The sequence below is a fragment of the Sarcophilus harrisii genome, chromosome 3, assembly GCF_902635505.1.
Source record: "Sarcophilus harrisii chromosome 3, mSarHar1.11, whole genome shotgun sequence".
Classification (NCBI taxonomy): Eukaryota; Metazoa; Chordata; class Mammalia; order Dasyuromorphia; family Dasyuridae; genus Sarcophilus; species Sarcophilus harrisii.
The window spans coordinates 177670934-177728557 of NC_045428.1; the positions used below are offsets into that span (position 1 = coordinate 177670934).

Below are 57624 nucleotides of genomic sequence, written 5' to 3' on the forward strand. Positions count from 1 at the left end.
CTTAGGAGTGCTATTGTTCTAACAATGTCAATGATTCTAAAGTTTCCTAGCCTTAGGAATATTATAGAATAGTCTTACAAAAATGGCTGACTGTCAAATAAACTATTGATCAGTGATAACCAAGTTCCTGAGACAATAATGAATGGACCACCCCTCAAACCTACCTGTAAGCCATAAAATTAAGAAATAAGTAACAATTATAATTAACTTTGCTCCTTGACTTGGAGATGGATTCAAGCCTGCAAATTCTTTTGAGACACTTTTTTTTGAGCCTTTTGGGATTTCCATTTGAACTTCAACACAAGCATGACTCCAAAGAAGAGAAATAAAAAGATAGTGCCCTGATTATCCCTTTCAGAGGTCAGAGGTCCACAAATGTGAAACATTTTTTATACTTGATGATTTTTTTTCATCTATTGATTGATTTAACTGATTTTTCCTATTCTTATTTTTTCTTTGATTCTTTAAACATAGTCTCTGTTATATAGAAAGATTCTAGGAAGAGAGGTGAGGTTTACCTCTAGCAAGAGGTAAACAATGCAGTCAGAAATTCAGACAATGTAAAACCAAAAGATCAATAAAAATCTATTTTCCAAAAATGTCATATACATACGAGCTTCAATTAATCATAGAAGTAACCTGAGAAGTAACCCCTCAACACATGCCAGAGGGTTTTTCTATCTAGCCATCTGCTTCTTCCATGCCAGACATCTTCCTTCCCAAATCCTACATTGAACTCACTCTTGTTCACATCTTCTCTTGAGTGGTCAGATATATTGGGAAGTCTCTGTCAGTGACATGTTTCCTGCACCAACAGAACAAGTATAGGCCAATTTCCATGCCTTCTGCCTCAATCCAGTCTACAAGGCAAAATCCAAATACAGCCAACCCCTGGAATATTTCTGCTGCATCTAGTTTTGCTAGCTAAGCCAAGAATTCTCTAATGATTTGCAACACTGATTAACTTCTCATTCTGGTGTAAGCAGTATCATTCTGCAAATAACTATTCCAAGGATTTATAGTTTTAAATTTAATTTTGCCATTTATATTAAGAAATTTGGAGATTTTAGAAACACTTCTGTTATAAGGGAAAACAAACTACTATAATAGAAAAAAAAATGCTTAATTTGAAGCGCTGAACTTGGTTTAAACTGAACTGAAGTTAATCCTGGCTCTGCTATGTAGAGAACCAGAACTTTGGAGAAGTATACTTGAAACAAGGATACTTACCACAAGATGTGAAATCAGTGGAATCGATGAGATGATGGCTCTTTAGTATACATGTACATGTATATTAAATTATAGTATGCTATAATTATGCAATTACAACAAGGTATATAAGAGCTAAGAAGGACTGGGAAAGATACATCCTATCTTTTGACCATCCTCCTGGTGGCTCTCCTGCCTCCTGCACTCCCCCACCAACACGAAGGACTCGGGCTGATCTGGAGATCTTCCAGAGAGCTAGTCTGGACATTACATTTTGGTGGTCAAATGTGGGGCCCTAGAAACTCAGGGCCTTGCAAAGCAGGGCACAAAGCAGTTCGACTGATGCGATCATAAGCTCAGTGAATTCCCCTGTGACCTGGAAATAGGGCGAGTATAAAATTAGAAAAGTAGGAAACTTTGGTAAGGGCTAAACTAGTCACTTTTGTTTTTTAGCTGAAATGGGGCAAATACTAAGAAAAAAGTCCACCCCAAGGGAAATATGCAGAATTCATAGTTAGGTTAATAAAGAAGCAAGGTTTGTTGGTAACTTGGAAGCAGATCACTGGACTCTTAAATACATGAGTGCATGTCTCCTTGGCTATCTAAGGAAGAAAAATTAGAGCCAAATATATGAGAACTAGTGGGAAAGCAACTAATTGAATATTATGAAGCTGTGGGTCCTGATTCAATTCCTGAAAAACATTCCTTATGTACAATATAATATAATTGTCTTTAAAGAATCCCACAAGTTCTAAAAAAAAGGAAAAGTTCTAAGAACAGCTAGACAAGGAAGTGTGAGGAGAAAGAGGAGAAGGGGAATGGTACTGACAAAGCAGCTGAAAAGCATGGAGAATTGGACAAGAACAGCACTGATGAACTTAAGGGGTATGAAGCTTCTCACTTTCATAGCTCAGTTACACCCGAGCAGGCACCATTAGGGCACTACCCATCTCTTGACCATTCTTCCCCAATTTTGCTTTCGTGGGTGAAGGGAGGAGGAAGAGGGGGAAGTGAAGTGATACCATCAGTACCATCCATGCAAGAGCTTTATCCACTCCCTATGACACAATTACAAAGGGCACTAATTAAAACTAAAGAGTAAGGGCAGGATACATCTGTTTTGAGAATAGAAATGTACCCTGTGATTGAAGAGTTTGACTCTTCAGGTCAAGAAAAAAAATACACTCCATTTAATCTGGAAATCATCAAAGATCTGAAAAAGGCTTGCACTCCTTATGGGTCTACATCTTCTTATGTTAAGATGATATTAGAGAATTTGGCTTTTAAAATTTTAACTGCTAATAATTGGAAATCTATAGCAAGGACATGTTTAAAACCTGGACAAAACTTGTGACTTTCTGAGGATAGTGAACTCTATAGAATACAAGCCCAATGACGTAGGCAACCTGGAGTTAATATACCAGTTACCTCTGACCAAATAACAGGTGTAGGTCCTTATGTAGACACTCTAGAGCAGATTAATTACCCTGTGACAGCATATGAACAAATTGCTTCAGTTGCTATCAAAGCATGGGGCTCCCTCCTAGGAAGACAAGATAGAGTGGAAGCCTTCATGAAAATAGCACAAGGTCCAAATGAATCTTTTGCTGATTTTGTGGGACATCTGCAGACAGCTGTCATACAAACTGTTGGTGAAAATGTAGCAACAGAAATTGTAATGGGCTGAGGTTTGAGTTGATGCACTGAGGTCCCAAGTACATGAGGCTAAATAGTAATTGGACTATACTCTATTAATATACATGATTGGATGAAGAATGGTCCCTGCCCACTCTCTGTACAAGTCCTGATGTGTTGTATAGGAAATGACGATTTTGGTGGGTGGAGACAGAGAGACAGGAAGGGAAGCTGGGAGAGATTGACCTTGGTTCCAGTCTCCTAGCTACTGGTCATGTGGCTGCTGATCTAGCTAGCTTCTTGACTCAGCTGCACACATTGCTATCGCCGATTATCTTCCACCTCTGATCCTTCTTCACTGAGAATAAAGACTGACGATTTTCCCCTAACCTGAATTCCTGACTCCTTCTGATTTTAAAATATGCGATCTTCACAAGAAATTATAAGACAACTTGCTAGAGAAACTGCTAATGAAGATTGTAGAAGAATTATACTAGGACTACACAAGGATGCTCCTTTAGAGAAGATCATAAGATGCTGTGCCATAGTGGGCACAAATGTCTTTTATACCCAGGCTATGATGCAGACTTCTCAAGATCTGAACATGGGAAGACAGGGTCCCTTTTGGCCAGAGACTTCCAGAGAGACTTGTCAATCCTTTGAATGTGGTAAAGTAGGGCATCTGAAGATTGGCATAGAAGACAGGGTGAGAGAACAAGACCCAAAAAACCTTATGTCCAAAATGCAACAGAGGCTTCCATTGAGAATCTCAATGTAAAGATTGACTCAGGGAAACGAGAGACAGGGCTCAGCTCCAGGATCCCATGCAAAAAACACTTGGGGCATGATGACAGCTCATGTTACACCCAGAGAATCTTTAGAAGTTCAGTATTCTGACATGATCAATCAGCCAAGAAGCAATCTAATGGCAGAAAGGAATTACGCTTGGGGAGAACAAAGTTGTATACAGCTGGGACTACTGAGATATCCCCTGGAGAGGTGAAATCTGTCCCTGTCTTGGCAATAGATCCCTTGCCTCCAGGAACAGTAGGCTTGACTATTTCACCTCCTGAGAGTGCTTACACAACAGTGTCTATCTATACACTGATTTGGGAAACTGGGGAATGTGTCACTAATATACCAGTCACTAATACAGGTAGACAATGTGTAACTTATCAACCAGGAGAAGTAGTAGCATCAGGTTTACTGATACAGACTCCTGATAGACAATCTGGTGATATTTATCCAGATTTTGACTCCCAACAACAGAATCCAGGAATATTCTGGACTGCAGCTGATACAGCAGACTGTCCTATGCTCACTATCTATGTAAATGGCATACCATTGAAAGGATCGGTAAACACAGGTGCAGATTGTAGTCATTAGAGGTGCCAGTTGGCCCAGTCATTGGCCAAAAATTAAGGCAGATACCTATATGCCTGGCATAGAAGTATCAATAGCAGTTGAAGTTAGTGCTACCCCTTTGAGATAGATATTTGAAGGTGAAACAAGAGTTTTTACTCCTTTTGTAGTTGAAAAAAATCCCCATCAATCTGAGGGGAAGAGACATCTTACAACAGTTAGGATTATAATTGAGTACTTCAGCTTTTTAGGCAGGGCTGCTGTTTAAGACCCCTGTATTTGTAAAAAAAGAAATCTGGAAAATGGAGGATGTTGACTGATTTAAGAAAAGTAAATAAACACATGGAAACTGGGAACTCTTCAGCCTAGACTTCCGTCTCCTACTCAATTGCTTAGAGAGTGGCCTCTTTGGGTTATAAACATTAAAGATTGTTTCTATTCTATCCCTCTAGATAAGAGGGATATGAAAAGATTTGCCTTCTCAGTACCCAGCACTGATTTAACCGAGTCTTATAAAAGATATGAATGGACAATTTTGCCACAGGGAATGAAAAATAGTCCTACTATGTGTCAAATGTATGTGGCTGCTGCTCTTACTCCAGTAAGAAAAGCATTTCCAAAAGTTATGTTGTTACATTACTTGGATGATATTTTGGGGTGTGCACCTGAGAAGCAAATGTTAGAAGCATGACTACAAAAGACCATAGAAATACTAAGGAATTACAAATCCAGAAAAAATTCAAAGGTACGCTCCTTTTCAATATTTTGGATATGAAGTATATCCTAAGGTGCTTACAGTACAAAAACTTTCCTTAAGAACAGAGAAGTTAAACACCTTAAATGACTTTCAGAAATTGATGGAAGACATGCAATGGATGCGTCCAGTGTTAGGCTTAACTACTTATCAATTGCAACCATTATATGACATTTTAAGGAGAGACAGTGCTTAAACTCACCACACCATCTTACAAAAGAAGCTCAAAAGGCTTTGAGAGAAGTTGACCTGGCTTTATTCAGTGTGGTTGAAAGAGTTACTCAAAAACTCTTGGAAATATTAGTCCACCCACAAAAGAGGCACCCACAGCATGCTGTCCATCAAGCTGACAGTGTGGTCAAGTGGGTGAACCTGCCAGCACAACCAGTCCAAAGCCTTACTCCTTGCCCAGTGATTGTGGCTAGAATTTTATTAAAGGCCATTAATTGAGCAGTACAATTATTTGGGCGATATACACCTTTTATACTAATGCACAAATTAATGTATGCTGTGAAACCATCCTAGAGTGGCAAATTTTATTGGCCACAGCTCCAAATTTTACACATGGGTCTCTATTAAAGAAAACCTGACTATTACATAATTGACAATGGATTTTTGAAGAAAAGGTTTCTAGGGTTCCTCTTAAAGGACCATCTTTACAGATGCATCCAAACATAAGATTTGTGCTGTATACTCTCATGACTTAACTATAAAGTATTCAGAACTCCTTTTCAGTCCACTCAGCAGAATGAATTGTATGCAATCATGCTAGCTCTTACTTATTATCCAGGAGATGTAAATATAATATCTGATTCAGCTTATTCAGTAGGGTGGTAACAAAGAATTGCCACAGTCCAAATAAAAGATCAGGATGAACATTTTATTATACCCTTCATATTTATGCTTCATATCATTCATTTATTCATTTATCAATCATTTGTTAAGTGGCTATTCTATAAAAGGCATTGGGCTGATTTACTAGAAAAAAAGATATTGTGTTCACATAAGACAGGCATATTGCCTTCCCTGAGCAGATTTACATTTACTACTTCTATAGCATTTGAAAAACTCATTCTTTGTGGATAAGACAAATAAAGACAGAACTTTTGGAATCCTGGCTTCCATATTTTGTCCTAAAGTTGATGTATACATTTCTGAGGGAGGACAAAAAATTAGGTTCTTGGGACCATTTTTAGAATTTATCTTGCTTCAGCATATAACACAGTACCTGGCACATAGTAGGTACTTAAATAGTCAGCAAATTAATATCTATTATGCCTTTCTCAGGGTTGCTGTGAGATTCAAATGACATAATAAATATAAAATACTTTGTAAACATTAAAGGGCTAAACAAATATCAATTTTTATTATTTGTAATAATAATATTTTGTTGTTGACGTGTTTCAGTCATGTCCAACTCTTTGTGACCTTATTTGAGATTTTCTTGGCAAAAATATTGATGTGGTTTATCATTTCCTTCTCCAGATCATTTTACAGATGCTAGGAAATATCTAAGGCTGGTCTTGAATTCATATTCACATCCTTCTTTCTCTAGGGCTGCTGCTATATCTTCTGTACTATTTACCTGCCCATAATCATATGAATATAAATAATAGATTACAAATAATAGCAATAGTCAACAATGCATATTATTGATTAAATAATACATTGCTGTTTTAGTTTTCTTTTCTTTTTTCTTTTTTTTTTTTTTTTTTTGGCTAGGGCAATTGGGGCTAAGTGACTTGCCTAGGGTCACATAGTTAGGAAGTATTAAGTGTCTGAGGTCAGATTTGAATTCAAATCTTCCTGACTTCAGGGTTGGTGCTCTATCCACTGTGCCACCTAGCTGCCCCAGTTCTTTTAGTTTCCATGAATTTATCAATCCTCATCACATACCTCAAAACTAAATAAAAGGGTGAGGTTACTTTCCTCATTTTTCATATCCAGTAAATTGACATTTGAGCTCAAGAACATAATCTACTAGTCTCTAAACTTCCTATATATATAATAAAAACCCTTGTGTGTTAACTGTTCCCAATCTTTTCAAATATTATAATGATACCATTTGTACTTAACAAAGTGCCGAACTTCGTGTGCAAAATTATCTATGGTATGTCCCTATCATTTTGATTTACTTAAAAATTGATGTGAACTGCTACAAAATCAACTCAAATAGAGGAATTATATTTAATCATGAAAACAACCAAAATGGTAGGTATAACATGTGACCATACAGAAACGCAATATAAATTCCATGGAGTCACCTCAACTTTTCATTAATTTACTTCACCTTGGCTTCCATGAAGATGAAACCTTTTTCATCTTCACAATATCTTCCAATCTTTCTTAATAATTCGCTATGGATTTCATTTTTCCCCCTTTTTTCTCATAACTAAGCTCTCTAGCTTCTTTTGCATAATTTTCTGATCTTGACTTTGATGACTCTGGAAGAGTCATTTTTCCTTAAAAAAAAAAAAAGTCATCATTTCTTAAATCCAATTCATGTACAAGTCAAGGCATCATTTCATGATGTCATTAGTCCTCTTAGAAAAGGAAGAACAAATAAACTCACCCTGTTTGGTCCAACAGAGCCTTCAGACTATAATTAATATTTGGGTCAAACTCCAAGAGACTAATGCTACCAAATGTCAAATATGAAATTCTCGCTATGACTTTTAAAGACTTTCTTGACTTTCTTACCCTCTTACCTTTCTAGTCTTCCTATACCTTACTCCTTTCCACAAACTCTGCCAATCAGTGACTAGCTTCTTTCCTGTTACTACCACTTGACTATCAGTATCATCTTCCAACTCTTGTCAATTTTCATTGGCTATCCCTCATGCATGGAATATTCTCCCTTCACATCTCCATTTCCTGGTTTCCCTGGATCCAAGTCACAGCTAAAATTCTATCTTCTGAAAGAAGCTTTTCCTGTAACCCTTAATGCCAATACCTTCCCTCCAAGAACATATGCAGCAATTTGCATTTTTGTCTTAATCACTATGAGCTCCTTGAGAACAAGGATTAGACAGGATAATTTTTTTTTCCTTTTCTTTGCATCTATAGTGCTTAGCACAGTGCTGTTACATAGTGTGTGCTTAATATTTATTGGCTTGACTTAAACAAAAAGCATCTTCTTGGAATTTAGTTCTAATGTTCATATAAATCTTTGTAACTAAAGTCCTTAGTAATAATTAAAAATTCTGAGTTCACCTTATCTTTTCTTTGAATTTAAAATGAACACGTTTTGGAGAACAACAAAATTTCAAATAAAAGTTCAAGAGCACTAGGTTTAGAATAAAATTGGCAGAATCTTGGCTCTGCAAATTATTCTCTGTGGGGGTCTTCAGCAAGTTACCTATTATAAGATGTTAGATGTAACATGGAAATATACTTTACATGATTGCAGATGTATAATCTGTATAAATTGCTTACCATTTTAGGGACAGAGGAAGAAAATTTGGACATCAGAAAAAATTTTAAATGAATGTTTTTAAAAAAGTGTTTTTTATATGTAATGGGAGAAAATAAAATATTTTGTAAAAGAAGTTGAACTAAGTAACTTTTAAGGTCCTTCAAGCATTATGGATCTTATTGATGTAAACTGTGTCCCCTTTAATCTTTGGGGAAAGGGTGCTCCCAATCTCAAATCCTCCTAGTCTATGGGAGGGGCCCCATTCTTCTGTTAATAGGGGAAACTCCCAGATAAATAATCTCATTCAATTGGAAATCTCAGCCTCGGGCATGGTCAACTCCTCTACTGAGATGAAGATTAGTCTCTTGAACTGCTCCCCAGCTCAGGACCAGGGCAAACTCAATAAAACCAAAGGCCTGTCAATCCATCTCTGCCAATTCTTAATCAGGAAAGCCCACTGAGAAGTTAGTTCTTCTCAGTGTAAACCCATTTTTGCTAAAATCTTTGCAAAATTATCCTAACAGGATTTTGCCTACTAAGAAATGGTCTTAGTGTATTAAAAACCACTTTTGCCACAAACTTCGAGCCTGTATTCATTGGGGTTTGCAAATTTTTTCACAAAGCCTGAAACAGTCCAAAGGGATCCCATTGCTATCAGGGGATCTCTCAATCCCCAATCCTTGTGGGGAGCTGGCACTAATCTACAGCCACATAAGGCCAACCTTGAATAGGTTGAATCTCCTAATCACATCATACCAAAGACTTCCTGAATAGGAATCTCCTAATCACATCCTAACTTTGAATAGGCAGATATCTAGGCATCCCCTAATCACATCATAGAGCTTCCTGCCACCAGAAACATCTGAGCAGCTCATCCTTGGGCGGGATACCAACCCTTTGTCTAGGACCCCCACCCTGTACTGTGTTTGAACAACCCTGCCTTCTTTCCTACTGCTATATATATCTGTACTATTGCACCCATTAAAATGAGGCTTGATCAGATGGATTTGTCTTGCCTCCATTTTGCGTGTTCCCTCTCTCTTGCCCTTATCTCTTTTCTTCCAGGGTCCACACACTCTGCCTCGTGGGCCGAGGCAAATCCTCACACCTTAACACTATGACTATAATCCCAATATTGAAAGACATGTTCCAGTACTCCAAAGAAAACAATTTCTAGTAACAACCTTTCTGATAAACTGAAATAGAATGGCTCCAATTTTATTGAATGGGAAAATTAGTCAGGAATTAAGAATCTAATCTCAACTAGTTGTGTCATCTTGGGTGTCTTTGTAATGCTTGGAGAAACTGAGCCAAGGTAGAGATTAGAGAGTTTTTAATATTTTATTTGGATTTCTGAAAGGGAGAGATTGTGCTGGGGGCATGTTGCTCCCAGGGCTGATGTCCAAAGTATCCAGCAACTAATATGTGCTTCCCATGAAATATATATACACATGGTCCCAAGGTATCAAGGCAGGGGCAGAGTCAGAGCATGGAGAGTGGGAATGGACTATCAATCCAGTTCTGACCAGGGTTGGGGGTAAGACCATAAATTCTTGATGATTTAGGAGGAGTTAGGAACCAGGAAGTTTGAACTCCCTCTTATCTTGAGTTTACACATTGGCAATTTATAATCTTAGAGTAAGTAGCCCTGAGTTATATCAGTCTTAATGAACCACCAGGTGGGGGGGGAGTTGGGGGGGGGGGTTTGCAACTAAGGGGATTGAGGCAGAATAATTCAGTGAAACTGAGGTAGAACAATTAGGGAAACTGAGGTAGAACAATAAAAAGGAACTGTGGCACATCTTTCTCTTTAATTTTTCTTCATCTGTAAAATGATTAGATAATAAAAATTAGATAATTTTAAAGATATTGTGATCTATGATTCAGGTAAGGAGAATACTAGAAAAAAAACAAGAAAAACTACAACTCTTTGGTGAAAGAACTGTGCTCAAAAGTAATAGTAATAAACAATACTATATGATGATCAATTCTGATGGATGTGACCATCTCCAGCAATGAGATGAACCAAATCAGTTCCAATAAAGCACTAAATTGAACCAGCTACACCCAGTGAAAGAACTCTGGGAGATGACTGTGAACCATTACATAGAATCCCCAATCCCTATATTTTTGTTCACCTGCATTTTTGATTTCCTTCATAGGCTAATAGTACACTATTTCAAAGTCCAATTCTTTTTGTACAGCAAAATAACTGGACATGTATACTTATATTGTATTTATTTTATACTTTAACATATTTAACATGTATTGGTCAACCTGCCATCTGGGGGAGGGGATGGGGGGGAAGGAGGGAAAAATTGGAACAAAAGCTTTGGCAATTGTCAGTGCTGTAAAATTACCCATGCAAAAAACTTGTAAATAAAAAGCTATAATAATAATAAATAAATAAAGTAATAATAATAATTTGTAAATGAATTTGGGATTAGATGGGAAATCAGAATAAGGCTACCAGATTAGACAAGCTCATGGTAGATGGAAAAGAAATCATCTACTCCAAATTCCCCCTCCCCCATTTTTTTTTTTTTTTTTTTTTGGAAACAGATTTAATTGTTGGGAATATTACTGAAGAGATTCAAATTTCAATTAAGAAACTTCTAAGGTTCAAACTAACCCTAAAATTCCAAGATTCCTTTCATTCATTTGCTTTGCTTTCATTGTATTTTCTCCACCTCCCTTCTTTTCTCTTTTCATCATAACCCCCAAGGGTCACAAAAGCACTACATTAAAGAGGAGTAAGAGACTTCAGTCTAAGATCCTATAATTACAAATTCAGGGTACTTTACACATATTTGAATTACTGGGAATGGAGACAACCAACTGAAGTGTTTAAAAAACTCAGCTTTAGAAAATAAATTGAAAATTCCTGAGATAGGAGCAAATTGTTATGTAATGTCCCTCTCACCATATGGATCAAATAAAGCTGACATTTGGTGCCTTGTGAGGACATCCCTTCATTTTCAACCTCTTACTCCACGGGAGTAGAGGATTAATTAGTTCCTTCTGAGATTCTTTAACCATATCCCTCTTGGTTTGCTGGTGTTCAGTCTATGAGGTTACTGCTCAGGAAGTCCCACAGACTATTTAAAGTTAAGGAAAAAAAAAATCAGTTTGATTTCTCATTGCCTTCTCTCTGCCACAGGAGGGTGCTGCAATCTTTCCAGAGGCTCGAGTTTGGTCTGTCTTCTGATGTTACAGACTGCTGGGGAAAAGGATTGCATTCATCTCCTAGTTCACCTGGCTGCTCTGATGCGGCATGATGCTCTTTTCTGTCTGGAAGTAGATGATGGTGAACTCTTGGTCTGTTACCAATGAGGTAGAGGAGGAGCTGGACAGCTCCTCCAATGAGGAGGCTCTGCTTTCACTCCTTGAAGACATCACTAACATCTGGAAACAAATCTACCCGGCCTCTATTTACAAAGACAGCGAAATAAGATCCCAAGACTGGGAGATCTAGCAGATCTCCTCTCCTCCTAGGATGTTTTCCTATAGAAAAGAAAGTGTCAAAGAGAGAGACAACCTTTCTCCTTCCCAGCAGATCATTGGGACTACCTGATCCCTGGCTCACACTAATAACTGGGGTTTTCTGGCTACTGTATCTATTCAGGAAAAGGTAAGTCATCCTATCCTGTGCCAAGAATTTAACGTTTTGTTGTTGTTGTTGTTGTTGTTTTGTTTTTTTAAATAACATTTAAAAAAAAAGCTTTACCCACTAGCAGCTCTAAGGAAGTATCTGCAAATATATTGATTGCAACTGACTGCTTTGTGAGAATCACTGCACAAGTAATGAACTGAACCAGCTACGCCCAGAGAAAGAACTCTGGGAGATGACTAAAAACCATTACATTGAATTCCCAGTCCCCATATTTATGCCCACCTGCATTTTTGATTTCCTTCACAAGCTAATTGTACAATATTTCAGAGTTTGATTCTTTTTGTACAGCAAAATAACGGTTTGGTCATATATACTTATTGTGTATCTAATTTATATTTAAATATATTTAACATCTACTAGTCATCCTGCCATCTGGGGGAGGGAGTGGGGGGTAAGAGGTGAAAAATTGGAACAAGAGGTTTGGCAATTGTTAATGCTGTAAAGTTACCCATGCATATAACCTGTAAATAAAAGGCTATTAAATTAAAAAAAAAAAAAAAGAGAGAGAGAGAATCACTGCACAACAGCCCTTCCTGTCTAGGAAATCATGCAGCATGTAAATGAGAGAAATGATATGTTAGTAATTAATTTATGGGTTTTTGTACTATCTTCAAAAGACACAGCCTTAGGACTGAATGCAATGTTAGCTGAGCTGTAAAAGACACAGTAGGAACAATGTTTTGTTTTGTTTTTTTCCTTAGTAGATATTGAAATTTACAAACATGATGAAAAGCTATAATTAAGAAGAGCAGGTTTTCCCACTTTGGAATTATAATTATTAAGCTATATGACTTAATTATTTGAGTGACTGTTTAGAAATTGCTTACTAGTGAATGATTAGGGGCAAAGTTGACATAGCAATCTCCTGTAAGTACTAGCAAACTGAGACATCTTTTTTCTAATGTCTTGACTAATATTAATGAATAATGAGCAAGGAATTATAAAGGAAAATGCAAAATGAACAAACAAACTAAAAACTCCTAGGATCCAAAGATTAGATAAGATGATGAATCCAGATGTCAGTCCTCTGTAAGAACTTAAGAGTTAGGGCAAATTTTAAGTATTCTTAAGCCAAGCAATAAAATCTTAATCATCATCATAGGGGAAATAGTAGGATTTGAAATCACCTTGCCTTGATTCATATATCTGTACAAGAGTTATTCTCCTTAAACATCAATGATATCATATAAAATCTGTACCATATCACTATATAGATGCTGTTATTGTCATTGTTATTTAATATCCCTACTGGAATATCTCCTAATGGAAAATAAAGGCTCAGACTATACCTCATTATTAAACAGTTTTCTCTAATATTTGTCAAATCAAGGATGTACCTTCTAGGAACTGCTGACCCATAAGTTAAAGGCAGTCCCTTCAACAATAGCACTGGATTCCCTTCTTCTATGTGACTTCAAAGGACAAGATTGCTGCTGAGGTGATGAAAAATCCAATTACTTCCTTGATTCTTCTAGAAGCAGCAGGAGATTTCTGCAGGGAGTATGGATTGTCTGGTGTCATTGGTGAGGTTTCTGATTTCCTGACATTTCATACTGGAGAAAACAACACAATTGCTTCTCAGATACAGAGTGATGTCTCTACCTACTATAAGAGAATTGGGGAGAGAGGTAAAGACTTACTAAGAAACATGCATAATAATGATACTATTAATGAAGAATGAAGCATAGGACTACAGAATCATAGATGTAAAGCTTTAAAGTATCACATAAGCCATCAAGTTCTAACCCTTTGACCTGTATGTACACGAATGTTTGTGGCAGCCCTTTTTGTAGTGGCTAGAAACTGGAAACTGAATGGATGTCCCATCAGTTGGAGAATGGCTGAATAAATTGTGGTATATGAAAATCATGGAATATTACTGTTCTGTAAGAAATGACCAACAGGATGATTTCAGAAAGGCCTGGAGAGACTTACACGAACTGATGCTGAGTGAAATGAGCAGGACCAGGAGATCATTATATACTTCAACAACAATACTAGATGATGACCAGTTCTGATGGATCAGGCCATCCTCAGCAACAAGATCAACCAAATCATTTCTAATGGAGCAGTAATGAACTGAACTAGCTATGCCCAGAAAAGAACTCTGGGAGATGACTAAAAACCATTACATTGAATTCCCAATCCCTATATTTATGCACACATGCATTTTGATTTCCTTCACAAGCTAATTGTACAATAATTCAGAGTCTGATTCTTTTGTACAGCAAAATAATGTTTTAGTCATGTATACTTATTGTGTATCTAAGTTATATTTTAATATATTTAACATCTACTGGTCATCCTGCCATCTAGGGGAGGGGGTGGGAGGGTAAGAGGTGAAAAATTGGAACAAGAGGTTTGGCATTTGTTAATGCTGTAAAGTTACCCATGTATATATCCTGTAAATAAAAGGCTATTAAATAAAAAATTAAAAAAAAAAAAAAAAAGTTCTAACCCTTTCACTTCCACCTCTTCCACCACCACCACCCCTTTTGCAGATATTTCTTGGAGTGGTAATTTGCCCAAATTCACAGAGATAGTAAGCAGAGTTCAAACCTAAGTTCATTGAAACAAAAAAGCAACATACTTTCCATTTTAACTTACCTCACTTCGTCCTGCTGTGATTGGTGCTTGCTCCAAGTCACTTAGGTAGTGAAATTCAACCCAAAGCTCCTGATTCTAGATTTAAACTCTTCTACTGCATATTTGTTGAATAATTTGGTATTGAACCATCCCTTTTGAAATCAAAGAAAGGCTTTTCAAGCATATCCTATTTCAATTCAAAAAGCATTTCTTAAATGCCTATTATATTATTATGTCAACATTCACTTTTGATTGTGGCTCTCAGGTAGTCCTATTATTCTTAAGTTTTTTCTTTTTGATCTATTCTTCAGATCAGTTTTTCTTTTTTTTTTTTTTTTTCAGGTTTTTTTCCTTTTATTTTTTGGTTTAGTTTAAGTCCATGGTTAAAAGACAAACTATTCTATAATTTTTCTTTCCTGATATTGAGTTTTCTGGGGGTTTTTTTCTTTTAGGTCATAAACCTGTCCATCTTGTCATCTCACTTTTTGTTGCTTTTGTTTTTCTTTTTTTGTTGTTGTTGTTGTTATTATAGCTTTTTATTGACAAAAACATATGCATGGGTAATTTTTCAACATTGACCCTTGCAAAAGCTTCTGTTCAACTTTTCCCCTCCTGCCCTCCATCCCCTTGATAAGGGAAAGATTCCAATCTTTGATTCCCAACCCCCCTAGCTAATGTAAATTACCCTTTGACTCACAAATCCTGGTCCCTTTGAATTCCAATAGAAGATCCAGACTTGTCCCAGCCCCACCCGGATCTGAGCCAACTTTGGGGCTACACCCCAAAGCCCCTCCAGCTAAGTCTCTGACTTAAAAGGACCACACTGGGAACCCCTCTTTGCAGAGATTCCAAACATGGTCGCCATGTGAGGACCCTCTGTCCACTGGACCCTCTGTCCAGTGCCCTCCTTATCTCTACCTTCACCTATCTCCTACTTCTAAACTCAGTAATAAACCTCTTTTATTAATCTAGCTCTCTGGGCCAATAAATGCTTTTATTGGGAATCCACGCCGCTACTAGACCTCATATACCGCCGTATCCTTGCACCGAATCCAAGGGGGTTGCAGGGGAACTCTGTTTGACTCCCTGTACCCCAAACCTGCCACTAGACCTTAACTAAACCCTAATTTCATTTAGGTACCCCAAATGTAGACCTCAACATTCGGTTCCTGACCTCAACACCCTCCCCTAGATGGCAGGTAGTCCCTTACATGTTAAATATGTTAAAGTATATGTTAAATACAATCTATGTATACATATTTATACAGTTGTCTTGCTATACAAGAAAAATCGGATTTAGAAAGAAGGTAAAAATAATCTGGGAAGAAAAATAAAAATGCAAGCAAACAATAAGAGAAAGAGTGTAAATGCTATGTTGTGGTCCACATTCATTTCCCAGTGTTCTTTTGCTGGGTGTAGCTGGTTCTGTTCATTACTAATCAATTGGAATTGATTTGGATCCTCTCATTATTGAAAAGAGCCTCCTCCATCAGAATAGATCCTCATACAATATTGTTGTTGAAATGTATAATCATCTCCTGGTTCTGCTCATTTCACTCAGCATCGGTTCCATCAGTGGTGCATTCACCAAGTGTTGTCATATTCCTCATCAAGGCCTGATAATTCTCTTTGAACCCTGTAGCTCCTCTCTGGGTAGGTTCTTATCTATCTAGTATGCATTTGGGGTCCTTGTGGGACCCCCTCACCAGTTTCCCCGAACCATAGTATTATTTTTCTTCCTGGACCTACAAAATTTTGCCACAAAAGAATAGCCTATCTTGCCACAAACAAAGCAAAAGGATTTTCCACCCCCTATTGGCTGCTTATGGCATTGGGCTTAGTAATGTCTTTTTCTGCCACGGTTATAACATTTCTTTCCTTCCTTCCTGTCCACCCTTTGTGGATTATAACTGAGGCCATTGCCTCTGCATTAATAGCCTCATAATCTGCTTCATTACATCTATCTATAATTTGAGCAATAGGAGTTTCTTTAGAAAGTTCAGCTACTATATGGCTGCACACCTTACTCATTCCTTCTTTTAGCAGTTGCCTGAAAAGAAAGTCAGAAGCACTATTTTTTCCTATAACTCTGTCAACTGCTGTTCTTAATCGGACACATAATCTTGAATAGGTTCTTATTTTATAGAAGTAAGATGTTGCTGTACCAGCCCTTCCTTATCTATTCTCTCCCAAACCTGTATAGCACACTGTGAGATAGGTGTAAATGCAGTCACATTGTATAAAATCTGAGCCTGAGCTGTGGAACGGCCTGGGGTGGTAATTATAAGCACAGACTCTTCTGGGTCTTGATGGTCATTGGCCACAGCATATTTCTGAGTGTAAATTCTGATAGCCATACAACTGATTGACCAGGAGTAAAACAAGCAGATGCCATAAATTTCCAATCATTTGGGGTAAGGGCATATCTACTTGATAAGAGTTGTAAAATTTGCATAGTATAGAGCGCATTCAGGCCATAGCTTTCACAAGTTTGTTTCACCTTTTTTAACATTTTAAATGGGACCGGAATATGTGTCTGACCTCCTGCCCCATTGTCCTCTACAGGATAAGCCTGTAGGCCCCAATCAGAATCCCATGCATTGCATTATATCTTCCCCTTCAGCAGCTGCCTTCATTAAAGCTTCCTGTAAAGCTATACAGGGTGTCTTTTTCTATGCTCTATAGGAAAAACAGCTGATCTTTACAGTGATCTCCTGTCTCTTCTCTGGCTCAGCCTGTATACAAAGCTCTTGCTTTCCTCTCTGCTCTAAAATATTTTTTTCTCTGTTTTCTGCCTCAGCTTTTAGCTGGAGCTGTTGCACACTTCTTGTTCTAATGGTTGTAATTTAGCCTTTGCTCGGTCTCCCCATTCTGCTCAAAGGCAAAGTTTCTACATCTTTTGTTCTGTTTAATCCCCTCACCCTTCTTCTCTAGTTGAGCTGTACTTAATAAGGGGTGTGGGAGGTAATTTTCTTTACTATCTTGATCACCTGAGGGCACAAATCCCAGTAGGCCTTTTAATGACGGATATATACTCTTTGGAGTTGGGGAGCTTTCCTTCTGCTTTTCCTTTTCTTCAGGCACGTTTTTTTGTTAAAGAATCACCCATTCTGAGCAGGACCAGGAGATCATTATATACTTCAACAACAATACTATATGATGACCAGTTCTGATGGACCTGGCCATCCTCAGCAACGAGATCAACCAAATCATTTCCAATGGAGCAGTAATGAACTGAACCAGCTCATGCAGAAAGAACTCTGGGAGATGACTAAAAACCATTACATTGAATTCCCAACCCCTATATTTATGCCCACCTGCATTTTTGATTTCCTTCACAAGCTAATTGTACAATATTTCAGAGTCTGATTCTTTTTATACAGCAAAATAATGTTTTGGTCATGTATACTTATTGTGTATCTAATTTACATTTTAATGTATTTAACATCTACTGGTCATCCTGCCATCTAGGGGAGGGGGGGGGTAAGAGGTGAAAAATTGGAACAAGAGGTTTGGCAATTGTTAAAGTTACCCATGCATATAACCTGTAAATAAAAGGCTATTAAATAAAAAATAAAAAAAAATTTAAAAAAAGAATCACCCATTCTATTTTCTAACTCTTTTTTTTTTTTATTTATAGCCTTTAATTTCAGGATATATCATGGGTAACTTACACGATAACAATTGCCAAACCTCTTGTTCAACTTACTACCCTCTAAATGGCAGGATGACCATAGATTTAATATATTAAAATATAACTTAGATACACATAATTACATGACAAAACATACTTTCTTCTAAAAGAATCAGACTCTGAATAACAATTAACTGAAGAATATTCTAACTCTTAAGCTTGCTCTGTATTTACAACTATGCTCTCAGGTTTGATCACAGTTTGACCCATAATGTTTCTCTAGCTTCTCTTTCAGATGAGAAATTGTTGTGTCTTCTCGAATATTAATTTTTTGATTATTAATATTTTGAGGCTTGACAGTCTACTGTATTAACCCTCACATCTGGCAGCCACATGCAACATGCTATCTTTACATTTGCTATTGCCAGTCTCTTCTAAAATCCATGGCTTCAGAGAAATCTCTGGTAAGTATTTATATCAAGCTTACCTCTTTCTGAGGTCGTCAGAGACCCTCTGGCTGCTATCTCATAGGGACACAGAACACAACAGAGCACTAGAGAGCAGTTTCAGGCAGACCCAGGAACTTTATTCACATGGGTTACATCCTACTCTAAGACCTCCTGCACTCTCTTAGTTCTTTTTCTTACAGAGCTCCAGGTGAAAAGGGATGAGCTCTTCCCCTACTGAGCTTATATTGGGTCCATGAGGTCACAGGCACAGCCAATCAGAGATGGAGATACTTCCCATTCCTGAGGTGACTTCAGTATTCCCTCTGGAGTGGTCCCTGTTTACTCATAGCCAATCATGTCTGGGGATCTCAAGGCCACTTAGGCCTGTGTTACATCCTGTTTGCACTTGCCTGACCTTTCTTTGACTATAGCAGACTATTTCATTTATTACTTTTGTATTCCCAGGGCCTAGTATATAGTATCTACCATTTGGCTGTTGACTGAATAAATAAATGAATGAATGAAATAACCCTAATGGCTGCCTGCTTGGGATGTTAGAGATGAATCAGTAAAAAAAAAAAAAAAAAAAAAAAAAATCCAGAATCCTCAATTCATCTCTTAATTATAAAGTGACATATTGTCTTCCTTGAAAGCAAGGAAGGTGGGATAAGGGCTAATGTGAGACACCTTGTTTCATATGGGAGAGATGCTAAGTATATACACAAACATTACTAAAAAGGATGATTCTCTCTAGGTAAGAGAGAGGAAGAGAGATGAAAAATCAATAAAATTTGAAGTCAAAATATATCAATAAAATATATATTTTTAAATTGTTATAAAAGAAGGGAAAGGAGAAGCTAAATGGCACAGTGGATAGAGCACTGACTCTGGAGTCAGAAGGATCTGAGTTCAAATTTGGCCTCAAACATTTATTAGTTATATGAATTAGTATATATTTCTGAGCTATTAGAACTTTTATAGGATGAAATTTAAGCCTCCAACCTTGGAAATCTTGAAAAAGTTGCAGTTCATGTCAAAGGAGATCCCTTTAGTATGGTTTCAGACAAAAGATGCCAATCAATGGATTCCTAGACTCATAGTAAGAGTTCCACAAATCCAAATGTTCAATAACCATCATATTCAATAACTGAGTAATAATTAATAAGCAAGTACATTTTCTAAAGACTGAATAAATAATATTTTACACTCCCACATATGATCAGTTTTTCAAATGAATGGAGAAGTAGCATGCCATAGTAGCTAGAGTCAACCTCAAAGCTAGCAACACCCAGTCTTGCCTCTGATAAATACCAGCTGTGTGATTTTGGCCAACCCACTTAACTTTGCAGAAAAAAATACTGAATTTCCTTTGGGAAAGGGAGTTTTTTTCACCCAGGAGTTTCCTATACTTAAACCATCACAAGTCTAGTTGCTATTTCTGTGTAGCAGATACTGCTATCATTATTAAAACAGTATTAATTTAAAAGCAAATAACAGTTTATCTTATGCCATTAACCAACTGATAACATGAGTAATATGGTCCGTCTTTTTCCCTTCCTTAGATCTACTTCTCAAACAAGGTTTTATGATTTGAATCTTCTAAAGGGGAAAACTGAAAAATGCAGTAGAGCTTTGCTGTCAAACTTAAATAGAAATGAATCCTTGCACACATCGATTTAAAAACCACAAATCAACAATATTTATATTGTGTTGTATTTTTTATTAATTTTACTAGACATTTTCCAATTACATTTTAGTCTGGTTCAGGCTGTTCCAGAGAGATACACTGGTCACAAGTTTGATGCCTCTGGGGGTAGAAGATTAAGTTTCCCTTTGACAGGGAAAAGTAAGCCCCAGTAACTAGTAGATATGGGCTCCATTTTCCATGTTAGTAAAATGTTACTTTGAGTATATTATGAAACTATGCTTATTTGTGTAGTTACTATTACATGTATAAGATGTTCTTTCCATGCAGAAAAAGTATCATAAATTTGCAATATCTTTGATGTGCTACATTAACTCTTACAGGCCAGATGGTTTCTTTGACTTGGAATTTGCTAAGCAAGCTGTGTTCTCAAGGTTTGTACATGTTTTAGAATAGATTTGACTTGAAATATGCAATGATAATTTGCTTTTCCTGTTAATGAGGTAATGAATGTTAATAAGGTAAGAAAGTCCACTTTAACAGAAGGATAAGGATGGCAGAGAAGGAAATAGGGGTAAGAATGCTAAGACCAAGTATTGAGATGGGAAATACCCCAATAATATTAGGGTTCCCAGATCTATGTCATAAGTATGGTAAAAGAATTCAGAAACTTGATTTGTCTCTAAGTTAAGGGACAAAGATTTGCTACACTGTTGCCAGTAGGCTAAGTTCCAGTGGAATTTAGTAAAAAATTAGGAAGAAGAAGATAATTTTATAGGAAAAAAAGAAAGATCAGATTCTTCAAGTCACTGATTTGCTAATTTTATGGCTTAGAGATGAAATTGAAGAGTGGTAGAGGTAGAATTGCACCCATTATTGAATTTTATGGCTTAGAGGTAGAATTGAGGAGTGATCTTAGAGGTAGAGTTGAGGAGTATTGTATTTCTTAGAAACTTTGTTATTATTGAAGTTATCTGACAGCCAGTACTGTGTATGACACTCCCAAGGCCAAGTAGCCTTAGAATTATTACAACATCTTCCCTAGGAAGTATACCACATCACTCCTCCCTCAAGCAATTGGAACTCAAATTCATTTGGGACAAAGGGATGAAGGTCTCATCTTCTCTAGCTATCTCAGGCAGATAAGGGGTGTAGAGCTAGCCCTTTCTAGCTGAGACCAGGCTGGGAAAGGGAGACTTGAAGATGGTCCAGGGGTGCTGAGTCTCAGAATTAAGTAGCAAATGGTATTCAGATTGAACAAGCAGTTGGAAATTTGTGGCCAGAAGTCTGGAAGATAAAAAGCTCACAAGTAGTGGGGGGGGGGGGGGGGAAAGTTAACTTGGAGAAAGTGGAGGATAACAAACAAACAAACAAACAAACAAAAAAGGTGAGGATGAAAAAAACGAGAACACAGATATGTTCACCCTTCTCCATCCAGTAGTTTCCAGGAGTACTGTGGAAGAATAGTTTCAGGTCCTTTATGGGTTCACAGGAATATCCAGGAAAGTCTGAGAGAGAAGAAGTTACAGGAGTGGCACTTTTAATTCTAAAAACCTGATTAGACTTAGAATAGTCAGAATGACCTTATATGGTCCTTTCTATTTTATACCCAGGAGTGAGTACCTTGGGTCTTCAAAGATTTCAAATATACCATGTCCCCCAGATTTATTGGAGTGACAATCTGGGTATGAGTATCTGTGGGTTTAGGGAGATGTTTATTTGTATATTTAGAAAGAGCCTTTCAAACTACACCAAGCTATGTGGCAAACTGAGTGATCAGATGCTGTTCTGAATCTATAGGAACGTCAGAGATTGAGAAGGGTCTCCCATACAAAAAATTCAAAGAGGTTTAATATTCTCTGAAGGTGCAATGCGGACTCTAAGTAGTCCTACTGGGAGATTCTTCACCCAGTCCTCATGAGTCTACACACAGAGGTCCTCAAACTACGGTCAGAGGGCCAGATGCAGCAGCTAAGGATGATTATTCCCCTCACCCAAGGCTATGAAGTTTCTTTATTTAAAGGCCCACAAAACAAAGTTTTTGTTTTTACTATAGTCCGGCCCTCCAACAGTCTGAGGGACAGTGAACTGGCCCCCTATTTAAAAAGTTTGAGGACCCCTGGAAGGCACAGTTTAATAAGGACTCACTTGAGGATGTGATTCATTTTCTCCGCCTTTCAAGAAGACTGAGGATGCCAGGCAGAGTAGATATGAGTAATTTTAAGTCTTTCAGCCAAAGCTTGGATTATTTGGGAAGTGAAGGCTGGGCCATTGTCAGTCTGTAAAGAGCTTGGCAGGCCAAAATAAGATATGATTCCTTTCAGCAAACACTTTGATACCTCCTGAGATTTTTCAGTTGTACAAGGGAAGGCTTCTACCCACTTAGTAAAGGAGATTTTTTAAAAAGTAGTTTGAAGCCCCTGAAAAGGGGCATTTGTGTAAAATCTATCTACCTGTCCTCCCTTGTATATGTACCCTTCCTCTGGAAGAGCTTCAGGAGAGGAGAGGATTTCGCAGCCCCTTCAGAATTTATTTGTACTACAAACTGGGAATACCTGGCAAACCTGACTAATTGTTTCTCCCAGTTTGGGATCAGAAAAAATAGGTTTTACAAGGAATTGGAGGGCATTTTTTTCCCCAAGTGAATAGAAAGTGTAGACCAAAGAGAAGTTTCTATTGGCTTGTCTCTGGAATTAGAAGCTGGCCTGAGGGTGTTTGAAATTACCCAAAAGAAGAAAGGGTGTATTCCCCCCCCCCCTTTTTTTTTTTTTTTTTTTTTTTTTTTTAACAAGAGCTTGTTCCTGGGAGTAATTTGAGGGAGTGCAGGAGTAAGGGAGTTGAGGAATCAAAGGTGCCATTGTTAAGAGCAAACAGCTGAAGCTGCCTTCAGGTGTGCTTGACAAAACAAGAGAAACCTCCCTAGGTCCATGGAAAGCTTGCAGTAACTGTAGAATTTCCTGTACATGTTTAATGGAGGAATGTTTGGCTGTCAAAAGTCCCCTTTCTTTCCATATACTCCCATGAGGATGCAAAACATGAAAGGCATATAGAGTATCCAATATTCACTCTCATTCCTTTCCCCAATTCTAAAGCTCTGGTGAGGGCAATAAGTTCAGCCTCTGGACAAAGGTCCCAGAGGGATGTGGCTTATATTCCAAAGTGCTATTGAGACTCACCAGAGTAATCTACCTTTATTTTCCTGTTTTCAAGAAAACTGGACTCATTAATAAACTATTTACCATCTCAATTTTCAAGAGGAATGTCCTTAAAGTCAGGTTCGATGGAATAGATAGAATCTAAAACTTCCTCCTGATTGTGAATAATATGCTGTCAGGGAACAGGATGACAGGGTTAAGAGTGACATATTTGGAGAGTCAAATCAGGGGTATTTAACAGGAGAGCCTGGTGACCTTTGGCTTCCAAAATGCTCTGAATCCTGTGGGGAGTTAGAACCTCCAATGGTTAGCCTAGGGTGAGTTTGGAGGTTTCCTCAATTAGAAGGGCTGTGGCAACCACTGCTCTAAGGCAAGAAGGCCACCTGGATGAACACGAGTCAGGTTTCTTTATGAAATAAGCAACAGGCCTGGAATCAGGCCTCAGGGACTAAGTCAAGACCCGTAGGGCCTGGCCCTGCCTTTTCTTTCCAGAGTAAAAAGCTTTTCTAAATTAGGCAGGGTTTTTCTAAATTAGGCTGGGACAGAAGTAAGTTTAGCTTTCAGGGTTTCAAAAATCTTGGTCTTGGTGTGTCACAGTTCCCTTTTTGTTATCCTGACTCAGTTTCCCTAAATTGTCCTGCCTCAATTTCCCTAAATTGTTCTGGTCAGTTTCTCTAAATTGTTTTGTATCAATTTCCCTGAATTGTTCTGCCTCAGTTTCCCTGGTTGCAACCCCCCTTTTTTGCTCATTAGGACTGAGATAATTAGGGCTGTGGAGATCTGGCATTCCAGAAGATAAGACTCCAGGTGTCCTATCTCAGATACTTAATTTGTATTGGTATCCTATAAGTCCAGAGCTGGATACCTCATTAACTCCCAATTAGTAAGAATTTATGGTCCTACCCCCCAACCTGTCAGAACTGGATTGATGGTCCCTGCCTAGAGATTCCCACTCACCAGAGTTTGGACTCCACCTACTTTTGTCTTAGAGCTCCGAGCTTGAAGGTATGGGTATATATGTCATTGAGAATTCACATTTGATGCTGGATGTTGGATGGGGAGCTTCATGCCCCCAGCACAATCTCTCTCTCAGAAATCCAAATAAAATATTAAAAAAAACTCTCTAATCTCTATCTTGTCTCAGTTTCTTCAGCATTACAGTCTAATCAGAGCCCCAGTCAAGGGGAAGTAAATTAGGGTCTTGAATACAATCATAAAGGAGCTTGGCAATAATCCCAAAGTATCCAGATTCTACAAAATCCAGCCATGCTTAGGAAAGTACACAGTTGTTTTTTTTTTGAAGCAGGTTCAGGTTGTGATAAGATCACCAATTTCCTCTTCACTGTGAATGAATGAAGAGAAGGTGGGAATTAATTCATGGCCCAAATACCTAACAGATTGATAGGCAATTCAGGCTTTAGACAAAGAAAGTTTAGAGCTTCAGGAACCTAGAAAGTTAAAGGTTTTTATACCAACAGCAGAGAATCCTCTCAGATTGGGCTGCACATCAGAATGTTATCAATATACAGGATGAGGCTGCTATTAAGCAGCTCTAGGTCTCTTAAATCTTTAGTCAGTGCCAATCCAAATAAATGGGGGCTGTTTCACCTGTTATTTGGTGGGAGTTAAGTTCCCTCATATTTGTTCATTTAAAAGCAAAAAGAAATTGTGAGTCTTTATGAGGTGGTATAAAAAAAGCATCTTTAAGATTTAAAGCAGAAAACAATTGTGTGTCCCCTGAGATCTGAATCAAGATAGTATAGGGGTTAGGCCCAATGAGGTAAATATGAAAAACTGCCTTATTAACAGCCCTGAGGTCCTGTACCACACTCCCTATATAGTTTCCTAAAGGGGAGGGTAGGAGTATTATAGGGAGACTGGTAAGGAACCAAAATTTCGTACTTAAGAAATTTTTCAATCAGGGGTTGCAATCCCTTTCTGGCCGCTGGCTTCCTTGGGTACTGGTGCCTATGAGGGAATATGCTGGATCCTGGAGGACTAACGAGTAGTCTACCCAGAAATTCCTTGGTGCCAGACAGAGGAATCTACTCTACTCCCTCCCAGATTTCAGATGGAATATGGAATGCCTTTAAGAGAAGCACAAAAAAGTGTACAAAAAGGACTGAGAAAGGAAAACTGAGTCCCCAGCAAGGAGGCAGGACAAAAGGAGATGATAAGAAATGAGTGTTTGAACAACAGGTCATCAACCTGACAAAGCAGAGGGAAGGTCTCAAAACAGTTCCTAAGTTTTCCTTCAGTTCCCGTCACTCTATGAGGGGAGGGGAGGTCTGAGCAAAACATAATAGGAGGCCCTGTGTCAAAGAGAAATTCAATGGACTTACCTGCCACATTCAAACTTACCCCAGGTTCAGCCATCATGGTGGAATAAGGGGGACCCTGGCTAAAAACTGGGCACTGTCACTCCTGATCCTTAGAGGTGGCTCAACCCTACCTTGGGGAGGCTCTCTTCCAGGGCCCCTCTCATTTCACTTAGGGCAAGGGCCTGGAGGTTTCCTCTGAAGGCAGTCACAAGGCTAATGACCCTGGACATGGCATCTGAGGCACAAAGCCTTCATGGTTCTTGGCTATAGCAGCAGCTAAAATTTGAGCCTGTTCTCTGTTCCTCATCCCAGAAGCCTTGAGGTAGGACTTTCTATATTAATTAGTGGGGATTAGGTTCCCCCACATTTACTACAGTTTGATCCCTATTGTTGAAAACTCCAAAGGCTGTTTCCATCAGCTTTGTCTGGGGAGTTTAAGATCATAGCATAGAAGCACGGAAAGGAGAGGGTCACCTAGGAGGTCAGTGTCTATTTTCTTTCTTTTTTTTGCTGAGGATACAGCTAGGAAGTGTTAAATGTCTGAGGCTAGATTTAAACTTTGGTCCTCCTGACTTCAGAGCTGGTGCTCAGTCTACTACACCAACTAGCTGCCCCCAGTGTCTACTTTCAATTTCCCTCTATTAGATTTTGCCAGCAGCATTCTGCAGTGCTGTCTTAATTTAGGATCCTGGGACAAGACCATAAAGGCTTGGACTTGGGGAAGCCTTTCTATTGCAAAACAAATCAAGCTGCAGGATGTTATAGTTAATGGACCCATTAATGGGCCATTTTTCTTGGTCCTCTAAGGTATGTTGAGGCCAGGCAATATTGCAAATGAAAATAAGTTTGCAAGGGTATGGATTCCTCCAAGAGGAGGAGGCCTCCTCGATCTTTGATGGACAATAAGTTTTCTGCCACATTGCAGAAATGCCTTTGCTGAGCAATGAGCAATGATTTGTAATCATGGGAACAAGTGTCTTAGGGTCACAGCTAATTGATCATGAGCAGGGATGTCTTGACAAGCCTTCTCACCTGTGAGTGAATTGCTAAATTGCTGGATCGGCTCTCCTCCCATTGGCAGATACCATGCATATGCAAAGCCCAGGAGCTGCTTCTCTGAATAGTACTGGGGATTGCTTACTCACACTGCTGATCACCTTGCAAAAATGTATATCAACAAGGCATAATAAACTGGAGCTCTTTTCACATACTATGAGTCTCCCACTTCATTCATCTGGCCTCTGAGATCAAAGAGCTCTTAAAAGACTGCTGCAATATGTTTCTTAATTTTAAGATTTTTTAGGCTCAATTTGTCTCTTTTATTTGAAAGACAGTCTAAGGGAAAATCCTTAGGGATAGAGATGGAATGTCCCATCTTTGCCAAGAGCATTAGAATTTCTAATCCTATAGTGTTAAGGGAGCAATCTCCTAATGGCTGCTAGGGATTAATTCTGACCAGCAACTGAGTAGGAGATGGAAGTGCAGGTTGAAAAGTTCCCATAGTTTCCACCTGTACATTTACTCAGTCAACATCCTCCATTTTCCATATTTCTTTTTTATAGCAAATACAGGGGAATTCCAAGGACTTACAGAAGGTTGTAAGTGTCCTTGGTCAAGTTGCTCCTGTACTATATAATAAGGCCTGGATTTTTTCACTAGTTAAAGCCCACTGTTCCACCCACACTAGTGTATTAGTTTTCCATTGAATGGGAGCAAGTGAGAGTGATGTCAGGCCTTCAATAGCAGCCCTGCCTAAAAAGCCAAAGTACTCAATTGTAATCCTAACTGTTGTAAAATGTCTCTTCCCCACTGATTCATGGAGATTTTTTTTTTTAATATAAAAGGAATAAAAACTCATTTTATCTTCAAATTTCCATCTCAAAGGGGTAGCACTAAGTTCAGCTACTATTGATCCTCCTATGCCAGACATATAAGTGTTTGCTATAATCTTTGGCCAGTGACTGGGCCAGCTGGCACCCCTAATGACTGTACGATCTGCACCTGTGTCTACCAACCCTTTCAGTGGTACGCCATTTATATAGATAGTAAGCATAGGATGGTCAACTGTAATAACTGCAGTCCAAAATATTCCTGGCTTCTGTTGTTGGGAATCAAAATCTGGGTAAATATCACCAAATTGCATTTCAGGAGTGTCTATCAGAAGACCTGATGCTTCTATTTCTCCTGGGTGATAAATCACACATTATCTACCTATATTAGTGACTGGAATATTAGCTACACATTCTCCAGTTTCCTAAATCGGTGTATATAGATAGACATTATTTTGTAAGCACTCTCAGAAGGTGAAATAGCCAAGTCTATTGTGTGTGGAGGCAAGGGATCCATAGGCCAAACAGGGACAGGTTTCAACTCTCCAGAGGACATCTCAGTAGTTCCAGTGGAATACAATCCTATTCTTCCCAATTGCAATCCTTTTCCCCCATCAGCTTACTTCTCCTCTGACTGATTATATTGGAGTACTAGACTTTTAAAGGCTCTCTGGGTGTAACAGCAGTTGACATCATGCCCCAAGTGTTTTTTGCCTGGGCACCCCCAGTTCTTGTAATGAAGACATAAGGAATGGGTAAAACTGCTTCATGGGGGGTACCAATGGTGTCATTGTCCCTCCCACTTCCCCTCCTCCCAACCTCAAAGGTGGATTTGAAGGAGGAGGGTCAGGTGATAGGGAATGTCCTAAGGGTAAATACTTGGGCATAGACAGAATTGAAACCTAGCAGTTAAAGTGAAAAGCACTACACCCTTTCTCATCAACAATGTACTTAAGGTACTTAATTCCTTTTCTGCCCAACTTGCCATGGTACTTAAAATACTTGACTAACAAGCAATATAAATCAGTAACATACTAAATAAAAACAAAAACTTCCTTAACTATATCCCATGTGTTATACTCTCCAGGGCTACAGCCCTCTGCTTGCTTTTCTCCTAATATTTCCTTGTTTGGCCACCCACATTAAAATCTTTCCTTGTTTTGAAACTTGAGGGATTCCTTAAAGCCAATTTTAACCCATTGTATTCAGTTATTCTCCCACTACCTTCCACATCTCTGGCTCTAATCTCTCTTCCTTAAAGAGTCAAGGAAACATGCCCTTCTGAGAATCTGAGAACTCACTGATCTGCTTCTGAGTTACCAACAAACCTTGCTTCTCTACTAATCTAACTAAGCATGCTTTATATTTCCCTTGGGAGGGAGGCCCATTTCTTACTATCTGCCCCATTTTGGCTGAAAAACAAAAGTGACTAGTTTAGCCCTTACTGAATCTTCCCACTTGCATATTTTTATACTCACCTTTGTAATGCCAGAGAGATTTGAGAACAATTTAATAATTTATTTAATAGAAAGATTTACTGGGACCAAATGGATCCCAGGGCTGAATGAGACTATCATCTCAAAGAATCCAGTCGTGAATGTCAGATACAAGATTCTCTTATAGGGTGACAAGAACAATGACATAATGGGGGAGGATGGGGATGACCTAATGGGGGGAGGCACCTAGAATGACATAATGGGAGGTACTGGAGAGGCTCCTGATATTCCGATGATGTCTAAAATGGATAAAGATCTTTATCCCATCAAACATTAAGAGGGAATAAGTATAGCCAAAGGTCTAAGATATAAGACCTTTATCCTATCAAACATTAAGAGGAATGATTATAACCTGAGGCAGAGTAATTTAGGACAATTAAGGAAACTGGGTCAGGACTTTAAAAGAGAACTGTGGCACACCTTATCCTAAGGTCACAGGGACTCCACTGAACTCTGCTGATCACCTCAGTCAAGCTGCTGTGTCTAGGGCCCCACGTTTTGGCGCCAAAATGTAGTGTGCTTTCTAGAGCTCCCAACTTGGGGTGTCAAAACGTGCTATGTTTTCTAAAGCCCCCATGCTGGGGTGCCAAAATATGCCATCCGGATTAGCTCTCTGGAGGATCCCGAGACCAGCCTGAGTCCTTGGTCTTAATGGAGAAGTGATGAGGCAGGGGCCCAAGAGGATGGTCAAAGATGGTGTCCATTTATTTCAAGTCTTCTCAGCCCCTAAATATCTTACCACAATTACATCACTACAGCACACTGAGCATGTGTTAACTATAGTACCATTACATCACCACAGCATACTGTGCAATTGCCTCTCTTTACTGTAAGTACCTCTGATTCAAGTAGAACACAGGTGGTCACACAACCCTCCCTTCCTTTTCCTCCCTTCCCTCTTCTCAGGAAGAGTGAGACACCTCAAGGAGAGATGAGAGCAAAACCAGACATTGTCAGCAAATTCCCTCTGGGCTGAAGGGTCTTATACCTCACTCAGAGTTTTTCCACTCTCTGTGGCTCTCTACATCAGAAAAACTCATATTTACATTAACTGATGCTGAGTGAAGTGAGCAGAATCAGTAGAATATTGCACACCACTAACACCAACATCATGAGACAATCAGCTATGATAGACTTGGGTTCTTAGCGACACAATGACCTAAGACAGCTCCAAAAGATCCATGATGGAAAATGCTAGCCACATGCAGAGAAAAAATTATGAAATCTGAATGAAGATCTAATATTCTATTTACTTCTTTAATTTCTTTCTTATTTGTTTTGTGGTTTAATTTGTCTAATTCTGAGAGTGCAAGGTTGAGATCTCCTACTATTACAGTTTTGTTGTCTATTTCTTCTTGCAACTCTCTTAACTTCTCCTTTAGGAAGTTGAGTGCCATACCACTTGGTGCATATATGTTTAATATTGATATTGCTTCGTTGTTTATGCTACCCTTTAGCAGGATGTAGTTTCCTTCCTTATCTCTTTTAATTAGATCAATTTTTACTTTTGCTTGATCTGAGATAAGATCTGAGATACCCCTGCTTTTTTGACTTCACCTGAAGCATAATAGATTTTGCTCCAGCCTTTTACCTTTACTCTATATGTATCTCCCTGCTTTAAATGTGTTTCTCGTAAACAACATATTGTAGGGTTCTGACTTTTGATCCAGTCTGCTATCTTCCTCCTCTTTATGGGGGAATTCATCCCATTCACATTTACGGTTAGAATTACTAAATCTGTATTTCCTACCATCCTAATAACCCCAGATTGTGGTTTACTTATTCTTACCTCCCCCAACCCTCTTTCCCCCTTTTAAACTTATGTACCCCTCTTGTAACACGATGCTTACCCTCTTTATAATCCCTCCCTCCCCCTTTGAGTCTTTTCCCCTTCCTTCCCTTATTACTCTTTTTCTTTTCCTTTCCCTCTCCCCGTTTTTTAATGAGGAGAGAGAATTTTCTCTAAAACAAATGTCAATTATTTTTCTTTGAACCAACTCTGATGAGAGTAAGATTCCACAATGTTCCTCCCCTCTCTAAGTTCCCTCAGATATGATAAGTTTCCTTTGCCTCTTTGTGGGATGTGGTTTCCCTCTTTTTATCCCTCCTTCCCACCTTATTCTGCCATCATCCCTTTTCCATATCTACTTCCCTTTTTATGTTATATCAGTACAATCAAATTATACATGTATTCTTTTTGTATATCCACAACAGAAATACAATTCTCAAGAGTTATTTTTATCTTTTCTGCATCTCTTGAGTTCTATGGTTTGGAGATCAAATTTTTTGTTTAGTTCTGGTTTTTCTTCAGAAACAAATGGAATTCATTTGTTTCATTAAATGTCCATCTTCTTCCCTGGAAGAAAATGCTCAAGCTTATGGGTATTTTATTCTTGGCTGCATCCAAGTTCTTGTGCCTTTCGAGATATCATATTCCAGGCCCTTCTTTCCTTTAATGTAGAGGCAGCCAGATCTTGGGTGATCCTTATTGTGGCACCTCGTATTTAAATGGTTTTTTGCTGCTTGTAAAATTTTTCCTTAATCTGATAGTTCTGAAATTTTGCCACAATATTCCTTGGGGTTTTTATTTTAGGGTTTCTTTCAGAAGGTGTTCGATTAATTCTTTCAATGCCTATTTTACCTTCTGATTCTATTACATCTGGGCAGTTCTCTTTGATGATTTCTTGTAAAATAGTATCTAGGCTCTTTTTTTCATCATAGTTTTCGGAAAGTCCAATAATCCTCAGATTATCTCTCCTAGATCTATTTTCCAAGTCTGTCGTTTTTGCAAGTAGATAATTCATGGTTTTTTCCAGTTTGTCAATTTTTTGGGTTTTGCTTGACTGATTCTTGCTGTCTTAATGAATCATTAGTTTCTATTTGTTCAGTTTTAATTTTTAAAGAATTATTTTCTTCATTAGCTTTTTTTACTTCTTTCTGTATATGTCAATTGAGTTTTTAAATGTATTGTTTTGGTCTGTGGAATTTTTTCCATTTCACTAATTTTTTTTTTTTAGTGAATTATTTTTTTTTCCAATTCACAGATCCTACTTTCTTGAGTGTTTTTTGTCTTTTCCAATTCACATATCCTACTTTCTAGTGAATTCTTTATTTTTTCCAATTCACAATTCTTACTTTCCTGAGATTTTTTACTTTTTCCAATTAATATTTCAGGAAGTTGTTGCTCTCTTGTAAGGCTTCTCTTTCCTTTCCCCATTTATCTTCTAACTCTCTTTTGAGACTTTTAATGGTCTCTTCTATGAGGCGTCATGTAAAGGAGGACAGTCTGATGCATTTTGCTGTTTGAGGTCTCTTCAGGTTTGCTGACCTGCTCTTTTTCTGCATAGAAGCTGTCGATCATTCTTTTCATCTTTTATTCATGTTTTAAAAGCCTTTAGGGTAGGTCTCCTAGGCAAGGGGTTACCAGCTTCCTCTGCAGAGCAGGGAGAGATGTAAACCGATTTCTGCTCGAGGTATGGGAGTGCTCTGGTGAGAGTTTTCCCTTCCCCAACAGGAAGTGGATTCAGCACTGGCCGAGCTATCAAACTGCTTAGTAGGGCTGAGTGGGTTAGCGATTGCCCTCGGCTAGAGACTAAGGGGTGAAAGTTTCACTGCCCCAGGCTGGAGCCTCTTGTGGGACTGTGAGTATTAGCAGCTGACCGCAGATCACAGACCCCAGACAGCAGACCGCAGACCGCCCCGAACTCTGCCCCAGTGTCTCTGCCCAATGCAAATCGGCCCTGGAAAAGCTCTATGGCCCCAAGCCGAGCTCCCCACTGCGTAGATTGGAGGATAACCCGGGCTGCGTCCTCCTGACATGCAGGATCACAACTGCCCCAAGGAAAAGCCCAGTACTGCGGGATGGGGCTGGGTGCTTGTGCTGAGATCTGTGCTTTCACTTACGGTTTGAGACTCTCCTCGGAACCTAATTTCTCTCCCGTCTGCGCCGATCTCCCCCCTGGCTCCGGAACCAACCTTTTTTTTGGCAAGACTGCAGATTTTCTTCGGCCAGTGAGTTGTTCTACTTCTTATCTTTACGAATTGTAGCAGTCAAGACTATTTTGAGGCTCGATATAATATTGATAAAGAGGGTAAGAGAAGAGCTTAGAAAGTCGCGTGTGTCTTCTCCGCCATCTTGGCTCCGCCCCCCCGAATGAAGATCAAAGTATACTATTTTCATTTTGTTGTTGCTGTTTTGTTGTTTTTTCTTTCTCATAGTTTTTCTCCTTTGTTCTGATTCTGCTTTCATACTATTACTTATGTGGAAAGCAACTACATTCTTAGACTTGGCCCAATGTGTTGATTTGCTCTGCCTAACTAACTATACATATTTGTTTAAAAGGAGAGCTTCTATGTATGGGTGGGGAGGAAATATGGATTACTAGATAGAGACTGATGTGAACATAAAAAGAGTATTAATAAAACAATTTTTAAGTTCAAAACAAAAAATGTACAGAATGAGGACATAAATTAGGGATGGACTGATAATAGATGTGTAGATAGATGTATAGATATGAATTTTAAAGGAGTATAACTAACACAAAGAAAAAAAGAAGTACAGAAAGAGGAAACAAACATGATAGATGCCTTAAAAAAAAAAAAAAAAACTATTCTAATGGAAGTTCACAATTTCTTATACAATGTTTGCCTTTGTATCTTGAAATTTTTTAATTTGATGATTAAAGGCACAAAAAAGAAAAAAACTAAAAATATTTTAAGAAGAAATGAGTGCTTTGATATCTTTGTCTTTGTTTTTTTGTTCTTACAGGCATCCAGTGATGAGAAAGTGACCTCATCACTATGAGGGATTTTTCATGAAAATGAATGTCGAAAATGTGTGACTTCAGAACTGGCATGGAGGAATCTCCAACATTGTAACAGAAGAATATTTCAAAGTAGTTCCAAGTAAAAGCTTGAGAAAACCTTCAAATGGACCTCTCTGGCTCACATCTTTACTTTTTAAAAGGCAGTTATTTAAAATTATGCCAGACAGGTAACAATTGGGCAGGCTGTCTTCAGAAAAATTCCCAAGAGATGATGACCATGAACCATTGGGTTTAAAAAGAAGTAAAGATGGCCATTTCCAAATTGTGTATTCTCACTGATATAGATGGCTTTTGTTTAAAATTACTTTAGGTGATTTAGGTCCTTTAAGCTACTTTAGGTTTGTTCATTTGGAACGCCTTGATATGTATCAAAAAGATGATAGACATAGTATGTATTGAAACAGCTGGTTTCCATTCTGTAGGAAAACCAATTACATATGTGAGATCAATGTGACTGCATTATATTATGAAAGTGCTTTTGTTTCTTGCCTTGCCTTACTAAAGACATTGTCCAAGTGTCCCAAGTTTGATACAACTATAAGGAGTTTAAATTGATGTCATATAGCCATGTGTGTTTTCTAATGGTGTGGAGAAAAACCTTTGAAGAACAGTAAAGCATTTAGTCATGAATTGTAAATTATGCTCCTGGATTACATCACTTGGTTATGATTCACAGACCAATTATATACTTTCCCCCCAGCCCCATAACATGACCAACATCTTGAGAACTTGCAGTTTTGTGCTTAGCCTTAAGCTAATTATGACAATACAATAAACAGGATGACTTGTTATAATGAATAATTTGGGCAAAGAATACCATGCTTATTTCATTTGTCTCTGCTAAATCTCTAACTTAAAATCCAGAAGCAGTTTAGTGTAAGGGGGAACAAAAATAGGAATGGAAGGAAGCTTTTCCAACCTACAGTTCATATCCCTAGTAACAGAGAAAAGAAGCTCAGAACTGGAAGGGATTCAGAAAACCTAAGCCTGGCTCTTACCTGTGTAAAAATCTCTTTTATAATGGGTCCTAACAAGTGGTCATGCGGTCTTCTTTTGAAGAGCTTAGATGTCGGAGATTTCACTACCTCCTAAGGCTGTTTATTGCACTGTGTGCATCAGCTTCAATTGTTAAGTTTTTCCTTTATATAGGACAAATTCTCCCTCTATGAAACTTTCACTCATTGTTCCTAGTTCTATTCATTACAGCCAAGCAATACATTTCTAATTCTAATTTTTCTATCACATGAAGATTCTTTAGTTATTTGAAGATAGCTATTATGTTCTTTAAAAAAAAAAATTCCTCCTTTTGTGGTTTAAATAGCTTTAGTATTTACATAGAATGAGAATAGGTGGGAAGGGGAGAAAGTTCTATATAAGTAGAAAAGAATTAAACCAGGAAAGAGTAAAATGACTTTTGAAGAAAATTATTGATTCCTTCAAAAATGTTGCTTCTGAGACATGATTCTTATTTTTTTTTTTTTATTTTAATAGCCTTTTATTTACAGGATATATGCATGGGTAACTTTACAGCATTAACAATTGCCAAACCTCTTGTTCCAATTTTTTACCTCTTACCCCCCCTACCCCCTCCCCTAGATGGCAGGATGACCAGTAGATGTTAAATATATTAAAATATAAATTAGATACACAATAAGTATACATGACCAAAACGTTATTTTGCTGTACAAAAAGAATCAGACTCTGAAATATTGTACAATTAGCTTGTGAAGGGAATCAAAAATGCAGGTGGGCATAAATATAGGGATTGGGAATTCAATGTAATGGTTTTTAGTCATCTCCCAGAGTTCTCAGCTGGTTCAGTTCATTACTGCTCCATTGGAAATGATTTGGTTGATCTCGTTGCTGAGGATGGCCTGGTCCATCAGAACTGGTCATCATATAGTATTGTAGTTGAAGTATATAATGATCTCCTGGTCCTGCTCATTTCACTCAGCATCAGTTCGTGTAAGTCTCTCCAGGACTTTCTGAAATCATCCTGTTGGTCATTTCTTACAGAACAGTAATATTCCATAATATTCATATACCACAATTTATTCAGCCATTCTCCAACTGATGGACATCCATTCAGTTTCCAGTTTTTAGCCACTACAAAAAGGGCTGCCACAAACATTCGTGCACATACAGGTGCCTTTCCCTTCTTTATAATCTCTTTGGGATATAATCCCAGTAGTAACACTGCTGGATCAAAGGGTATGCACAGTTTGATAACTTTTTGAGCATAGTTCCAAACTACTCTCCAAAATGGTTGGATTTGTTCACAACTCCACCAACAGACATGATTCTTATTAAGCATATCTTATTTTAGCATATCTGTGGGACCACATACCCAACTTTCTTATCTTTGGAAGATAAGATTCTGACTTATTAAATCCATTTGTGTATGTTAATAACATTAAATGCTATTTTATAAAATATTTATTTTTGTGCATACCAGGAGGTATCCCAGCTCCCATCATGTGTTCTATCTGACCAACAGGAAGTAGAACACCCAGTTAAATAGGAAAAAATGCAAACCTTTTCATTGAATAGTGTTTGCTTGCTGTCACTTCCTATAACTTCACTAACTTCATATGACTTCCTGCAATCCAGGGTTCAAGGCCTGGGAATAAGCATCATGTGACTTTATCCAATTAGTACCATTCACCTTCTCACTTCGCTCTCCCATTGTGAAAAAAAAAAAAAAAAAGAAAAATCCCATTTCAAACATGTATAGTCAAACAATTCTTTTCCCTTTTTTTTGTATTTTACATTTCTAGTACACACTGATGAATTTTGTGGTACAAAAGATGCATCTATGTCCAACAGTAAAGAATTGGAATGTATAGAGTTGCCTATTAACTGGGGACTTTATGGTATGTGGTATCATGAACTGATAGCGAAGTAAGTATAATCAAGAGAAGTTTTTACAATAGCATCCTGGGAAAATGACTAACTTTGAAAGTTTTAGAAATTCTGATTAACACAATGACTAACCCCAATTCCAGAGAACTCGCAATGAAACAGGCTATCCACTTCCTGATAATGTACTCAACATTTAAAATTAACATATATTTACATTTCTGTGTATATACATATGATATTATGAACATATGTATATATTAGACATGACCAAAGAAGAAATTTCTTTTTTACTGATGGAAATAGATGCATCTTTTGTACCACAAAATTCATCAGTGTGTACTAGAAATGTAAAATACAAAAAAAAGGGGAAAAGAATTGATTTAAGTAATTTATTATGCTAAGTAAAACTAAGTCACATGGAGAATTTTATTTATCCAAATATGAATTTTTGAAATCATTGGATAGGACTCAAAGAAATTGTCTAAAAACAATAATATGCTTAAATAGCAGTTTACATGCTGGACTTATTCTGATGTAGCTTTACTTATTAAAAGATACACACATGCACAAATACACATAATCATTGGACAAAGAACATATACATGTATGTGTATATGTTTATGTATGTATACTTATATTTATAAATTGGAAAGACAATATAGAATGAAACATAGTATACATATACATATAGATAGTTTGGAAATGAAAAAACTATATAGATTGTATATATGTATGTGTGTACGTACATATATATACATATTGTGTGTGAGAAATGAATGAACATTTGTTTTCCACAATTATGAAAATTAAACTGGAAAAATGAAACAAATTAGAAAAGTGAAACCCATAGGTATATCAAGGAATAATCAAAGGTGGAGTTTGTCTTCTCTCAAAAGAATGTAAGCTCCTTGGGAGCAGGGACTGACTTTTGTCATCAAGGGTGATGGCCTAAGATTTGAAAAGAATTTTTTGTTCTTTGACCTTAGCCTTCCTCTGTTATCCTTCTCCTTCTAGAATGTAAACTCCTTGGGAGCAGGGACTAGCTGGAGATTCATGATGGGTAACTTCTGTGTCATTCAATTAATGGGAAATCAGGAGGGGATTGTACTTCGGGATAGGAAATAAAATGCTGCCTTTAGAGTCCCAAAGGTGTGTCTATTCACTTAGGCACACACACACACACACACACACACACACACACACACACACACCCCGTCTGTGGATTTTCTTGGCAATGATATTGGGGCAGTTTGCCATTTCCTTTTCCAGTGTGTTCCCATTTTACAGATGAGGAACTGAACTAAGGGTTAAGTGACTCACATAACTAGCAAGTGTCTGAGGTTGGATTTGAACTTATATCTTCCTAAATTTTCTTGAATTTCTCCATAACACCCATTCACATTTCATATTACAACTTTCCATAAGATTTCAGAGAATCCTTCTTCTAACATTTCACAAGCATCAATATTTCCATGGTCAATTCTACAAGCAAACTTCTGATCTTTTTCAAGGTAAAATACAATATTCATTGTAAGACTTTGATGTAGCAGAAACTATGAATAGAGAAGGGCTAGTTCAAACCCATACATCCTACCCTCTCCACCTCTCCCCATATCTCTCCTATCCCATCTCCATGGCCATATATATATATACTAACAAAGTTTTGAGTACTGTGCCTATGATTTTCATTGCATAATTTTGTAGAGTGATTTTTAGAAAAGTATATTATAGCAGAACTGTCTATTTAAATGACCATCTTAGTTCCTAGACAGGTATAAACTATAGAGATCTTAACTTAAATCATGCAATATCTGCATACAAATGACAATAATAATAAGTCCTTCAATCATAACAGGAACAGAAAACAAATTCAGTCACATTCACAGGAAAATGTGATGAGGTATTTTCTATTTTTCCACCTAAAAAATCTGTTTTTATTTTACGATTTTTTTTTTTGGTTGGGGACATTTATTTGAAACTTAAATGCAAAATAAGATAAAACAAAATATAAAAAAAAAAAGACAGAAAAAGAAAAAAAAATTGTCATGTGCCCAGCATAACATTGGGAAGGATTTAAAATATGTAACATAATAATAAAAGACATGTATTCATAGCTGTCCATTTTTTCTTTGCTTCCTTGTAGGTTTTCTTTTATTCTTTGCTGCATATTTTTTACTTTATTCTTTTTTATGTTTCCATCCCCTTCCCTACCTTTGCCCAGTCTGTGTATGTGTAATATGTGTGTGTAACATATATGTGATATGTACATATGTGTATATGGCTACATACAAACACACATACATACATATATACATGTGCAAAAACACATACATCTAAAACAATATCAATATGGCTAACACAAGTAGCTTTCTCTCTTGAATGATTTTTTTACTTTGACTTTGTCTTGCTACTTCTTTTTTTTCCTAAAAAAATTATATTCCTGATCATTGTTATTTTGTTTCTATAAAGCTCTTATTTCCTATCCCTATTGATTGTTTTACTTTATTTTAACTTGCCTTGCTATTACTTGATCTCCCCACCCCACCTCATCCCCATAGATCCCTCCACCTTTATCCCTTTTTTATTCATCTCCATACACCTATTGGTTTTTGCATCCTTCTATACCCCAATTTATCCTATTCCTTCCCCCCTTATTTCTTTATAGATTTTGTCTTGGTATATATGTATTGTTCCTTTTTTAATCCATTCCTAATCCCAGTAGGTTTTCAGAACTACCAGCCCACCTCCCCCCATTTAATTTCTCAGTGTTGGTTTTTGCTGTTATACTTCATTCTCACATAGTATAATTATTATATTTACCTTTTCCTAAATGTTTTTTACTTTTTAGAGTTATATGGCACTCAGTTTTATCCCAATCTTTCTTTTTGACTACCCAATTACTAATGTCAGTCTTAGACCTATGGTTTATATTTCCACATATAAAACATAAACAACTTGTCCTTGAGTCCCTTGGAATTAGTCTTTGATATTGGCTCTTATGTGAAATTTCATATTGAGTTTATATTTGTTTGACACAAAATACTGAAAATCTTTGAGTTTATAAATAACTTTCTTGTTTTATTCAATATAATGCTTAATTTTACTGGATATGATATTTTCAGTTTTGATCCTACTCCTTTTGAGTAGTATTCTAGGAGTTGCAGTCTTTTATTGTAGCCACAGATAAATCCTTTGCAATTCATATTTATAGCTCCAATATATTTGAATTACTCTTTTGTTATTATTGATGCTTATAGAATTTTCTCTTTAATCTGGGAGTTTCAAATTTTAGCAATGATATTTCTATGTTTTCCTTGTAGGATCTCTTTGAGGTAGAAATTGGTAGATTTTTTTTTCCTATTTCCCCTCTTGTTCTATCACTTCAGAACAATTTACTTTATTTCTTGTATTATTGTGTCAAGCTTCTTTTATTGACCATAGATTTTTAGGTAGTCCAATTATTATGTATTCTCTTCTTGATCTGTTCTCCAGATCTGTTTTTTTTTTTTTTCCCCTTATAAGAAGTCTCATATTCTCTTCTTTTTTTTTTTTTTTTTTTTTTTTTTTTTTTTTTTTTTTTTTTTTTTTTTTTTTTTTTTTTAATTCTTTGGATGTTGTTTTCTTGGTCTCATAACCCCACTGCTTCTCCTTAACCAATTCTAATTTTCAGAGACTTATTTTCTTCTTTAAGACTCTGGATCTTCTTTTCTAATTGTTTAACTTTCTTTTCATAATCTTCTTGTTTTTCTAGGATTTTTTTTTAGTTTTTCCTCAATCTCTCTCACTTGATTTTAGTTCTTCTATAAATTCTTTGGAGGCAGGTAGCCAGTTAACATTACTCTTAACATTACTTTTTTTTACTTCAATACCCTCCTCTGAAGATGAACTCCAGGCTTCCTCATTCCTATAATAATAATTTTCTATGGTTGGATTCTTTCTCCTTTGCTTGCTAATTAAAAAAAAAAATAGTGTAATCACCTCTAGTTCTGGGGTGCAAGGGATAGTGCCTCAAACCAAGAACTCCAATCTCTCTAAGTGCCCACAGCCAGCAGCTACCCTTTCCCATTGTTTCTGCACTCACTGTGCTGGTTTCTTCTCACCCACAGCTGCCTATCAGCAGTGCAGTTGGACCTAACATTTCTAATCAGCAGATGTTTCCTCAATTTTCCTTGATATAGACCCTCCCTCCAAAGTCCCTCTGTTGTCCCAAAGATGAAAATTCCTGTAGTTTGGGCTGAGATTACCTCCAAACCTAGCTGGCCCTGGGGTTCCCTGCTGGTTTCAATAGAGCTAGCCTAGAGAAGTTTACACTTTACACTGGTTATTCATCCCTTCTGGGGTCTTTGTTTCAGGTGTTCTTCTGTTATCCTAAGAAGACCCCAGTTCTGCCTTAAGTCTTTTTTTTGTTTTCCACCCATCTGATGAGGTCAAGGTAGCAATATCTTGTTCGAAATAAACATGTGACAGATTCACAATAGCCATTCTCTTTGCCAAAAGAGATTTATTTAGAAGTAAATAGACAAAAGAAAAGATAAAATAGACATCAGGAGTGGCATATGTGAAATAAAGTTGGGAGAGCATATAATTAGCAAGGAAAAAGATGAGTTCCCCAGGGGAATTCACAATTAACCAGGAAAAAGAAAATATTCCGTGAGATGGGAGTAAACCATCGACTGGAAGGTTTAATTGACCAGAGTAAGGATTGACTAGAGTAAGGAGTAAGGAGAAAGACACAATCAGAGAAGAAAGGCACTATGACAGGGTGATGAGGGCAGGGTAGCGAAGTAGAATTGTGGCAGGAATGGGTGAGAATTTCCTTGTTCTCCAACGCGCTGAGTTCACATCGAAGGAAATTCGCTTACTCAAAGGCTGTGATTAAAAAAAAAGGCCTTTATTGTTAAAGAGACACAAAGATAAAGGCTTTCTTGGCGGGCAATATCATTTTCAAGAAAGAAGTGATTTTGCAAAGAGACATTTTCTGAAGGCCTATTTTATACAGGAATCTAAGAATAGGCAAGACAATTTGAGTTTGTATATGAAAAGACATTTTCTGGAGACTCATCTTTCTGTTTCCAGAGGGTATGAGACCATCTGAATTTGTATATGAAAAGAGGCATTCTCTTAAGACTCATCCTGTCTCCAGAGGATGTAAGACCATTTCAGTTTGTATAACTTTTTGTTGGGGATTTTACGTAATTTTACAGGGCTGTCTCAGGTCAGAGTTTTGCTCTCATCAAGGGGAGAGAGAGTAACCTCATAGTGGGCTTAGTTCTGAAAAAAACTTAGGAAAGATCTTCATCTTTTATAGGGGAAATATAGCCTTGAGGGTTTCTCAGGTGCAAAGGTCTGAACTCAAGAGGGAGCATCAGAGAGCTAGATGGAATACACCTGTCAGACCAGGTCCCAAATCTGTCTAAAGATATGCCAAAGGGGCAACTAATTGGTGCGGTGGATAGAGCAGGAGACCTAAAGTCAGGAGGACCTGAATTCAAATCTGGTCTCAGAAACTTAACACTTTGTAGCTGTGCCATCCTGGGCAAGTCACTTAACCCCAAAAGATATGCCAAGCAAGATAGCCTGGGAAAGCTAACTTCGTTTTGGTATGCAATTAAGGTTAATAGAGTTTACATTATAACTGTCTTAACTTATCTGGGAGAGCTAAGTTACTATCAAGATCGTCTCAAAGGCTATTGTGAATCTCATTAAAGATGCTAATTAATTGGAGACAGGATGGCTGAATTAACTCTGATTTCACATTATTGTATATGGACAGGTTTTGGGCTTTTTCCTGACAGAAGAGAATAAGTTATATCACATCTACATTTGACCTGAGGCACAACTTTGTTTTGTTTATGGGGGAAATCTGTAGTGCTTGGAATTTTCTGACCTAATTCACCACCTTCACACAATCATCCCTAAGCCCTAGAAGGAACCTTAGTAGCAGATATTAAGAATCTTATAGACTATTTTGTCTATTATCTATCAGGTATTTTTGATGTCTAGATACTAAATGAGAATAAGAATATTTCATTCACAGAGAGATATATTTAAGCTTTCATTGGAGTGGTAGGTAATGATATCCTATTGATTTTTACTAAGAATTTTGTCCATATTCATTTTTCTCTGATAGTTCCTAAAGTTCTTTTAAGGTCTTCATAATTATTTGAAAAAAAAACAATCTAAGCATATCTTGATTTGGCCAGAAACAGGGTCTCTGATTTCTGTTCATTGTTTTAAGCAGCAATATCTGTCACCCACTTGCTTATGCACTTAGCTAAATCTTGAACTACTCTAATGAGTAAGTTCAGGAGTAACTAAAGTGGTTACTGAAAGCTTCCACTGGTGTGTGGGTGTTGGCTCTAAATGATAGAGGGCAGATTATAGTACTGATGAGGGACCAGCCTGAAGTCCTAGATGACAAAGATGGCTTAGTGGAAGAAATATACATTGGAGTGAGACATCTTCAAATGAAGGAAAAAGAGGGGGACTGAATGGGACTGATTAGATGAAGTTTTCTCAATTTATGAGACTAGGCCAAAGTCATAGGATCCCTATTCCTAGAGTCAGGTATTTATTCCCTCAGGAAGTTAGTCAAGTTACCAGAAGTGATGTGACCCACAGGAAGCAGACAACACTGGTCAAGGATGGTTGTGTCCTTTTAGTTTATCCAAAGAAAAGTCTTTTTAAATCCTTGACAAGCTCGAAGCTGGTCAGGTTCCAGGAGCACATGGTGGGAGTTGGGATGGCTCCCAGGTGTGTGACTGCTTCTCTCCTGCACGGGACTAAATAAATGTTTTCTCTTTGTACCTGAAGATGTCTCTGATTTGTTAATTTGGGAAAGGAGTTCTAGTACCCGTCCCACACACATTTGGGTGAAGAGGAAGTAGCCTACAAGACCTATAATATTATTTCCTTCTATTAATTTACTATTCTACAATTATCCCTTTCAGATCACGGCTTCCTCCACCATGGTTTCAATATATCATGGGCCAGAATAAGAAATTAAGTAGGAATTTGAAAGGAGTTTTGTGGAAGCCACAGACAACACAGGAAAGTCAGCAGACAACACAGAACCTATGATCAAATAAACCAAATTTTATAGTAAGGTATTGTCAACACCTCTACAAAAGAAAAAGAAAAAATTCAGAAATTTTCGGTGGTACAAGGGGAGGGCCAAAAAATATTATGCCTATTTTCCACATTGAAGCATTGTCATGCCTCTAATTTCTGTGTAATGAAAAGGATGACTATGATTAATCAAATTTTACTACCAAAAGAAAATATCCTTGGAACATTTAACCTCAATGGGCTCCAGTTTTCTCCTATAAATTAAGGAGTAGGTTATATGATATATAAGGTCGCTTCTGGTTCTTAAGCTTATGATTTTATGTTTTGTTATTTTAAAGGACAGTAGAGACAAGCCATGTCATTTATTAACTTGCTTATGCCTGCAATGCTATGCTGGCACTTATTAACAAAACAGATTTAGAAACCGTTTTCAAAGCTATCATTGTCATATGATATTATATAATAAGTCTCAAGCCTCATGTTTATTATAGACTTTATCTGTCATCTAGGTCAGGAAATTTTCATAATCTAAGAGTACAGGATAAGGTCAATACATTCCAAACAGCTTATAAAATTTTGATCTGCTTTGAAACAAACTAGTCATCTATATCTCCAGACATTTCACAAAATTTTCTATAAAACTGATTTAGCAGGACTATAATATTAACTTTAGCTGCTCCTTTCTTATCACTAATTCAATGAGTGTTCCTGCTCTTTCTCTTTCCTGATCTATTTCCATTTAAGCTTGCTAATTCTCTTGGATTCCTTAACTATGACTATGCTAAACCCCAAAGCCTGGAAGATAGCAGCTTTGGCACAGAATCACTCTGCCACCTTGTGGTATTATATCAGTTCATCTCCTCCAGAATCTCAATGGGTTTGGGAGAAATCTGATCAGGAGGTTAGACCAAATTTATAATCCTGACTAAAATGTGACCTTGATCAAATTAACTTATATCTTATTCTAAATTATATGATAAACACTTTATAAGTTGTAAAACTTTAGAGGCTTTTCCCTCATTCTTTCAATAAAGAAGTTGTATTAAATTATTTCTTAGATCCATAAGCCCATGAAATTCAACTTCTAATTATAGTGCCACAATCTTCTGTTACAGAGTCTAGAAAACCTCTGGGCTTTATTTAACTCTGCCCTCTCCTATGCCCTCCTCAATAAGTTGGTAAGATTTCTGCAAATTGCTTGCTTTCTGAATGGGGATACTCCCAATGAAGGAGAAAGAGGAACGAAGAGAATTAACTCAAAATTTAAAAATGAATATTAAAAATTATTTTTACACATATTATATGGAAATATTAAATTTTTAAAAAGGCAAGACCAAAAAATTTCTAAAATCTGTCTAATTCTACTTCAAAAATGTTTCTCAGATTTGACCACCCTAGTTCCCTATCACTTCTTGCCTAGACTATTATAGTCGTATCTTTCACTGTTATTGTTCAGTAGTTTTTCAGTTGTATTTAATTCTTTGTGACCCCAATTTGGGGCTTTCTTGGCAAAGATACTGGAGTGCTTAGCCTTTTCTTATCTAGATCATTTTACACATAAAGTGACTGTGTCAAACAGGATTAAGGGATTTTTCCAGGGTCACACAGTTCATAAGTTTCTGAGAGCAGATTTGAACTCATTAAGATGGATCTTCCTAATTCTAATGCTCTACTTCACCCCTTATCTGCCCTAATCCTGTTTTAGGATACACCAATTAGCCTTTACAAAAGAATATTTATTGAGATGATATAGCAAGAATCAAAGTATAAAAATATCTCCCAAAGCAGAACATATATTTCCTTTTCATCTTTGTCCCTGAAAAAACAGAGACTCACACTCAAAGTATTGATTACAAAATATTCGCTCTGAACTAGGGATACTCTCTTTTGTTACCTTAGGCTCTATGAAAAGTAGACTCAAACCTAAAGTGGTAACTACAAGCATTCTTCGCACCAGGTTCACTTCTGGATGTGGCAAAGCCAAAAGATGAGAAACTCCCATGTAATGTTTCAGTTGACACATAAATCTATTGCTGGACTGGATCAAGTAAGTCTCTTTTCAGATCTGTGTAGATTACAGGTCTCAGCTGCTATGGCTACAATGGCCTCTGCATAGATTCCTCTTCCTGGACCTCTGTTACAACTTTGCAAGGTCATTTTGTCTCTTATTACTCATTCACCAGGGATCAGGGAAAAAACAAATAGAATATAAACAGAAAAAACAGAAGTCCTATGTGGGCTTGTGGTAGAATGCCGGAGAAACTGAGGCAAGAGGGAGATTAGAGAGTTTTTAATATTTTATTTGAAAGGGAGAGATTTATTGGGACCAAATGGATCCATGGTTTGGTCCCAGGGTTGAATGAGACTATTTTCTCCAAGAATCCAGCAAACAATGTTGAATACAAAGATTCTTTTATAGGGTAACAAGAAGGAAGACATAATGGGGGCAGGCACCTAAGATGGAGATGATATAATGGGAGGAGGCACCTGATATTCTAAAATGATGTCTAAGATATAAGATCTTTATCCTATCAAACATTCTAATGATTAAGAGAGAAGGATTATAGCCTGAGGCAGAGTAACTGAGGTAGGACAATTAGGGAAATTGGGTCAGGACATTAAAAGGGAACCGTGGTACAATTCCACATTCTCTCTCTTATGAATTTTCAGATCATTGAATTACCTTCCTCTAGAAGGTCTTAGCATCATAATTTTGACCAACGCTATGTGAAGTAAATAAATACCAAAATAAACACTTTCTCTTAGTCCCTAAAATCATCCAAATCTTTCACTGCTCCTATAAATCACTCCTTTATAAATCACCTTTATTCACATGTCCATTAAAGGATAACTTAATAATGTTATAATATAACAAATTACCCAATGTGTTTCAGAAGGTAACATACTTTACCTAATTAGAAGCATGTGATCCCTTTCAAGAAAGTTAACAGAACTTCTCTTTAACAAGCCATTGTTCTTAAGATTTTATACTCAAAGATAACCAAATCTAGCCTGCATAGGCAACAGTAAAAATTATTTCCCACAATTTTAAAACTGCCCAAAAGAATACATTTGGTTTTTTCCTTAGGTTTAAACAAGTTCTCCAAAACCTTTCACCAAGTTTCAAAGCAATTAGCAAAAACTCCTTTGTCCTCCAGAGGCCTTATCTGTCCAGCCCAAGCCAAGCCTGAATTTTAAACTGCTTCAAGGATAAACCCATCTGCCAGTTCAAAATAGCCCAGTTTTTTTTGTTTGTTGTTGTTGTTACAAATTAGTGCAATCAAGTTAAAAAGTTTAAAAATCACAAGCAAATTTTACAGTTACAATATTAAAATAACTAAATCCTAATCATTGTTCTTAAACCCGAGCAGAGCTCCTTAACAGACAAGACAAATCACACAGAACAGACATAGACTGCACAGTTACAACATTAAACACATTTAACACATGTAACCAGAGAGTGGCCCAAAAGGCGCTCAGAATCAGATTAGAGCAGATGTGTCTTAAAAGACATCCAAACCAGAGGGTATCGGATGATACCCTTCTCAGAATTTAAAGCCCACTGGAATTCTATTATTCTGAGAATCTAGAATCAGGGGTCTTCAAACTTTTTAAATAGAGGGCCAGTTCACTGTCCCTCAGACTGTTGGAGGGCCAGACTATAGTAAAAACAAAAACTTTGTTTTGTGGGCCTTTAAATAAAGAAATTTCATAGCCCTGGGTGAGGGGGATAATGGTCCTCAGATGCTTGCTGCATCTGGCTCTGGCTCGAGGGCCGGAGTTTGAGGACCCCTGATTCTAGATGCTAGTAAAGACAGACAGAACAGGTAAACAGATCAGATTATGTCAGAAGACATCCAGACTTACTCTCCTGGAGCCGAAATGGAGTGTCCATCATTTGGCATGATTGAGGCTAAAAACTGCTCTCTTTCATGGAGACTCTGGAGAAATCCAGAGAACTAACCTATCAAATCACCTTCCATACTTTGACATTTTAGTATTCACCTTAACTATCAATACCAAGATACTTATCAACACAGAATTGTAAATAGCCTAATTGTGATTCAGCTCATCAACAACAACACAATTATAAATAGTTGTGATGTTTTATCAATACCAAGTATGTCCTTAATTCATTGTTAAGGGATAAATAGTGTAGTTGAAATGCCTTGTTCCTGTGGCAATCATGCTCCTTAATTTACCCTATCTCTTTCAAAGATTATTAGAAGAGATGGTGAGCCAATCTGAGCATGTACTTACTGGCCCTCTACCAATTAGTATTAATCAATTTGATAGAATTATATCAAAGATCTGGTACACCTAGGCCAACTTCCTTTGCTTTTTTCTTTTTTTTTTTTTTTTTTTTCATTAATTCCCTTGAAATTTTTGACTATTTGTTCTTCCAGATCAATTTTATTTTTTTCTAGCTCTATAAGATAATTTCTTGGCAATTTGATTGGTATAGCACTGAATAAGTATATTAATTTAGATAGAATTGTCATTTTTACTTTATTAGCTTGGCCTACCTATGAGTACTTGATATTCTTCCAGTTTAGATCTAACTTTGTGTGAAAAGTGTTTTGTAATTTTGTTCATATAATTCCTTGTTTTGTCTTGCCAGGTAGACTCGAAAATATTTTATATTATTACAGTTATTTTAAATGGGATTTCTCTTTCTCTTTTGCTTCTGGACTTCATTGGCAATATATAAAAATGTTGATGATTTATATGGTTTATTTTATATCCTGGAATTTTGCTAAAGTTGCTGTTTCTCTCTCTTTTTTTTTTTAGTTGATTCTTTAGGATTCTCTTTAGAGATAGAATCATACAATCAGCATAGAGTGATACTTTTGCTTCCTTCTTACCTACTCTAATTCCTTTAGTTTATTTTTCTTCTCTTATTGCTAAAGCTAACATTTTTAGTACAATACTGAATAACAGTGGTGATAATGGGCAACCTTGTTTTACTCCTGATCTTTACTGGGAATGCTTCTAACTTCTCCCCATTATATATAATGCTTGCTAACAGTTTTAGATAGATGCTACTTAAAATTTTAGGAAAAACTCCACTTATTGCTATGCTTTCAAGGGTTTTTAATAGAAATGAGCATTGTATTTTGTTAAGTGCTTTTACTGCATCAACTAAGATAATCATATGATGATGGTCATTGATGGTCAACTAAACTAATAGTGTTCCTGGTCCTGATATAAATCCTAATTTGTCATAGTGTATTATCCCAGAAATAAGCTGCTATAATATCTTTCTTAATATTTTATTTAAGAGATTTGCATTAATATTCATTTGAGAAATTGGCCTATATTCTCTATTTTGGTCTTTCCTGATTTAGGAATCAGTACTGTAAGTGACATAGAAGGAATTTGGTGGGACTCCTTCTTTCCCTATTTTTCCAAATAGTTTAGATAGTATTAGAATTAATTGTTCTTCAAATGTTTGGTAAAATTCATTTATCCCTGAAGGTTTTTTTTTAGAGAATTATTTAATGGTTTTTTAAATTTCTTTTTTCTAAAATGTTGACTGTGTGCAATATTAAAATGATTTATTTCATCATCTGTTAATCTGGGCATTCTATATATGTATTCATTCATTTCAGTTACATTATCAGATTTATTGGCATATGAGCAAAAAAAAATTGAGCTCCTGATTATTGCTTTAATTTTCTCTCAATTGGTGCTAAGTTCATCCTTTTCATTTTTGATATTGGTAATTTAGTTTTCTTCTTCCCTTTTTCTAATCAAATTAACTAAAGGTTTATCTATTTTGTTGGTTTTTTCTTAAAATCACTTAGTTTTATTATTTCAATAGTTTTCTTACTTTCAATTTCATTAATCTCTTTTGATCTTCAGAAATATGTCCCTTGTAACTGCCCTGACAAACATACAATTTTCAAAAATTATACATATCATCTTCCCATGCAGATATGTAAACATTTTAACCTTCAAAAAAAGTCTTTTTTCCTCTTCCATTTACTTTATGTTTCTCTTGAGTCTTGTATTTGGATTTCAAAATTTCTGTTCAGCTTTGGTCTTTTTTATCAGAAATGATTGAAAATCCCCTATTTCATTGAATATCCATCTTTTCCCCTGAAAGATAATGCTTAATTTTGTTTTGATTCTTGCTTATAGTTCCTATGCCTTCCAGAATATTATATTCCAGGCACTCCGATTCTTTAAGATTCTTTAATGTAGATGCTGCTGAGTATTGGGTAATCCCAATTGTGACTCATGGATATTTCAAGTGTTTCTTTCTGGCTGCTTAACAGTATTTTCTCCTTGATCTGATAATTCTGGAACTTAACTATATGGCCTCTTTCAGGAGGTAATTAGTGGATCCATTCAATGACTTATTTTACTCTCTGGTCATTAGGATATAAGAGCAGTTTTTGTTGATGATTAAAACAAAAGTTTGAGAACCACTGTATTATATAACATGTATAACATATATTGCATTGCTTGTCATCTAGAGGAGGGGGTGGGGGAAAGAAAGGGAAAATATGAAACACAAGGCTATGCAAGGGTCAATGTTGAAAAATTATCCGTGCATATATTTTGAAAATAAAAAGCTTTAAAAAAAAACTAGATTTCTTTCTTAAGGACCATGCCTTAAACCAAAACTAATCTTATTGTTTTGGGCCACTAATATATCCTAGACCATTTGCTCATTGGGTCTTGATTGATTGAGATTGAATGTAAATTTGGCCAGAAACCTTGAGGATCTTCTCTTCCCAGACTGATTGATTGATTTTTGACTAGGTGAAAGAGGAAATTTTTTTGCTTTTAGGCAAAGGTCAAACTGAGACCTGTTAAACTTAGCTTAAAAAGGCCAAGGTTTCCCATTTCATCCTGGATCATCTCTAGTCTTCTTGATCTATATTTTGCCACTGGTTCCAGATGGCTTTGGAGGTGTTTGGGGCAAGTAATTTGGTTTCTCAGAAACTATCTGCTAAAGTATGTGAAACCTTACGCTTCAGTTTCAATTTCCTAAAAAAAAAAAAATTTCCCAAAAAGACTTTGAAGAAACAAAACTTTTTGTATAGTTACCTCATTTCTAGTTGGCCCATTATCACCTCACCTGCCATATGAGGGAAAAGTAACAGCAAGAGCCAATCAAGACCAAAAGCTTTGCATATGGGGGATTTCTTTGGGAGGGGTTGGGGTAGTGTTTGCTTATTTAACCAACTTCCCAATTCTGTAAATTGGTCTCTTCATTCTGGACTTTCCAGGAGTGGGGGCTATCCATTTCTCTCGAGATTCTAATAAAGCTTTTTACCTTCACTTTGAGAGGTCTCTGAGTAATCAGTTTTGGGTTAGGGTCTCCATACTCCACACCTCCCTAACTTAAATCCAGTTCACTTATATGTCATGGCATCACCTCCCTGATGTCATGGTCCTCTTCAAAAATGAAGGACAAATAACAGCATTTATGTACAAACAAGCTATATAACAGCATCAACTGGAAATAATGAACAGAGGGAAGGTACTAGAATTAAAAGTGATTGGAAAAAGGTCTCCTATAGAAGGTGGTAATTTATCTGAAATTCTGCAATATAGCAGGAACAAAGTACAAACATTTCCTCTAATATCTGGAGTCATACTTTCCCTATACCATTTTGGTTTCTGGAAGAAATAGGTTTATCCTTAGCTAAAAAAGTCCGTAGTATGACATTCAAGGATCTTCACTGTGAAATCACTGTGACATTTTCATCATCATCAGTCACAATTGCTGATCAACTACCATAGATAAGCACAAAAATCATGAGAGTAGAATCAGCCTTCCAGACCACCAGGTCCTGCTTCCAAACTAGTCTTCACAATCATCACCTAGGTAAATGGTTCCTGTGGAGAAGAGATTCATCCATTCATGTTAACAGTCAACAAACTGCCACACACAGGACAGGTAAGCCACACTAGTGAAGCAACAGAGCACTTTGAGAGATAGGAGGCAGCATGTGCCATGAAAACCAAACCAGTACTAGCACCTCCACTATCATCTCCCCTCAGACCTCAGAAAGATAGCTCAGAACCCTGAACTTGCCAAAAGCGTAGAGAATAGTACTGTGACCACCTGCTCAAAACCATCATCCTGGGAAGGAACACTAGTGTAGAAGCAGCTTAGAAAGTGATCCTATATAGAGAGGGTATAGCCACTGCTACTTGAAATCTCAAAAAAGAAAGTTCTTGACACTAAAGTCCTCAGCACTGTCAAATGTCTCAGTGCCAGAAATGGATATGATTTTATCTGTGGAAATGATCTTAAAGAGGGATTATCATTTATTTGCCTTTTCTTTGTTTCTGCATTATAAGGACCATGGGATTTTTCCACTTAATTTGCATCTAAAACCTTCCATGTGATCAAACCTAAACATTAGAAAGATTACCTCAGAAGCATTCAAAAGAGCATTAGAAAGTTCTCTAGGCTAACAATTAGGAAGATTAATCTTAGAATGTGAGGTTTTTTAGAGCTCACATTCTCAAAGCTTACTTTGCACATAGTAAGTACTTAATAAAAGCTTCATTCATTTATTAACAACCTAACATCTACTTTTCCATCTCTCCCTGTTTCTCTCTCTGTCTCTGACTGTCTGTCTCTTTCTCTCGTTCACCAGCCATAAGATATCAGGTCAAGAAACAGTACCAGCAATAACTTAAGGAACTAAAACTAAATTTACTGAGATTTCTTTTCATCTAATCCTTTACATTTTAAAGGTGACTTATTTATTCTTAAGGTGGTTATTATTATGTTTAAATCTGTTCTTGGTGGAAGGAATATCTCTGATCTCATGGTACATAAATGAGGTTATCAACTATAGTCCCTTGCAAAGGGGTTATATTTATGAAATCTTGTGTATAGATTTCAAACACTGATTGCAAAGTTAGGGGGAGGAGAAGATCACATTGTTGCCAAACAATCCACATCACAATCACATTCCTTCCTTCTTTTACTTTAGTTGTTGTTTCCTTTTCACACCACAGCTATCTCAGGGGATTCTTGAGACATTACTTAGGAATGTGTTTCGAAAATTCTTACTTTCTAGAAGTTTCACATATTAATAAACAAATGTATTCCAGGTAACAAATAAAAGGAAAGAGAGGAATTATTCATAATAATGCACTATTACACTACTAAAGAAGTACAAGCTATAATGATTGGGTGGTGTATACTGTCAAAAATGTGCTTAAAAGCTAATAAATAAATAAATAAATAAAACTTATATCCATAGAATTTCAACTCACACATATTGTGCTAATAGGCTTCTTTTTAGTATCCTTTTACAACTTGTGTTTTACTAAATTGTGTACATTCCCACATTATTCTATACAGATTGCTTAAGTACCTTATTTAGTAATATGGTAAATAATGAAGCACATACAATTATTTGGTCATAGAATAAATAGCATTTTTCATCCAAAAGCTAAATTATTTGTGGATAAGACAGTAGTCAGACAAGGCTTTCAACTGATTCTATTCAGAGAAACTAGTCAATAGAAATCTTATTTAGCATTTTCAAAGTAATGAAACTTTTGATCAACAAAAATCCTGAGACTTCAGAATTGTGGCATATAAGAAATAAATTTAATTCCCACCTTGGGAATTTTAGAAAAGAGATCTTTTAAAACTATATGACATGTGAATATATTACCTCAGCCAACAAAAAAACAGCCTTTTTATTGACAATAAAAATTGTTTTTCAGAAATACCTATTTGTCCTTGGCTCTTTTAATCACAGATGTTTTTTAATCAAAACATATAACATATCCAATGAACCTGAGAGACTGGGAAAACAGAAAGGCAGGAACCACCTGGTAGTCTATAAATTTTTGGCAGTTATTAATTCTCTAATCTACTTGGTCAAAACGGAATTGGTGTTACTGTTGCCCCAGGGCTTCAATGGCTTATACAGCAATTGCTTATGGTTATTTCTGAGGTTATATGTTTCCTTCTTTCCTACCAGCACCATTCCTTGATGGGATCCAGAAGATGGATAGATAGTTTCCCCTTGGGAAATCAAGGGATCTTGTGTGTCTACTTTCTCTACCACGTCTTCCAAACTCTTTTCTTTATAAAGTCCAAATTAAAGGTGTAGCTCAGCCATAGGTTAGCCACTACTCAATCAATCATACTCAAGGACAGAGAAGTATAATTAGAGGACAGTTTCTTCTTTATAACTTCTTCATCAAAGTCCCAAGCATTATGTGGTAGAGTATTTATAGATATATATTTATATAGATATTTATATCTATATCAAAACATCATCAACATAAGTCTAATGCTTCCTGTTAACTTTGACCAGACTTTCTTTGGTCACAACATATCTGTGTGTGTGTGTGTGTGTGTGTGTCTAAGATATATATTTCACAACATATATATCAATATATATGAAAAATATACCATAAAACAACATAATAACTATATGTATAGGTATATGTACATACATACATACACACACACATATATCCACACGTATATATTGATATAGACAGATTTCAAAAACAAGTCTTGAATGCTTTTATTATTCAGAACTTTGGCTAGAAATTAAATGTGCATGTGAAACCTAAAGAATTTACAATCCTTATAAAAGTTTGCATATTTATAAGAGTACAACAAAAGGAGGAGAAGAAAACAGGAAAGAGCAGGAAGGGGGAGGGAGGACAAAACCACTTCCAAAGGGGAGGAGCAAGGTGATGTCAAAAGCTATATTCTCATTCCCTTAAGGATATGCAAAAGACCTTAGCTCCACAAGCAGTTTTCCAGTCTGGCAAATACTGGTTGATCAATGCTGGGGGTGCAATCAACAAATTATGTCATCTGGGAGGGGGGCTTTGTCTTTTTATGGCAACTCAAAAAAGACAAGTTCAGGGAACACCTTAATAATGCCTTGCACGTAGCAGATCAATATTGCTAGATTGGATTGAATGAGAGAATAGAATTTATCAGCTATCTCTGATGATGGTATGAAAGCATCTGTTTGGGCTTTGTACAGAAGGGTGTCATCTATTCTAAATCCTTAAAAGAAAGTATGAGAATGGCTTAATTTACACAAAATTTGAATATATGTGAATTCAAAAAAAATGTCATAAATATTTGTGTGAGATGGAAAGATGAAGAACTTACAAGATAAGTATTCTATGGATTTCCCCCTTTTTTGTTATTTCCCTGTGTCCTGCATATGCAGTGCACATATTTACTTAACATTAGTCAATGACATTTATCAGTATTGGACATTTATCGATATTTAGTTTGTTAGCTTGACCACTGTCGGCTCCATTATCTAAAGCCTGAAGGCCTAAACCAGAAAGCTTCCATTCCAATCTCTTCAGATGGCAACAACCAATTAGATGCCCCTCCCCTCCATGCTCTCTTACTTGTGATGTAATCTCTTGTAACAAAATCTATAAAAGCTGTGTATATTCACTGATTCTTTGGCTTTCCTGCTGTGAGTACTTTCATTTCCCTGTATCTCTCACAGCCGGACTGCCCGCCTCTCATGAGATGCTATAATAAACAAGTTTTCTAGTTTCTACTTCAAGTGTTCTCTGAGTAGTTAATTTGGGTAAGGGTCTTTTGCAGCCTGAACAATATTTATATATGGAAATGTGACCTCTCTCTCCATCTCTTTGGTACTCTACTCCTATTGCTTGAAAGCCAAATATATAAGATACTTTCAGGAACCATCATGCTGAAATTGAAATAGCCCAGGCAATAAAATTCAAGATGGCCATAGTAATTCATAATTTAGAAATCATTTATTTCTTACCAGCCTAGATCATGGCCGGGACGGACCTCCAGTAGGATTCTGGCATGGTTCCATGCCCAACTGAAGTAGGGACAGCCTTATAAGCATTCTTGTTCAAACCCTTGCTGGCACATTTTGACATTAAACAGTGACTGGACTTTACAGGACAAAAGATACAATGGCAGATGTTTAACATACTTTATAGGTCAGGGTTATCAAATAGATACTTCTCATTGTTGAGCAGGCATTTTGAAGAGCGAAACTCGTCCTTTAATCTAGCTGAGCAGACATTTCTAGGCAAGCCTGAGGCCCTTTAACCTAAAACTGAGGGAGGGGAGGGGAGGCCAGTCCTTTGTCCATTTCAGAATCACACTGGTCTTAAGTTGAGAGCATGGGAAATTCAACTGATTTTAAATTGCTTCTGTCAATCTAATCATCATTCAGACATTCACTAAACCAATTTTTCTTTACTTCTATGATCCTTTATTTATGAAAATTGCCCATGCATATGCGTAAAGCTGGGGATGATTCAGGGAGGAGGAGAAGGAGGCAGCAAGGAATACATAAGGAACAAGAATCAAACCAGAGCTGGTGTAATACAGTAGAAAGAAATAGTGTCTTGGATGCTTATTTCCTATATGACCTTGAGGGAGTTACTACTCTCTCTTGGCTGTAGTTTACTGTAAGAGAAGGGGTTGGACCAGATAGCTTCTGAAGTCTTCTCAACTTTAGATCAATGATAATTTGATGCAAATAAACTTGGCAAAAGTTGATACCTCTTGACTGAGAAATAATATGAGATATTGATAAAGAAGATGTTCAAAATAAGTTTGATCAAGAAATGTTTTATTGAGTGAGTTTGGCTTCCTTTTAATTCTCACCATCTTTTTCACATGAAGTTCCTCTCAAAGTCATAACATATAAACTCAATTTTTTTTTGTTCTTAAAATCTATTGATGTCTTTTGTTTTTACATGATCTAGATTTCTTCCTATATTTCATATTACAAAACATTTTTATAAGAAAAAGGGGAAGAAAAAGATCACTTAAACTGAACAATACATCGAAAAAATATGGAAATATACCTTCCTTCAACAAGGAAGTGATGAAGCCAGTTCCAAAAGGCTTGTGATGAAGATCCAACTGCAATGTTACTACTGGGCTTATATCCCAAAGAGATTATAAAGAAGGGAAAGGGACCTGTATGTGCACGAATGTTTGTGGCAGCCCTCTTTGTAGTGGCTAGAAACTGGAAACTGAATGGATGTCCATCAGTTGGAGAATGGCTGAATAAATTGTGGTATATGAATATTATGGAATATTATTGTTTGGTAAGAAATGACCAACAGGATGATTTCAGAAAGGCCTGGAGACTTACGAACTGATGCTGAGTGAAATGAGCAGGACCAGGAGATCATTATATACTTCAACAACAATACTATATGATGACCAGTTCTGATGGACCTGGCCATCCTCAGCAACAAGATCAACCAAATCATTTCTAATGGAGCAGTAATGAACTGAACCAGCTATGCCCAGAAAAAGAACTCTGGGAGATGACTAAAAACCATTACATTGAACTGCCAATCCCTATATTTATGCCACCTGCATTTTTATTTCCTTCACGAGCTAATTGTCAATATTTCAAGTCTGATTCTTTTGTACAGCAAAATAATTTTTGTCATGTATACTTATTGTGTTCAATTTATATTTTAATATATTTAACATCTACTGGTCATCCTGGCACCTGGGGAGGGGTGGGGGGTAAGAGGTGAAAATTGGAACAAGAGGTTTGGCAAATTTTTTATTTAATAGTTTTTTTAAGGATATATGGGGTAACTTTACAGCATTAACGGTTTGTTAATTGTTAATGCTGTAAAGTTACCCATGCATATAACCTGTAAATAAAAGCTATTAAATAAAAAAAAAAAAAAGAAAAAAGAAGCTCCAACT

General features: G+C 36.8%; 1 protein-coding gene across 1 annotated transcript; it reads left to right on the forward strand.

The window, feature by feature from the left end:
- Window positions 1-11548: 11548 nt before the first annotated feature.
- On the forward strand, window positions 11549-35258 carry CREG2 (cellular repressor of E1A stimulated genes 2). The gene is given in 6 exon segments (XM_031961243.1): window positions 11549-12010; window positions 13417-13440; window positions 13443-13548; window positions 20693-20757; window positions 20760-20796; window positions 33932-35258. Coding segments are annotated over 6 exon segments (795 nt in total). The 5' UTR covers window positions 11549-11676; the 3' UTR covers window positions 34161-35258.
- The last annotated feature ends 22366 nt before the right edge of the window (window positions 35259-57624 follow it).